We start from the raw sequence: 72,089 nt of genomic DNA, 5'->3' as shown, positions 1-72,089 counted from the left end.
CTGAAACTTTGTAGCAAAAATTTTATAGTGAAAATACCATGATTACATGTTTTAGATGAAATTCTGGAGCTTGAAAAAAGGCTAAATTCCTCATATCATATCTCCGAAAATATAGCGAGACAAAACTGAAATTTAGATGCATAGTTCAGAAATATTTCCTCTCAAATGGTTTTCTTTTTATCTTCTAAAAGATTGCATAAAAAAAGCTATAGTGAAAATACCATGATAACCTTTCTGGAGCAGCAAAACCCTAGAATCGAAAGCCCTGATACTAAATTTTATACAACTAGCTCACAAAAAGATAGAAAAGGATAGATCAATGCCTTAGAATTCAACCTCTTAGAGGAGGAAGCCTCCTTTACGTTACACAAATGATAAATTCTTCAATGATACAAATGATAAGACTTCCTTTCTATATATAGGAGTCTAAGGGGTCAGAATATAATCAGAGCCGATGTAACAATAATAATGTAATGGCACAATAATAACAATAATGGGCTTCTATGGGGCACAATAATAACAATATGGGGACTACATGGCACAACAATATAATAAGGGGGTTGTACTAATAACAATAAGGGGTTACATTAGTAGTATAGGGACCTAACAGAAGGGAATTACTTAATGAAGAGAATGAGTGCACGGAAAAGTAGGTTGAAGAGGGATAGTTGATGGAAGACCAAGGATGGAAGTAGAAAGGATTTAGAGACTAGATGATTGTAATAGAGGAAATAAAAAGGGGAGAGAATTCTAAGATGGAATTGTTTGAGCAAAGAGACTAGAGGAGACATAATGAATAAGAGACTCTAAAATTCTAATACTACCAGGAAGGTGTAACACCCTCCTCCCACATCTACCCAAGAAACTATCTAGCCAGGGTAAATATGTGACAAGAGGCTGCTACGATATGATTTGACCTCCTAAGTCACATTCAAGAAGTGGAATTGATGGAAACACACCATACAGACATTCAACATCAGCTTCAAGGCCCTTAGGAACCAATCCAACACTTCAAACAAATTGCCCTTGGGTCCCATTGAAATTGTGGACAAATTAAGCCTTAGTCGATCTCATGTTATAGGCATGGTAGCATCTAGAAACCCATAGTCACTCTCATAGGCTTTCCTGCCAGCACCTAGAGACTCATTTAGTCAGTGTTATGCCAACATCCCTAGGATTTGAGCCACCTTTTCAGGCCCAGAGCCTAGGTCACTGCCCATAATTGAACCATCTCTTTAGAATAGTAAAATAGTATGGAAATGATTGTAATAAATAAAAATACTTGTTGAAGACCTTGATTGGACCCCTACTAGCCATGACAGTCATTTTGTCAAACACATCACAAATATGTAATCGACAGGTGTAAATAATAATTCTAAGCATAGGGTTCTCATACAAAGCTGAGAATCACTAAGAACAATTGATTCCTCAACACATCAACTACCATTCCATGCATTAGTTCATAGATACATTGATCACTCAATTACAAGTAAAAAAATGGTGAAACCATTACATAGTTGTCTTCATAAAACACATATATAACCAGAATAATAGAAATAGAAATACTCATGAATGTATACCCATATAGACCACATAAAATCCATCAAAATGTTCATAAAATACAAGGAGAAATAACCTTCCATTAATGATGAAAAATCGAAACCCAAGATGGGACTTCCACATTCCACCCGACCATAGAATGGCTCAACTAAATCTCTCTTCAGTAATTCGTCCCCGTGCTATATTTCAAGCATGAATGTGGGATCTCATAGAAAACATCAATCAAAAACCATCCAAGGCTTGCAAAGGCCATCAACCTCAACCCATAAAATAGTGATTCCACCTCATGATTAGACATCATAAAACCATCATCATATTGGTCTTTATCCCAACCATCCAGGGCTCCAAAGCATTTGTTTCGACCAAGACTCCAGGACTAGTAAATCAACCCACAGTTGTAGTCAGTCTCTATATCGTTCATCCAACCAAGGCTCTAAGACTAATAACTCAACCCATAACTGCAGTCGAGCTCCAAACGATTCATCCAACCAAGGCTCTAGGACTAGTAACTCAACCCACTTAGGGCTCTAGAGCGTTTGTCCAACCAAGGCTACTTGACTAGTAACTCAATGCAAGATTTTACAGGGCTCTAGGCCATTTGTCCAACCAAGGCCCGAGGAACTAGTAACTCAACCAAAGTTAAGGAAGCATGAGAACCTACAAAAAACTCAACAATGAAATAAACCTACAATCACCATTGTTATCCAAGAAATGGCAAGGCTAGAAAATCCACTGTCAATCTTAGCCATCCTCCATACCAATGACATATCAAACCCAAAAAACCACATGCATGTGCCATGCATGCCAAAATTGTTGAAGGAAACATAGATGCAACTCAATACCTACAAGAAAATCTGATGTAGTTGTTGATCCCGATGGCTTCTTTCCCTTTCTCACTCTTCCTCTACCTTCTTGCTCTAATAATCCAAGTATGCCACACCCTCCAAGAGTGCTACAAGAAAACTCTAAGTCTCCAAGAGTATGACAGAGAGAGAGAATAATGAGAGAGCTCCAAAACTGAACTGACGAAAGGTTACCCACTGATCCTTAGAAGCCTTGTTATGAATGAGGCCTCTCTTTTCTTCACTTTTCATTATTTTCCTTCATTATCCTCCTCACATGAAATCTGTAACCTTTCACCTCATTTTTCTTCTAATTCCCATTATTTTCATAAATAAATGTGCCAAAAAAACCATTTTGCCTTTCCAAAGCCTTAGCCATTTCCTTTTCCAATTTCTTTAGCCATAACCAATCAAAAGTGATCCCCATCACTAGGATTTTTCCCAACATTTAGCTTGGAATAAGTGTCCCATCATCTATGGTTATTATTTTTCCTTTATTTACTTTTATTACATGGAATTTTCACCAGGGTTGTTACAGAACCCTCCCCTTTAGGGGAACACCATCCTTGGTCTTCAAGAACACCTATAACCATAAAACTATTGTAAACAAAATAAACTATCAATGGAGCTTTATAACTTAGCTCGATGCAGTATTTACAATGATCAACCTACTGAGAAACAAACCAACATAAAAACATAACATCATAGTAACATGACACCCATACAACTTATTGGAGCTTTATAACATTGTTCATGGAGGTATTTACATCCATATACATATGTACATAAACCAACATCACCAAAACATATACCAAAGAATATAGCACAACATATACCAAAATCACACCAAAACACCAAGCTAAAATTGTTTTGCCTCAACCGAAAAACAAGGAATGATACATAGCCCGCATCTGATCTGCCATCTCCCATTTATCTTCTTCAGGCCCCAAGTGCTTCCACTACACCTTAACTTCTTTGATTACTTGGTTTCAGAGCAGGAGCACCTTTTTCTACAATATACAGTTAGGCTCTAGTTGGAATTATCCATTTGGTTCGACCTTAAATATAGACCATTCAATCACAAGATCAACATCTTTAACATACTTCTTAAGCAATGACAAATGGAAATGATCATTGAATTTCAATGTCAGAGGTAGTGCAAGTCAATAGTCTATTGGCACAATCCTCTCAACAATATTCAAGGGTCCACAAAACCGTGGTGTCATCTTGCCGCATGATCAAATCCACAAGGAGCTCTTCCTTAGTTTGATGTGCAAGTACACTAGTTCCTTAACCTAGAACTATTTGAACAACCTATTTCTATCTACATAGCTCTTCTGCCTATCCTATGTTGCCTTTATATTCTTCTTTATAACCTGCATTTCCTATTCCATGATTTTCCAACATATCTAGTCCAATCAATACCATTTTGACTAGATCACTCGAACTGATAGGAATGTCGCAACTTCACCCATACAATGCCTCAAAACAACTCATCCTTAATGACTCCTGGTAACCATTCTTGTACGCGAACTCTACCAGTGGAGTCTCAAAATTGTCTCCCAAATTCATCCATATTTCCATCATTTCATAACCATTTCTCCCTCATTTCATGCCTATCTAGCCTAAAACCCTACATCAAGTAACCATCTTTGTGATTATATGGGTTAGGATCCTTTTTTTCCAAAGTTATTTATTTTATGTATTTAAAGTGAATTTAAGACTGAAAACTAGGAAATTAACACGGTTTCATACATTTATATATGTGTTATGAGTTTTGTGACATGTGTAGGCTTATTTCGAGGTTCTAGAAAGGTCTTACCTGTCCTCCCAAGCGCAAATTCGAATTTCAACTCAAGAGGTGGACCATATTCCAAGGAGAAAGATCATGGAGATATTTATGAGCCATAAGATTTTTATCTAACATTCAAGGATAAGATGAGACAAGTATGGATCTATTAGATATTTAAGGGATCTACATTTATTGAGAAGATAGCCCTAACCCATGTATATATAAGAGGTGCATCCTTCAAAGGAAGCCAACAATTGTTAGTTATTCATTGACATTAGATTTATGATTGTTCATTCAACATGAATAATATCATTTTCTTGCAATTATGAGTTATGAATGTTTCTTGATTCTTAAGGAGTGATAGTTATTCATGTGTGCTAATTAGGGAATGGAAATATCCCCATCAACCACAATTCACATACATATGTAACATAGTTTAATTTATGTTATTTCCTTTCATGCATGTGTGATTTACTTTCCGCAAGTGTGTTTTGTTATGTGAACATTGATTTCCTTTCAGTAGCTAGTTTTTATGTGATAAGAACAACCAGGACGTCCTATGTTAGGAGCCTCTTCTCCATGAGCTAGACTGAACTGAAACAAGATTTACTTCCTTATATGACTTCCTAGATTAAATTTATCTGAAGATTGATTTCCTTTTAGTAGCTAGTTTTTATGTGAGAAGGACAATTAGACCTCCTAAGGTAGGAGAATCTTCTCCATGAACTATGAACTGAACCGATTATATGATTTCTTTCCAACTTTCTTGGATGTTTGGTAATGTTATTATAGAAATATTGTAGAAGGACAAAACTGGAATCTTGAATAAGAGACTCTTCTCTATCTTCTAAAGTAAACTAATTACAATTATTAAACATTTTTATGCTTTCATAAAATAGATCAGAATCTTTTCTTTTCAAAATAGTTTAGATTTGTAATATGCATTTCCCTTATTTGCATCTAAATGACTACTTCCTACACTAGTTTAATATAAGGTTCCAAATACTTTGGTTTTCTTTTAAGTTTACCAACCCAAATTGATAAATAAATCAATGATCTAATTCACCTCAATAAATTAGACCAACACCCAATCCTCTCAATAATACTGAAGGGTCCACAAAACCATGGTTTCATCTTAGCACATAATCCAATCCGCAAGGAGCTCTTCGTTGGTCCGATGCACAAGTACACTTGTTCCCAAACCTAGAACTCCTTGAACAACCTGTTCCTATCTGCATAGATCCTCCGCCTATTCTGTGTTTCCTTTATTCTTCTTTATAACCTGCATTTCATGTTCCATGTCTTCCAACATATCTAGTCCAATCAATACCATGTTAACTAGATCACTCCAACTGATAGGAATGTCGTAACTTTTCCCATACAATGCCTTAAAAGGAGTCATCCTCAATGACTCTTGATAACCATTGTTGTACGTCAACTCCACTAGAGGAAGATACTCTTCCCATTTCTGGTGTTCATGCATCACATACATCTGCAACATGTCCTCCAATATCTCGTTGACCCTCTCTGTATGTGCATCTATTTGTGGATGATAAGTTATACTGAATGCCTACTTTGTTCCCAATCTCATAAATAACTCCTTGCATCCTTGTCTGACACAATATTCTTTAGAAAACCATGCAATCTGACAATATCTCTGATGAATACCTACGCTACATCACTAGCTGAGAATGTACAATTCATTGGAATGAAGTGTTCAACCTTTTTCAACCTGTACACAATGACCATGATGGAATCATGTTGTTGCAATGTCTTCAGAAACCCCGTGATGAAGTCCATGGAAATGACCTCTCATTTCCACTCTAGAATTGCAATCAAATATAGCAGTCCACATGGATGCTTGCACTCTGCCTTTACACGCTGACAATCAAAACATCTAGGGAAAAACTCTACTGCATCCCAGGCCTCAAGGATCTTTTGTCCCTACCAGCATCAAGATTTGGAGAGTAGGTTTAATACTTGTAGCCATAGTTGTGCACAAATCGAACATTGGAGAAACAAGTGGTCCTTTGTTTCCTTAGCTTGTTTATAAAGAAGACACCAATGTCGACCGTAGTGAGATTGGTGCATAAGGTTAGCTCTGGTTGGTGTTTTGTTCCTAAGAATGTTCCACATGAAGAGATTTGTTCTCGGTGGCGCACTGAGCTTCCAAATATTTCCCCACCAGTCAAGAAGTACAAGTGGTCTGCTCGTTTTGAGAAGGTTGGGGTAGCCAGTTTTCGGGTATTTCTTACCATGATCAGTCAGGGTCCAGATCAGTTCATCAGGTCCTTCTTTGATGCGCACATGAGCTTCATTCAGGGCATTTATGTACAACTCCCAGGTATGCTGCCAGTGTTTAGGGATGCCCAAGTGTGGAGCAGATAACCATGCTTGAGCGAGGATGGAGTTGTTCTCCAAATCATCTATCTATGCAATTACATTGATATGCCTCTAGTTGAGAAATAGGATGAGGTCTGGTGGTAATTGATACATATTCCCCCCTCTTGTCCATGTGTCCATGCCTATATGAGCTGAAGTGCCATCATTTATTCTTCATGCTAGACCCTCTCCGATGAAAGATAGGGTATGCAAAATTTCTCTCCAAACCATAGATACCCCTGCTTAAGGCTAGGAGGGTAAATGAATCCAGTCCATGAGATGATGAGGCTAGATATATTTGTGATAGGAGACTTCAGTCTAGAGGTTTTGTGTTGTGAGCAGGAACCAACCCATCTTGGCTGCTAGTGCATGTGAAGAAACTTATAAGTCTTTTAGTCCCCATCCTCCCCATTTCCTTGGGAGAGCAATGTGCTTCCATCCTACCGAAGAATTTTTTTTTCCCTCTTTATATCTATTCCAAACGAATCTATAGCAGATATTCTAAATTTGAGCAAGAATTCCTTTAGGAATCCAAGCCAATGACATCTAATAAACAACAGTGGCCTCCAAGACAGATTTGATGAGGACTAGTCGTCCAACTCTAGATAGGAATCTGTGGTTCCAATTTGATAGGCACTTCTCAATTTTAATTACAAACTAGATCTAATCTCCTATTCTATAGTAACGGGGCTTGATCCAAAACCCCAGGTACTTGAGGCCATCCTCCAGATGATGATTCTGAAAAGGGAATTTCTGATGTGCAAATCTAGCTTCCAGGGGATATGTACTAGAGAGGGTGATGCTAGACTTGGAGTGATTTTCTTCCATGCCGGTAGCCATGGAAAATAGTGTGAGGATTTCATGGAAGGTAGATGAGTCCCTAAGGCTTCCATTTAAGAATATGAGGATATCATCAATGAAAAGTATATGAGTGAGATAGCAATGATCACTCAGTTTTAGCCCTTGCAGTCGCCCATCCCTCTTGGTTGATGCAATTAGTCAGTTGAGTCCTTTAATGACACTCAGAAAGAGAATCAGGGAGAGTGGGCATCGTTGTCGAAGACCTCTCTCAACATGGAAGAAATGCGACACAAAACCATTAATGAGAACACTGAAGGTTGTCGAGGTGATACAAAACATGATCCAGTTGATGAAGGGAGGGGAGAAACCCAGGTGGGTGAGGATCATCTTAATGTAAATCCAACTGACCCGATCGAAAGCTTTAACTAGATCAATTTTGAGAATTGCCCCTTTTAGATTTTTTGTTTTGAGGGAGTGGAGGGTTTCTTGTGTAGTGCCGATTGCTTCATGGATTTTTCTACTTTATAGGAAAGAAAATTTCTCAAGGGAGATGTGGCGGGATAGGATGGGCCTTAGCTGGTTAGCAAGAATATTGGCAATGATTTTATATAGACAATTACGAAGGGAGATAGGGCAAAAATCATTGAAAGATGAGGGGGAGTCAGATTTAGGGATCAGGGCAATGAAAGTTTTGTTAATGGCATCATACATATGCCTAGAATTCCTGCATTCCTCCACCACCTTAAGTAGGTCTTGTCAAATGATCTCATAAAAATAAAGGTAGAATTCAATTGTCTAGCCATTCGGCCCTAAACTCTTATCTTTTTTGAACCATTATAGTGTACCTTCTACTTCTGCCTGAGTGACAGGGGATGTGATCTCCTCAGCCGTATCCATGTCCACAAATCTAGGGAAGTGTCCCACAATTCTGACAATTTCAATGAGAGAGGCATCAGGAGGTGCCTCGAAGAGGTTGCTGGAAGGTAGATGAGTCCCTAAGGCTTCCATTTAGGAATATGAGGATATCATCAATGAAAAGTATATGAGTGAGATAGAAATGATCACTCATTTTTAGCCCTTACAGTCGTCCATCCCTATTGGCTGACGCAATGAGTCTGTTGAGTCCTTCCATGACAATCAGAAAGAGAAGTACGGAGACCGGGCATCCTTGTCGAAGACCTCTCTCAGCATGGAAGTAATGCGATGCAAAACCATTAATGAGAACACTAAAGGTTGTCGAGGTGATACAACACATGATCCAGTTGATGGAGGGGGGAAACCCAGGTTGGTGAGGAGCATCCTAATGTAAATCTAGCTGACCCGGTCGAAAGCTTTAACTAGATCAATTTTGAGAATTGCCCCTTTTAGATTTTTTGTTTTGAGGGAGTGGAGGGTTTCTTGGGTAGTGCCGATTGCTTCATGGATTTTTCTACTCTGTAGGAAAGAAAATTTCTCAAGGGAGATGTGGCGGGATAGTATGGACCTTATCTGGTTAGCAAGAATCTTGGCAATGATTTTATATAGACAGTTATGAAGGGAGATAGGGTGAAAATCATTGAAAGATGAGGGTGAGTCAGATTTAGGGATCAGGGCAATGAAAGTTTTGTTAATGGCATCATACATATGCCTAGAATTCCTGCATTCCTCCACCACCTTAAGCAGGTCTTGTCCAATGATCTCATAAAAATAAACGTAGAATTCAATTGTTTAGCCATTCAGCCCTAAACTCTTATCTTTTTTGAACCATTATAATGTACCTTCTACTTCCGCCTGAGTGACAGGGGATGTGATCTCCTCAGCCGTATCCATGTCCACAAATCTAGGGAAGTGTCCCACAATTCTGACAATTTCAGTAAGAGAGGCATCAGGAGGTGCCTCGAAGAGGTTCCTGAAATGTGAATTCCCAAGTCAAGAGAGTTGATTAAAGGTTGTCGCCATGCCCCCATCTTCCATGGGCATTTTCCATATAGTATTGGCGACTTTCCTTCCCTTGGAAAAGATTTGGAAGAACTTAATGTTCTCATCTTCTGCTTTTAACCAAACAACTCGACTATGGAGCTGCTAGGTTTCTTCCCTCTCCTTCAAAATTTTTGATCTCTTGTTTTCCAAATTTATAAGATCCCTGGTCATCGAGAAGAGTGGCCAATGTGTGTTCAATTTCTCCAGGGGTTTGGTCGTCCCTCCAAGTTTATGTTATTATTATATGTGAGTTGATATGTTTAACGAAATATATACCTATAAATTATATTATTGATACAATTGTATTATTCACACAATTAGGTAAAACAATATGTAAGTTTCTATTTGAAAACATTATTTGTCATGTTTATGTGCTTTTTAATATTGAGTTGAAGTGAGCTATGCGTTTAAACTTTAGAAGAGTTGGCTAGTATTTAAAACATCTAAATCTTCATCATAAGGAACCTAAAGTGTCCTTATTAGTGGATCTACAATAGGGTCTTATTTTGAGTCAAAAATTAAGGTGGGCTTTATCCCTTTGAAGGAAACCCCATTTCCTTTCCTTTCAGGATATGGTTCATGCCATCGTTTATAGATCTTGAATGTTTAAGTTTGCATCTAAATGTGTTAAAAAGCTTGATATATGGCAATAAGGGTCTTGTTTCCAGTCAAAACTTAAGATGGACCTTCTCCCTTTGAAGGAAAACCCATTTCTTTCCTTTCGGGATATGGTTCCTCCGGTTTGCATCTAAATGTGTTAAAAAGTTTGATATATGGATACTTTAGTTGTGCATTCTTTTTGTTTGTTTGAAGGGAAAAGAATGTTTTTCATATACAATATTTTGATTTAGAAATCCACAAGGTATTGGTAAAGTGGATCTAAAATCAATGGCATGAAAAGTGAAGTTGAGTTCAATCGTGTGATAATGCTTGGATTTAGGTTGAGTGAGTTTCGTTTCGATGAATGTATCTTTGAAAAAATAAAATATTAATTTGAGGGTTTATATATAGAATATCATTTTGAGGGTTTACTTGAAAAAATAAATATTAGCGTGAAAATTTGAATAGATATGTAATTTTTGGATTATGAATATCTTCTATTTTATGTAGAAGAATTTCTATAATTATTTAAATAAAAAAGAATTGTAAAAAAAACATCTAGAAAGTATTGAAAACATGGAAGAGAAAAGTGGAGAACCTCAAGTCACTCTTGACACTCATAATAACGCAAAAGCTAATTCAAGAAGAAATGAACATAGTAATGTTAATTTTATATATCTTCACTATGTATGTGGTACGAGGATTGTGCCCAATCCTTCAGTGAACACTTCACAAAGAAACAAGAATATTAGAACATAGTGCAAATATGATTATATAGATGTTAGAAAAAAGAAGAAAAATAGTTACATTTCATAGATTAAGAAGAAAAATAAAATTTAAAAATATAAATTCAATCTATTCTTAAAAAAGATTGTTGAAAGAAAAACAAAAAAACATTACTTTTTTAAATTAATAATTGAAAATAATAAATAATAAAATTTAAATAAAAATTAAAAATATTTAAATAATAAATTAAAAATAATAAATAATAAAATAAGAAAGATACATGTTAGGTTAGGTTAAAAGATATTAGAGTATGATCCATAAGAAGGGAAATGGAGCCAAATTATATCCAAAGAAGTAAGAAAGGAAATGTAGCCAGATTATATCAAAGAAGTAAAAGTCGTGAGAATGTCGAGGAAAACTATATTAATGAAATTTATGATTAAATTGATAGAAGAAAAAAGATAAATATAGAAAAGAGGACAAACAAATCTTCAATGAAATGGATTCCCGGAGAAAAATTAGGTTCTCGTCAAAAAAACATGAATTTTCAACGGCCGCCCCTAAATAGCGGCTGGCTCGGATGAGATCGTGCAGCCCTGCAATAGCACTTTGTGGTTCCAGCGGAATAGGGATTGATTTAGAAGGAAATTTCCACGCTCGGCTGCAACGGCAATGCTAACAAAATAATCGATGGCAGCCCTGCAATAGGTTCAAGCTCGCTTGGCCATTGTTTGGATCGTCCAACGCGAGCGCAAATAGGGTATATTGTTGCAAATTTACGTTACTGAGTGCATCACGTAATATACCACTCATTTCTACTATGGTAATAATAACGGCTAAATGTGATTTATTTTCGGGATAACAAAAACTATTAATTCATTTTCGACTCTATTGAAATATATGTTAAACACTGTTTCGTTTCCCTGGTTTATTTCATCAATCCATATTTTACTATTGATATAGTTTTATGATGTGGGCCGATGACATTACAGGATGCGGTGCTACTTTTGGGAGTGGGAAGGATGATGATCCGGTTTGTAGCGAGGTTCTTAGCTGCAAATATTGCATAAGCGAAGAACCAGGTTACTATCATTGCAAAGACGGGCACCTTTGCTGCTACGGCCCTGGCTAAAGTGATACAACTATCCTTGATAATTAAATAAATGCGGTTCGCCTTACACACACAGGCTCTGATATTAAATTAAGAAGGATCAAATTTAATTAGGTCTAAACATTTCATAGTTTTCTTTTTCAATCTAAAATTAATTTTAGTTTGAAAAACTTGATACTTCTTGCCACATGATATATCAAAAGTTAAATTGTATTTATGATGATTTTTAATACACCATGTATCAAATCCATGTTAGGAATGGAAGAATTTACATATGTCAATAATACTAGAAACATACTATTGAAATTTTTTAACCTCCATGAATTGACTAAGATCAAGACTCTAGAGATGTAAACATTTCTTTAAATTGTAATCCCTCTATGTACATGGTAGATATGGAGTTTATAATAAATATAAACTAGTTATTAATATGTTATTTGTTAACTACATGGGATTACATTTCGTTAAATTTTAATCCATCTCTGTACATGATAGATATGGAGTTTATGATGAATATAAACTAGTTATTAATATGTTATTTGTTAACTACATGATGAGAAGGGAAGTAACTGCACATCTCATATATGTAAGCTCATGATGATGAAGACTTTAAGAATGTGAGAGATTACTAGGAATTATTTAGAATTTTAATTTTTTGGCTCAAAAAGAATTAAGAGAAGAATTACAAAATAATCATAGTTTTCTTGAACTAAAATGTTATAAATGTTGGTAGTGTGACAAATCTTTTGAAATTGAGATCTAATATCTAATATGGGTATATATTAGACACTCTAAGAGAAAGTTTTTTTCATCTTCAAACTTTTTAGTGTCATAAAGATGACGTATTATTTCATCTCACTAATGCCCATTGTCATTATAGAGCTCATGAGAATTTTTTCTCTCTCTCTAGTAGATATCTTAAATATTTTGTTTATAGCACAAATTGAATTTTTTTTCCTTTAAAACTCTATTTGTCAACTCCATAACAAGAATTCAATGAATTAAACATATCCTTCATAATAAGAAGTAGAAAATACCTATCAACAAAATATCAACTTTTCTATGTCCTTCATGTATATAAAGTGTCATATATATATACTGTTGACAATAAAATATTTTATGTAACATAAACATACAAATACTCTATCTATAACTCATTTTTAAATATATTTTTGTTATTATTATTTTTTTAGATGGTAAGAATCAACTTCATACTAAATAATGAAGAAATAATGCATATTCTTTATATTAAAAAGTAGTAATGAATAAAACATAAATATTTTTACCTTAATTAGTTTATATTTCTCTATTTCTATAAAATTTATATAAAATTATTTTTTTATAATTACCATTGGTTTTTTATATTTATTAATATATAGTTTAAATATCAAGTATCAAATATATATTAAACCAAACCAGACATGAATTATACATCTATACATCTATGTCATATCAAGGTAAAGGAAATACCATTCTACTCGAAAATTAGAATAATAAATATATTCGAGAAATAGTGTACATGGACACTTTTCCAGTTCACAATGGCCGCACTAAATTTACGGACAATTTTCCACTTCACAATGGGCATACTAAATATACTTTAAAAATAATTATGAGCTTCTTTACTCTCATTTATTCTCACTCAAGAGTGACTAATGTAGTCTTTGCATCAATTATATAATTTTCTTGTCCTTGTTTAATAAAATTTCAATATCATGATGGTATGAGAGGATAGTATGATGTAGTTGTTGAAGAGGAGACTTTAGTGTTGAAGATCATGGAATACTTTTCCATGTTGGATAATGATGGCATGCATTTTTATTGTTTAATTGTGTTGGATATTGATTGCATGTATTTTCATTGTTTAGTTGTGTTGGATAATGATTGTACGTATTTTTATGGTTAAAAAATAAATTGTAATTTTTTTGATAAATTATTTATAATTCAAGTTTAAGATTTTGTAGATTTGTAAATTATTTTAAGCATTTTTGTGATATATAGTTGAAATTTTAAGGATAGATGATATTAAATAAATTGTCTTTTAATGAAATTATTTGAACATAAGAAATTATTTCAGCTTATTTAAATTTATAATTCAAATGATAGTCTTGATATAAATAACACTCTTGAATTCATATAAATAATTATGTCTGATGCTAAAATATGTATCTTGTAGTCAAATAATTATATTTGATGATAAAATATGTACCTTGACACTACAACAAGAATCCAAAATTAAAAATCTTGCAATCATTTGGATGAAGTAGACATTAATGACATTGTTAAGATATATCAATAGGGTTTTCCTAATTATATCACCCTTCATACTTGTAACGACAATTGTTTGTTAGGGTAGCTCTTCATACTTGTAATCACCATGATTTGGAGATAACCTCAACCATTCGAGTTAATGGCTTCCCAAGATGTTAACCGAGACTCCCTATAGCATGGTGAATGAAGAGAACACTAATAATAGTTAGTCAAGCAAACAACTATTGAAATTCTTTTAGAACATGAAAATTTCGATGTCATAATTGTTATCAAGTGATACAGGGAATGTACACCAAAAGTGTTTTTCCAAAATAAAGGTCATAGTTTGCAACATGATTGTCATGCAAGGGACTTGATCCCATCACATTCAAAGTTTGACTATTTAAGTTTGGAGGAAGTTGTCATTCATCGTCTTTGACATTGTAATAGATCCATTGGTGAATGTGTTCCCCTATTAGGATAATGTATCACCTTGGCAAGATGAGCTACAAAAAAATAGTTGCTAGTTTGATTTTATCAATGCTGCACAATAACTCATCCTTGGAATTAAAGTGTTCCCATCTATGGTGAATAGAAATCACATTATGACAATGGAGAATGATATTGGGAGCCAATTTCAACAAACTGATTTCCAGTAAAAGAAATTTTTAGGGAAGTTCGCTTAATAGATCTCTCAAATATAGTTGGATCTTTGAACATTCTTTTAAAAAGAGGGGAGACCAATGTTTTATTCTTTCAAGTGGCATATAGATAATTAAACCATATTCCAATTTTATATATGTATATGCCAATTCCCTCATGGGAAAAATATATGCCAATTCACAAAATTTACTTTGGGAATAAGGAAATTGATATAAACCGAAGTTTTAAGTAGTGTTTTCTTGGGAAGAAGATAGCATTGTAATTTTATTTTATTTTTATGGTTAATAGAGGATGAAGTGAATTCAAGGATTTAAAAAAAATGAATTATATTTAAAAAAAAAATTATACATTTGAATAGAATCAAATTTAAAGATCAATTAGCGTATTTTCCAAAAGATTGTAAGAAGGTCCAAGGCCAAGTATCTACAATCTTTTTTGAGTGGAGAGTGATGCATGTTAATATTGTTTTTTATGTGGTGCATTCAATGATTTTTCAATTAGTGTAATTGGTGCATAAAATTCTTTCAAGGGAAATACTCATAAAAATGTGAATTCTTGTAGATTTGTTTCTTGAATTAAATAAATTGGAGGGATCCAAATTTATAAAACTTAGAGTCAATAGATGAAACAAATTTTATATAGATATGTGTAGTGGTGATTAAAACCCCATTAAACCTATCTATTTTTCTTCAATAATTGGTTAGGTGAACATTAAAATATGAAAAAGATTCAAAAATCTTAAAATATTTGGTGAATGTACCTTCAAATTGAGAATGCTTGTACCACATGGCTTATTTGTAGTATTTCTAGAGATTTATCTGATACACAAAATAAAATAAAAAGTTTTGATCTTCTATTAAAATTGCTTCAACAAAAAATAATTAATGGTGGTGATGTGTTAGAATACATTACCAATTAATGAACATTAAGTAAGAATATGAAATGCATGGTATAATTCACTGGATGATAGTTTGATGGTAACTATATTGATTGTGGGGTTTCCACCACCTTATAAACATTTTTTTTAGAAACTTGGCAGAGGGTTGGCAAAATAAAGAAAAATTCATTTGATTAGTTAAGTAAATTATTAGGTCAATGTGATAAAACTTTTGGGAAGAAGAAACAAACTAGAGAATATAAATACATACATATATACATGATCAAGATGCAATAAGGCATAAACTAAAATTTCAAGAGGAAGAGGATCTTTGATTAATATTAAGAATTTAAGTGAAAATATAAATAAATTCGATTATGGAAGATGTGATTGAGGGCATATCCAAGGAAGAGGAATCAATAATTTTCAAAAGGGTTTAAACGTGTAGCATACCCAAACCCTGATACATTTTGAGGTGGGGTTTAAACTTTTTCTTTCTATTACTGGCCTTGAAACTCCTTTCTCATATGATTGTTTACTTCTGTAAAGTAAAATTATATTTATGCTTCAAATAGAAATATCATGCAAGTTCTTGGTATGTCTTAGTTTTCCACTTAGGAAACCAAACTAGCGATAGTACCATGTTTTTTCAAAATCCAGACATAAGGTCTTTGTAAGTTCATCAAAAAATGAAAAGAATGTGCATTAAGACTAGATATCATGATCTATCATCTATCCTAACTTAAAAACTAATTCATATTACTTAAAAAACAACAGAGGTGAGTGAGACATGTCATTTAGACTTGGAAGAGTCAAACGCATCCACTGTTATAGGCTCCTTGATGTTATCATGAGAGCATCCAACATCGAGGGGAGACCCAAATGACCCTCAATATGGCCTAAATGCCTATCCAAACTCATCATAGATAGTTGAAACTTATCCAACATGAGAAACATTTCCTCCTTGGCATCATTTCAGTCTAATAAGATCAACACTTGAAGGATATTTAGATAGAAATAAATATCATTGGTGTACATGTATTGACTATAATGACCTATGTTATGTCTGGTATCAGCTACCCAATTATCTATTTCTCCAAGAGTTTTAGAACCTATCAAATGAACTCTTTCACCAAGAATATCACACTCCATCTAAGTTACTTCTTCCTGAATTTCTTGTGGCATGTTATCATGATAGTGGTTGTGTAGAGGCGATCGCCTATTACTGGGTCTAAGAGCTCCATTGGTCTCGAAAATTTATATCCCCATCAACATCTGGCCCATTGGTGAGGCATTGGCTGAAAAATATCCAAATGAGGAGGAATGTTTAAGAAGGGAATTGCTTCATGAAGAGAATGAATGCATGGAAAAGTAGGATGAAGAGGGATGGCTGATGGAAGACAAAGGATGGCAGTAGAAAGGAGTCAAAGACCAGATGATTGCAACAGAGGAAATAGAAAGGGGGGAGAATTCTAGGATCAAATTTTTTGAGCAGAGAGACTAGAGGAGACATAATGGAGAAGAGACTCTAAAATTTTAATACTACCAGGAAGGTGTAACACCCTCCTCCCACATCTACCCAATCAACTGTCCAGCCAGGGTACATATGTGACAAGAGGCCACTATGATATGATTATACCTCCTCAGTCACATTAAGGAAGTGGAATAGATGGAAACACACCATACAAACATTCAACATCAGCTTCAGGACCCCCAAGGACCAATCCTACACTTCAAACAACCCGCCATTGGGTCCCACTGAAAATTTGGACAACTTAAGCCTTAGTTTCTCTCATGTTATAGGCATGGAAGCATCAAGAAACACATATTTTCTCTCAGAGGATTACTTTCCAGCATCAAGAGACTCATTTAGTCAGTGTTATGCTAGTGTCCCCAGGATTTGAGCCACTTTTTCAAGTATAGAGCCTAGGTCGCTGCCCATAATTGAACCATCACTTCAGAATAGTAAAATAGCATGGAAATGATTGTACTAAACAAAATACTTGTTCATGACCTGAACTGGACCCCTACTAGCCATGAAATCAAGTTCATTAAACACATCACAAATATTCAATCTACAGGTGTAAATAATAGTTATGAGCATACGACTCTCATACTTAGCTGAGAATCGCTAAGAACCATTGATGCCTCAACACATCAACTTCCATTCCATGTATTAGGTTATAGATACATTGATAATTCAATTACAAGTAAAAACATGGTGAAATCATTACATAGTTGTTGTCATAAAACATGTACATAACCAGCATAATAGAAATAGAATACTCATTAAAGTATAGCCATATAGTCCACATATAATCCATAAAAATGTTCATAGAAATACAAGGATAAATAACCTTTCATTAATTATGAGAAATCCAAACCCGAGATGGGACTTCCACATTTCACTTGACCATAGAATGGATCAACAAAATATCTCTTTAGTCATTCGCCCCCATGCTATATTCCAAGCATGAATGTGGGATATCATATAAAACATTAATAAAAAACCATCCAAGGATTCCAAAGGCCATCAACCCCAAACCATCAAATAGTGATTCTACCTCACGGTTGGACATCAAAAAACCATCATCAGATTGGTCTCTATCCCAGCCAACCAGGGCTCAAGAGCATTTGTTCCAACCAAGGCTCTAGGACTAGTAACCCAACCTGCAACTACAGTCAGGCTCTAGATCGTTCGTCCAACGAAGGATCTAGCACTAGTAACTCAACCCACCAAAGGCTCCACAACATTTGTCCAACCAAGGCTACTTGACCAGTAACTCAACCCAAGTTTTTACAAGGCTCCAGAGTGTTTGTCCAAGTAAGGCCCTAGGAACTAGTAACTCAAACCAAGCTAAGGAAATACGAGAACCTACCAAAAAATAAAAAACGATTAAACCCACAATCACCATGGCTATCCAGGAAATGGCAAGTCTAGGAAATCCAATATTAATCCTGGCCATCATCCATGCCAATGACAGATTGCAACCAACAAACCACATGCATCTGCCATGCATTCCAAAACTGTTGAAGGAAACATACATGCAACTCGGTACCTACAAGAAAATATGATGTAGTTGTTGATCTCGTTGGCTTCTTGCCCTTTCCTGCACCTCCTTTGTCTTATTGCTCCAATAATCCAGGTATGCCACACCCTCCAAGAGTGCTAAAAGAAAAATTTGTCTCCAAGAGTATGAGAGAGAGAGAGAGAGAGAATAATGAGAGAGCTCCAAAACTGAACTGACAAAAGGTTACCCACTGATCCTCAGAAGCCCTTTTATGAATGAGGCCTATATTTTCTTCATTTTCCATTATTTTCCTTGATTTTCCTCCGCACATGAAACCTGTAACCTTTCACCTCCTTTTTCTCCTAATTTCCATTATTTCCATAAATAAATGTGCCAAAAATGACATTTTCCCTTTCCAAACCCTTCTCCGTTTCCTTTTCCAATTTCCTCAGCCATAGCCAATCAAAAGTGATCCCCATCACTAGGATTTTTCCAAACATCAGCTTGGAATAAGTGTCCCATCATCCGTGGTTATTATTTTTCCTTTATTTACTTTTATTACATGGAATTTTCACCAAGGTTGTTACAGAACCCTCCCCATTTGGTGAATGTCGTCCTTGGTGTCTCATATTTAGCTAAGAATTGCTAAGAACCATTGGTGCCTCAACACATCAATTTCCATTCCATGCATTAGGTCATAGATACATTGATCATTCCATTACAAGTAAAAACATGATAAAATAATTACATAATTTTTGTCATAAAACACGTACATAACCAGCATAATAGCAATGGAAATACTCGTGAAAGTATAGCCATATAGACCACATATAATCCATAAAAATGTTCAAATAAATACAAAGAGAAATAACCTTTCATTAATGATTGAAAATCCAACCTCAGGATGGGACTTCCACATTCTACCTGACCGTAGAATGGCTCATCCAAATCTCTCTATAGTCATTCACCCCCATGTTATATTCCAAGAATGAATGTGGGATCTCATGGAAAACATCAATCAAAAACCATCCAAGGATTCCAAAGGCCATCCACCTCAACCCATCAAATGGTGATTCCACCTCATGATTGGACATCAAAAAAACATCCTTTGATTCATCTCTATCCGAGACATCCAAGGCTCCAAAGCGCTTGTTCCAACTCAACCCACAACTACAGTCTGGCTCCAGATCATTCCTTCAACCAAGGCTCCAGGAATAGTAACTCAACCCACTAAGGGCTCCAAAGCATTTTTCCAACCAAGGCTACTTGACTAGTAACTCAAATCAAGTTGTTACAGGGTTCTAGAGTGTTTGTCCAAACAAGGCCCTAGGAACTAGTAACTCAGCCCAAGCTAAGGAAACATGATAACCAACCAAAAACTCAACAATTAAATAAACCTACAGTCACCATGGCTATCCAGGAAATGGCAAGGCTAGGTAATCCACTATCAATCCTGGCCATCCTCCATGCTAATGACAGACCACAACCAACAAACCACATGCATGTGCCATGCATGGAAAATTGTTGAAGGAAACATAGATGCAACTCAGTGCCTGCAAGAAAATCTGATGTAATTTTGATCTCGATGGCTTCTTGCAGTTTGCCACACTTCCTTTGCCTTATTTCCCCAATAATCCATGTATGCCACACCCTCCAAGAGTGCTACAAGAAAACTTTGTCTCGAAGAGTATGAGAGAGAGAGAGAGAGAATAATCAGAGAGCTCCAAAACTGGATTGACAAAAGGTTACCCACTGATCCTCAAAAGAATTTTTATCAATGAGGCCACTATTTTGTTCATTTTCCATTATTTTCCTTCGTTTTCTTCCCCATATGCAATTGTAACCTTTCACCTCCTTTTTCTCCTAATTTCCATTATTTTCATAAATAAAAGTGCCAAAAATGACATTTTGCCTTTCCAAAGCCTTATCCATTGCCTTTCCAAGTTCCTTAGCCATAACCAATCAAAAGTGATCCCCATCACTAGGATTTTTTCCAACATTCAACTTGGAATAAGTGTCCCATCATCTGTGGTTATTAATTTTCCTTTATTTACTTTTACTACATGGAATTTTCACCAGGGCTGTTACAGAACCCTCCCCTTTGGGGGAACACCATCCTTGGTGTTCAACAACACCTATAACCATAAAAATGTTGTAAACAAAATATACTACCGATGGATCTTTATAACATAGCTCAATGTAGTATTTCAATCATCAACTTTCTGAGAAGCAAACCAACATGAAAACATAACAAACATAACATCATAATGACATGACACCCATATCACTTATTGGAGCTTTATAACATAGCTCATGGTGGTATTTAAGTCCATATACATATGTACATAAACCAACATCACCAAAACATATATCAAAGAATATACCACAACATATACCAAAATGACACCAAAACACCAAGCTAAAACTGTTTTGCCTCAACCGGAAAATAAGGAATGATACATAGCCCACATCTGATCCACCATGTCCCATGTGGTGTCGTCGGGCCCAGAGTGCTTCTATTGCACCTTAATTTGTTTGATTTCTCGGTTTCAGAGCATGAGCACATTTTTCTGCAATATACATTGAGGCTCTAGATAGAATTATCCATCTGGTTCCACCTACAATTCAAACCAGTCAATCACAATATCAACATCTTTAACATACTTCTTAAGCAACGACACAAGGAAATCATCATGGAATTTTACTTTCGGAGGTAGTGTAAGTCGATAGGATACTATCCCAATCTTCTTAATAATACTGAAGTGTGCACAAAACCATGGTGTCAACTTGGCGCATGATCCAATCTGTAAGGAGCTCTTCCTCAAATTGATGCGCAAGTACACTTGCTCCCCAACGTATAACTCCTTGAACAACCTGTTCCTATCTACATAACTCTTCTTCCTATCCTGTATTTCCTTTATATTGTTCTTTATAGCTTACATTTCCTATTCCATGTCTTCCAACATATATTGTCCAATAAATGTCGTATTAACTAGATCACTCCAACTGATCGGAATGTCGCAACTTCGCCCATACAATGCCTCAAAAGGACTCATCGTTAATCACTCCTGATAACCATTGTTCTACACGAACTCTACCAATGGAGTCTCAAAATTGTATCCCAAATTCATTCATATTTCCATCATTTCATAACCATTTAGCTCTCATTTCATAACTATCTAGCCTGAAACCCTACATCAAGTAACCATCTTCATGATTATATGGGTTAGGACCCTTGTTTTCCAAAGTTAATTATTTTATGCATTTAAAGTGAATTTATGATTAAAAATTAGGAAATTAATATGGTTTCATACATTTAGATATGTGTTATGAGTTTTGTGACATGTGTAGGCTTATTTGGAGGTTGTAAAAGGGTATTACTTGTCCTCCCAAGCACAAATTAGAATTTCAACTCAAGAGGTGGACCGACCATATTCAAGGAGAAAGATCATGGAGATCTTCATGGGTCATAATATTTGTATCTAACATTTAGTGATAATATGAGACAAGTATGGATCGATTAGATATTGAAGGGATCTACATTTATTGAGCAGATAGCCATAACTCATGTATAAATAAGAGGTGCATCCTTCAAACAAAGCCAACAATTGTCAGTTTTCATTAGCATCAGATTTATGATTGTTCATTCAATATGAATAATATCATTTTCTTGCAATTATGAGTTATGAATGTTGCTTGATTCTTAAGGAGTGATAGTTATTCATGTGTGATCATTAACAAATGGATGGATCCCCATCAACGACAATTCGCATACATCTGTAGCATAGTTTAATTTCCATTATTTCCTTTCATGCATGTGTGATTTTCCTTTTGCAAGTGTGTTTTGTTATGTGAAGATTTCTTTCCTTTCAGTATCTAGTTTTTATTAGAGGAAATTTTAACTCAAAAATAACCACCTAAGAAAAAATTAACAAATTCATAAAATAATGCCATGTAGACATTTTTTTAATATATCATTTTTATGATTTTACTTTTATCAAAATTACCCAAATAAATGTCACGTTTATCAAAATGATTGTATATATATTTTATATATAAATCAATTTATTAGCACAAGATTTAATAAAAATTAAATTGAAAAAGTAAACTTAAAATTTAAATTAAATTAAAATTAAATTCAAGTTTAAATTTAAATTACCCAATTAAATGTCACTTTATTAAAATTAATCGTCTATATATATTTTGTATTTAAATTAATTTATTAACATATAAATTTAATAAAATTTAAATTAAAAAGGGAAATTTAAAATTTAAATTACCCAAATAAATGCACTTTATCAAAATAATTGTATATATATATATATATATATATATATATATATATATATATATATATTTAAATTAATTTATTAACACAAGATTTAATAGAATTTAAATTAAAAAAATAAATTTAAAATTTAAATTAAATTTAAATTTTTAAATTTAAATTAAATTTATATTTTTAAATTTAACACCCCATGATTTACGCTTTATTAAAAACACAGTCAACCCATGATTTACCCTTCATTAAAAATATTCTCAATATTCTAAAATTTATAGATTAAGACATTATTTTGATTTTTAATACTTAATATAGTTTTGCGTCACTTGGGCACCATTCATGCTTAAAGTAAGTAGAGTATATTATTGAAAACTTTGTGAGTGCCTAGTCACACATGTAACTTTTAGTTGACTTACACATTATGACATGAAAATACAATGTTAACTTTTTTAAATAAAAATTCCTCTAATGTATGTGAGAAGGACAACGAGGACCTCCTAAGTTAGGAGCCTCTTCTCCATGAGCTAGAATGAACTCAAACAAGTTTTAATTTCTTATATGCTTTCCTAGATTAAATTTATGTGAAGATTGATTTCCTTTTAGTAGCTAGTTTTTATGTGAGAAGGACAACCATGACCTCCTAAGTTAGGAGACTCTTCTCCATGAACTAAGAACTAAACTGAAAACAATATTTATTTGCTTTCATTTATATGCTTTATTTCCTGCTTTCATGGATGTTTGGCAATGTTATTGTAGAAAGATTGTTGAAGGACAAAATAACACTCTTGAACAAGAGACTCTTCTCTATCTTCTAAAGTAAACTAATTCTATTGATCAAACATTTTTTTTCTTTCATAAAATAGATCTGAATCTTTTCTTTTCAAAATAGTTTAGATTTGTAATATGCATTTCCATTATTTTAATCTAAACAACTACTTCTGACACTAGTTTAATATAAGGTTCCAAATACTTTGGTTTGCTTCTAAGTTTACCAACCTGAATTGATAAATAAGTGAATGCTCCAATTCACCTCAATAAATTAGGCCATCACCAATCCTCTCAATAATACTGAAGGGTCCACAAAAGTGTGGTGTCATCTTAGTGTATGATCCAATCCGCAAGTATTTCTTCCTCAGTTTGATGTGTAAGTACATTTATTCCCCAACCTAGAACTCCTTGAACAACCTGTTCCTATATGCATAACTCTTCTGCCTATCCTATGTTTCCTTTATATTCTTCTTTATAAACTGCATTTCATGTTCCATGTCTGCCAACATATCTGGTCCAATCAATACCCTGTTAACTGGATCACTCCAACTGATAGGAGTGTCACAACATCGCCCATACAATGCCTCAAAATGACCCATCCTCAATGAGTGTTGATAACCATTGTTGTACGCAAACTCTACCAGTCAAAGATACTCTTCCCACTTCCATTGTTCATGCGTCATATACATCCTCAACATGTCCTCCAATATCCTGTTGACCCTCTTTGCATGTCCATTTTTTTGTGGATGATAAGTTGTACTCAATACCAACTTTTGCCCAATCTTGTAAATAACTCCTTCTATCACTTGGAAGTGAACTTTGCATTCCTATTCAAAACAATCTTCTTCAAAACACCATGCAATCTGACCACATCTCTGTTGAATACCTGTGCTACATTGCTAGCTGAGAATGTAGACTTCATTGGAATGAAGTGTGCAACCTTTGTCAATCTGTCCATAATGACCATGATGGAATCATCTTGTCTTGATGTCTTCGGAAACCCTGTGATAAATTCCATGGAAATGACCTCCAATTTCCACTCTAGAATCACAATCGGTTATAGTAGTCCACTTTGATGTTTACACTCTTCCTTTACACACTAACAATAAAAACATCTAGGGAAAAACTCTATTACACCCCTCTTCAAATTCTACCATTAATAAAATCTATTCATTGTTGTTAGTGTCTTCTGGTAGCCTGGGTGACCTGAATAAGGTCTCTCATGAAACTCCCTCAAGATCACCTTCTTGAGCTCATCATTATCTGGCACATATATCCTTTCTCTGAACCTGACCAATCTATCTGTTGTAAGACAATAATCCATATCATGTGCACCTGTACCTGTACATATACTTGTACTTGTACCTATACATGTGCCTGTACTTGCACCTATACCTATACCTTTACTATCACTTGTACCTATATCGTCACCTATACATGTACCTGTACTATCACCTGTACTTATACAAATACTCTTTTTTAACTTCTGCATAATATCCATATATATGACATCCTACTTAGCTGCCTACAAGATCCTATCCTATACGTATGTCCCATAGGAACTCATAGCTACTAAGTGATTTACCTATACCCGCCTTCTAAGAGCATCTCTAACTATGTTCTCTTTACCTTTGATATACTGGATCTCGAAATCAAAATCATTGATTATGGCCAACCACCAAGCCTCCCTATCATTCATATTCGGTTGATAAAATAGATACCACAAACCACTGTGATCACTCATGAATGTAGACCTCCTGCCCAAAATATAACATCTCCACATCTTCAATGCATGTATAATCGAGTTAAACTCAAGGTCATGCATGGGATAGTTCTACTCATTCTCATTTAGTTTTCGCAACTCATAACATACCATCTGTCGATCCTACATAAGGACTTTGTCATGTCCTTTCTTGCAAGCATGTGTGCATACTAAAAGTTCTTTGTCTGAATCTGCAATCTTTAGTGCTAGTGCATGTGTCAATAACTACTTGAGCTTATCAAAACTATCACCACACTCCTATTTCTATTTGAATTTCTTACCTTTCATCAGCAATGATGTAATAGGATAATCAATCTACAAGAAGTTTCTAATGAACCTCCTATAATAGCCTGCCAAACCCATGAAATATTTCACCACATCCACATTCTTAGGAGCTACCCATTCCATGATGGCTCCTATCTTTTCTAGATCTACTCCAATGCCCTCCTTGGATACCACATGCCCCAAGTAGTGTACCTTAGTCTGCAAATAACTACACTTGTTGAGCTTAGCATAAAACTGATGCTCTCTCGACAACCTCAACACTACTGCTAAATGTTCAACATGTTCTTCCTCATTTTTAGAATATAACAATATATCATCAATGAACACAATAACAAACTTATCCAAATATAGATGCAACACACTATTCATCAAACACATAAATTTAGTTGGAGCATTAGTTAAGCCAAATGGAAATACAACAAACTCATAATTCCCATACCTAGTCCTAAACGTAGTCTTGTAAATGTAGTCCTCTTTGATGCATATGTGATGATATTCAAATCTTAGATCAATATTCGAAAGCATTGTTGAGCCCTTCATCTAATTAAACAAGTCATCAATACTCGGCAAAGGACACCTGTTCTTGATGGTTACTTTGTTCAACTTCCTCTAGTCAATGCATAATCTAAGTGTACCATCTTTCTTCTTCATAAATAGTATCAATGCGCCCCATGGTGATACACTTGGCCTAATGTATTCCTTGTCCAACATTTCCTTCAGTTGTAAATTTAACTCAATCAACTCAAGTGTGCTCAACTTGTAAGGTGATTTTTATGTTGGAGCTTTCCCCGGAACAAAATTAATATAAAAGTATACCTGTTGTGAGGTGGAAACTCTAAAATGTCCTCAAGAAAAACATCCGTGAACTATTGTAGAACTGGGTACCTTCTCAACACATCTGCATCCTTAACTTCCTTACCTTTATCAATACAAATGTGTACCGCAAATATCTTTAACCCTTTCCTATGGCTACACTTTAATTGCATGGATGTCACCATGCTAACTAATGTAGCTTTCTTCCTACTCTGTAAGACTCTTGCTTCTCCATTTTCATAAACACTCAACGGATTTTTCATAACAGTCTACCTTGGTTCTATGAAGGTACAACCAGTCCATTCCCAACAACATAATGTATGATCCTAATGGAAATACATTCAAATATGTTGTGGTTGGAATACCATTCAAATCAAATGCACAAGATATCACCAATGATGAAATCACTTCTTTGTACCTGTAGCCAATTGCACTAAACAAGACTCTACATGTAATTCGATACTCAAATGACACTTGTCTAGCAAGTTATGACTAACATATCTATAATTGTATATAGGATTAATTAAAATAAAAATAACTTGATCACAAAGCTTACCGTCCATCTCACTGATAGGTGCCTGATGCTCTTCTTGTTTGTTATCCAATGTTGGATAGCTACATGGAATACACTGACCTACATCTCCAATAGTTTGTACCTTCTGTGCACTGTATATCTTAGGCCTACCACTATGGTACTATGGTAAATCCCTCCTATTATGATCTCCTCCACAATTCCAATGCTGCATGAGCTCCTTATTCTCCTTCTCATTTTCTTGTCCCTATCCTCTATCTGATGGATTAAACATCTTAGGTGGTGCAACATTCTCCTTGTTACCTGAATCCTATGGTCTTACTCGCTTCTTGTCCCATTTTGCCTTGTTCTTTTCATTGCCTCTCTAATAGGGCTTCGTCTTAGTTATTCACTTTGATTGTTCATAGTAATTCTTCAGCTTTTAGATGGCCTCCTCCAATGATCTAGGCTCATCGAACTTAATCCTATCTTTGAATGCAATCGGTAATCCACTAACGAATCTCTGAATCTTGGCCTTCTCCTCCATGAGATAAGGCACATACCTCAGTGATTCCAAGAACATGCTAGTGTACTCATCATCTTTCATAGATCTCATCTTTAGCTCATAAAATTCCTTCACCCTGTCATCAAAGCAACATTCTTACAAATACTTCTTCTTGAATATCTGCTCAAACTCAATCCAATTCAAGTCCTCCTCATCAATACATCTGAAATTCTTCACATCTTCCCACCAAATGTCTACTTTACCTTTGAGACTGAATGAGGCCACTCTAGATTTCATGTTCTTTGAATAGTCATGCAACTTGAATAATTTCCGCATGCCAAGCAACCATGCTCTGCATCCTGTGGTTTCTTCACATTCCCATCAAATTTTGGTGGCTTTTCTTTCTTAAATTCATCGGCAAGTATCCTCTATCACTCCTCCTATAAGGATGATGATGATGACGATCATGATGCCTATCTGAATCAGAACTAGAATCATACCTGTGTCTATCCCCTCTCCTATCTGGAGTTCCCAACAACCTCCCATCTATGATTGTGTCATCTCTATTTGACCTATAACCACCATGTAACCACTACCAAATACCCCATTAATTATATCATCCTGCTCATAGTTGATTCGACATGTTCCTTGTCACTGCAAATCTGAAAAAGTTTTAAGTATCACTACATTTACTTCTGCTTTCTTCTCCATTGCCTGCATGATTCTGTCACTATCTGTCTTACAACTCCTTATTTCTTCCTTTAATCTTTTCAGTGTAACTGCCAAATCAGAAGAGTTCCCAACACCATAATTCTCTTTGGATAAGTTCCCAACACCATAATTCTCTTTGGATTAATATTGCATTTCTCTTTGGATTAATATTGCATTGATTATAAGGGAATATTAAGTACGCATTTTATGCAGAATTGTCGTAAGTTTTTGGTTTGTTAGTTGCTACAATGCAAAGTCTAACATTTTATTTATCTTCGTAAAAGTTATGAGTTGTTATTGGGAGGATGAAATGTGCAATGTGCAATGTGTAATATTTTATATTATTTTTCTAAAAGATTTTGAGGTATCGGCAGGGTGAAACGATATGGTATACGGTGTGTTTGATAAATATTACAACAAAATATGTTATCAATGTTTATAAAAGTTTGCAAATCTTTTATATTCTTTATCTGTTATATAGTGAAGTCTATTTCATAAAAACAAGTTATAATTCTTATAGAGTTGTGGTAAAGTATAATATTATTTTATTAAATAAATGAAAATATTTAAGACGTGTTATCAATATTCATAAAAGTGTGTATATCTTTTATTCACAAATGAAAATATTCGACATATATTATTAATTATTAAAGTTCATAAAAGTGTGCACGTCTTTTATTATGGGCTATGTATTGAAATTTCTTAAGTTATAATAATTATAATTACTGAGAGTTTTGATAAAATGTAATATTATTTTATTAAATAAATAAAAATATTTAAGTATAGTGATATGTATAATTGTTTATATTTTTTAAGGAAGGTTTTGATAATTATTTTATGTTTAAAGATATTGCATAAAAATTAATTAAAAATAAATTGTAATGGTGTGTATGTTTTTTATATTATATTTTTAAATTTATTTTTTATTTTTTGAAAGATATTATTTTTATTAGTTGTGTTGATTGTAAAATACGTAGCATTTTCTAAAATAAATATATGCAAATATAATTTATTTTTAGAATTTAATTACTGTTTAAGATAAATTAATTTAGATTTCTATTAACTCCAAATATATCGTGATCAAATTTATTTAGGTCTAAACATTTCATAGTTTTGTTTTTCAATTTAAAATTGATTTTACTTTGAAGAACCTCATACTTTTTGGCACATGATAGATCAAGAGCTAAAATGTATCTATGATTATTCTTAATACTCCATGTATCAAATCCATGTTAAGCATGGAAGAATTTACATATGTCAATCATACTAGAAAACATACCATTGAAATTGTTTAATCACCATACTAGGAAAAAGGCTCAAGAGATGTAAATCTTACCTTAAATTTTAATCTCTCTCCACATGATAGGTATGGATTTTGTGATGAATATACACTAGTTATTAATATGTGGTTTGTTAACTACAAGGTGAGAATGGAAGTAATTGCACCTCTCATATATATAAGGTCATGATGATGAGGATTTTAAGAAGCCGAGAGATTACTAGGAATTATTTAGAATTTTATTTTTTGCTAAGAAAGAATTAAGAGAAAAATTCCAAAATTATCATAGTTTTCGTAAACAAAATTGTTATCAATGTTGGTAGCATGACAAATCTTTTGAAATTGAGATCTAATATGGGTATATAGTAGGCATTAAAAGAGAAATTGTTTTTCATCTTAAAACTTTTTAGTGTCATAAAGGTGACATATTATTTCATCTCACTAATGCACATTTTCATTATAGAGCTCAAGCAAATTTGTTCTCTCTTTGAAAGAGATCATAAATATTTTGTTTATGGACCAAATTGATTTTTTTTCCTTTAAAACTCTATTTTTCAACTCGATAACAATAATTCAATGAAGTGTATAAATATATATATATATATATATATATATATATATATATATAATATTTTATGTAACATAGACATTCAAATATTCCATCTATGGTCCATCTTTAAATATATTTTTATTATTAATGTTTTTTTAAATTCTAAAAATCAACTTCATACTAAATAATGAAGGAATAACACATATTCCTTATATCAAAAAATAGTAAATGGTTATGAAAAAAATATAAACATTTTTACTTTAATCAATTTATATTTCTTTATCTTTATAAAATTATTTTATTTAAAATAATGTTAAAATATTTTATTTATAATTAAGATTAATTTTTTTATATTTTTATATTTATTAATATTAATTTATATATATCTATATATATAAAACCAGATAAGACATCCATACATCTATATTATATCAAGCTAAAGAAAAATACCATTCTACTCGATAATTAGAATAATAAATATATTCGAGAAATAGTGTACATGGATACTTTTCCACTTCACGATGACCATACTAAATTTACGGCCAGTTTTCCACCTCATACTAAATTTACTTTAACATGGACTATGAGCTTCTTTACGCTCATTTATTCTCACACAAGAGTGACTGATGTAGCCTCTGCATCAATTATAAAATTTTCTTGTCCTTGTTAAATAAAAGTTGTGTGTCGGCATTTCAATTGGGTTGATAATGATTGCATCTATTTTTATTGTTTCATTGGGTTCACTGAATTTTTTTTATAAATAATTTATAATTGAAGTTTAAGATTGTGTAGAATTGTAAATTATTCTAGGTATTTTTGACGTACATAACTGAAATTTGAAAGATAAATAATGTGAAATAAATGGTTTTTTCATGAAATTATTTAAATATAAGAGAAATTATTTTACATTATTTAAATTTATATTTAAATAATTTATATTTTTGAATTCATATAAATAACACTCTTGAATTCATATAAATAATTATATCTGATGTTAAAATATTAATATATATTTTTTAGTCAAGTAAAATATTAATATATACCTTGTAGTCAAATAATTATTATATCAGATGATACAATATGTACCGTGATAATACAACAAGAATCCACAATTGAAAACCTTGCAATTATTTGGATGAAGTAGCCATTAATGACATTGTTAAGATATATCAATAGGGTTTTCCTAATTAGATCACTCTTCATACTTGTAATACAATTGATTGTTAGGGTAGCTCTTCATACTTGTAATCGAAATCATATGGAGATAACCCCAACCATTCGAGTTAATGGCTTCCCAAGATGTTAAGTGAGACTCCCTATAACATGGTGAATGAAGAGAACACTAATAATAGTCATTCAAGCAAACAACTATTGAATTTTTTTTAGAGCATCACAATTTGGATGTCATACTTGTTATCAAGTGATACAAGGAATGTACACCAAATGTGTTTTTCCAAAATAAGGGGCATAGTTTGTAACATGATTGTCATGCAGGGGACTTGATCCCATCACGTTCAAAGTTTGACTTTTTAAGTTTGTAGGGAATTGTCTGTCATCGTCTTTGTTATCATAATAGAGTCATTGGTGAATATGTTCTCCTATTAGGATAACATATCACCATAGAAAGATGATCTACACAACAACTGCTAGCTTGATGTTATTAATGGTGCAGGTAACTCACCCTTACCATTAAAGTGTTCCCATCCATGGTGAATAAAAATCACATTATAACAATAGAGGATGATATTGGGAGCCAATTTCAACAAATTGATTTCCGGTAATAAAGTCATTGGTGAATGTGTTCTCCTATTAGGATAATGTATCACCATAGAAAGATGAGGTACACAACAACTGCTAGCTTGATGTTATTAATGGTGCAGGTAACTCACGCTTACCATTAAAGTGTTCTCATCCATGGTGAATAAAAATCACATTATAACAATAGAGGATGATATTGGGAGCCAATTTCAACAAATTGATTTCCGGTAAAAGAAATTTTTAGCGAAGTTCACTTAATAAATCTCTCAAATATAGCTGGAGCTTTGAACATTCTTTTAAAAAGAGGGGAGACCAATGTTTTATTCTTTCAAGTGGCATATAGATAATTAAACTATATTCCAATTTTATATATGTATATGCCAATTCACTCATAGGAAAAATATACTCCAATTCACAAAATTTACTTTGGAAATAAGGAAATTGTTGTAAACTATAGTTTTAAGTAGTGTTTGCTTGGGAAGAAGATAGCATTGTAATTTTATTTTAATTTTATGGTTAATAAAGGATGAAGTGGATTCAAGGATTTAAAAAAATGAATTATATTAAAAAAAAATTATAAATTTGAATATAATAAAATTTAAATATCAATTAGCATATTTTCCAAAAGATTGTAAGAGGGTTAGGGCCAAGTATCTACAATAATGTTTTAGTGGAGAGTGATGCATGTTAATGGTGTTTTTTATATGGTGCATTCAATGATTTTTCAATTAGTGTAATTTGTGCATAAAATTCTTTCAAGAAAAATACTCCTAAAGATGTCAATGTTTGTAGATTTGTTTTTCGAACTAAATAAATTGGATGGATCCAAAATTTATGAAACTTAGACATATAAAAAACTTTTATATGGATATGCGTAGTGGTGATTAAAACCCCATTAAAGCTATTGATTTTTCTTCAATAATTGGCTAGGTGAACTTTAAAATATCAAAAAAAGATTCAAAAATCTTAAAGTATTTGGTGAACATACATTCAGATTGAGAATGCTTGTACTGCATGGCTTATTTGGTGTTTTTTTTAGAGGTTTATCTGATACAAAAAATAAATTAAAAATGTGTGATCTTCTATTAAAATTGCTTCAACAAAAAATAATTAATGTTGGTGATGTGTTAGAATACATTAAAAATTAATGAACATTAAGTAAGAATATGAAAGGCATGGTATAATTCATTGAATCATAGTTTGATGGTAATTTTATTGATTGTGGGGTTTCCACCCTCTTATAAACATTTTTTACAAACTTCGCATGTGGTTGGTAAATTGAAGAAAAATTCATTTTATTAGTTAAGTAAATTATTAGATCAATGTGATAAAACTTTTGAGAAGAAGAAAAAAACTAGAGAATACACATACAAACATATATAGAGGATCAAGATTCAATAAGGCATCACCTAAAATTTCAAGAGGAAGACGAGCTTTGATCAATGATAAGAATTTAGGTTAAAATAAAAATTGATTCTGTTATAAAATATGTTATAGAAGATGTGATTGAGGGCATATCCAAGGAAGAGGAAGCAATAATTTTCAAAAGGTTTTAAAAGTGTGCACGTCTTTTATTATCGGCTATGTATTGAAATTTCTTAAGTAAGTTATAATAATTATAATTACTGAGAGTTTTGATAAAGTGTAATATTATTTTATTAAATAAATAAAAATATTTAAGTATAGTGATATGTATAATTATTTATATTTTTAAGGAAGGTTTTTGATAATTATTTCATGTTTAAGGATATTGCATAAAAAATAATTAAAAATAAATTGTAATGGTGTGTGTGTTTTTTTATGGTTTTTATACCTTGTTTTTAAAGTTATTTCTTATTCTTTGAAAAACATTATTTCTATTAGTTGTGTTGATTGTAAAATATTTAGCTTTTTTTCTAAAATAAATATACTTAAACATAATTTATTTTTAGAATTTAATTACTCTTTAAGATAAATTAATTTAGATTTCTATTAACTCCAACTATATCATACATTAAGAGTGATCAAATTTATTTAGGTCTAAACATTTCATAGTTTTCTTTTTCAATTTAAAATTGATTTTACTTTGAAGAACTTCATATTTCTTGGCACGTGATAGATCAAGAGCTAAAATGTATCTATGGTTATTATTAATACTCCATATATCAAATCCATGTTAAGCATGGAAGAATTTACATATGTCAATCATACTAGAAAACATACCATTGAAATTGTTTAATCACCATACTAGGAAAAAGGTTCGAGAGATGTAAATCTTACCTTAAGTTTTAATCTCTCTCCACGTGATAGATATGGATTTTGTGATGAATATACACTACTTATTAATATGTGGCTTGTTAACTACAAGGTGAGAATGGAAGTAATTGCACCTCTCATATATATATATATATAACGTCATGATGATGAGGATTTTAAGAAGGTGAGGGATTACTAGGAATTATTTAGAATTTTATTTTTTGCTAAGAAAGAATTAAGAGAAAATTTTCAAAATTATCATAGTTTTCTTAAACAAAATTGTTATCAATGTTGGTAGTGTGACAAATCTTTTGAAATTGAGATCTAATATGGGTATATAGTAGGCATTATAAGAGAAATTGTTTTTCATCTTAAAACGTTTTAGTGTCATAAAGGTAACATATTATTTCATCTCACTAATGCACATTTTCATTATAGAGCTCAAGCGAATTTGTTCTCTCTCTGAAAGAGATCTTAAATATTTTGTTTATGGCCCAAATTGATTTTTTTTCCTTTAAAACTGATGGGGCCAGCCCACGTGGTCCCGCCTCACCTTTGCTGATGTGTAACCTTCCTTACAAACTGGACAGTATACGTTTGATTGGAATTAATTTTGGGTTGATTTGCAATCAACTTGCATGTACCGAAACGGTCTATTCGCTGGACATCTGTCCTCCTCGGGATCCTGGCATATCTCCGCTTGGGTTTTCACTCCGTTCGCGCCTTTGGGATTGTTATTGTTTTCCCGGTGGTTGGCTCTACAGTCTCTGCGGTGTTGGTATTTGTGGTTCGATGCTTGGTCTTTGGTAAAACCCTATGCGGTTCCGGCCTGTTCTGTTACTGTATGGCAAGTGCTTGTCTGCGTTCTGTTGCTCCTGGTCCGGTTTGTTGCCCGACGGTCTGGTATCCTGGTAAGTATGTCCATTTTTGTTTATATGCTTGTCCCTCTCTGTAGTTAGCGCTCTCCACTGGTTTGTCGTTTGTCTTAGCGTTGCCCGGTCATTGTTTTTCCTCAACAGTCCATGGTCGTTCGAATGTTATGGGTTAATGACTCTCTGGTTCACTTTCAGTTCGACAGTCTCCAAGTCTGATGGATTTCGTGGCCTTCCCTGTTCAGCTCTCGGCTATTTTAACAGGTATGTTCTCGTTCTCTAATGGAGTTCTTTACCACAGTTCATGCAGTTTCTTATGGTTCAGCCCCTTTTGTAAGCAGGGTTTGTTTGTTCGAGGTTTTCACTGGCAGTCGTGGCTCGCCTTCAGGTATGAAATCGGGTCTTGTTCTCTGTTTTTTTTTCCTCAGTCGCTCTGGTTCCGACTTTCCTCCAAGGGTTAGAAGACTAACCTTTTCACCCTTCGTTTCTTTGCAGGTGAAGCCGCTCGCTGGTTTAATGGCAATGGCCTCCGACTGTTTTGGTCACCTTCCGAGTAGTCTTGTTCTTATTCCTTGTCTGCTTTAGGTTCTTGTATGGTTCCTTGGTCCCGGTCACTAGTTACTGTGGTGCATTCGTTCTAGCCGTGGCATGGGTTTCTGGCTTTTGTCAAACCCTTGGCTCGTAGATTAGTTAGGGTTTGAGGACTGTGTTAACGTTGTTTTGTATGATGAGATGGACTGTTTTATGGGATTTTTATATTGAAACGAAATGTTATATATGTGTGCGGAAAGACAACTTATTCATTTTCGGTTTCGTTGGCATACCTGGTAACTGTGTTTGTCTAGCGCTGAACTTGTAGCTGGTGCTGGTCGGTGTCACTTCTCGTGTGTCTGTCTCTTACTTTGCTGGCTCGTAATCTGTCAAGAATTGTAATGGATTTCGTACATAAAAATAAAAAGAATTTTGACACAGCATGGAAATGTACAGTTTCTATATTTCTGAGGACGCACGTAAGAGTTGTTTTTTTTTCTGTGCACTGTAAATGGAAAAAATGTATGTTTTTATTTCTATTACTCTCCTTCCTGCTGAACCCCTATGGGCTTGCTTTTTCTCGTTCTTGTACATTGCTTCCAGGCAGTTGGTTAACTGCTAGTAGTTGTCAATTATCAGTTATAACAATTATTACATATTTGACATTTCTTTACAGCTAGCTTGTTTCCCTTTGTCTGTTTTTCCAAAAGTAAATTACTGTTCTATGATTAATGACTCTAACTACTATTACTATTCCTAATTATAACTTGTTACAACATTTCAGGCATTTTGAACAGAAACAAAAAAAAAACAACAAATAATAATAAAATTAACTGAAAAGTAAAACGAAACAGACTTGTTGTCCGTTCAGTGAGCCATGTCTCCTGTCCTTCTCAGAAACCATGTTATCCTTCTTTCTAACTTCGCCCTGTAAACCAGATGCTCCTGCATCAGGCTTCCGGGGTAAAAGAAATTTCATGCCTCCGTTCCATGAGTTCCTCCACCGAATAGCCAGCCTTCCGAATCTGTGCCGCATCGAGCCATGAGCTGTCCTCCACTGGACAGTCTCTCCACTTGACGAGGTAACGCAGATACTCCTTCCTGCGCGTCTTCTTGGCTACCTGGGTGCTAAGGATTCCTTTAATTTCATGGGTCGAGGCCGAAGGTAACTATTTCTTCCAAGAACTGCTTTCCAACTGGGTGTCCCATTCTGGCTGTACCGCACTATCATCCTCTACCTGGGCGTGATATGGGAACAAATCCGCCACATTAAAGATAGGTGATATGCCTATGTCCGGTGGCAGTTGAATCTCGTATGCGTTGGCTGAAAATGTCCTGAGGATCTTGCATGGGCCAATTTTTTTATATTTCAACTTATTATATGTACCTTTAGGAAACCGTTCCCGGCGCAGATGCGCAAGGACCTCGTCCCCCACATTAAAATGCACCTCTTGTCGTTTTGAGTCTGCTTGCTGTTTGTGTTTCTGTGAGCTGTCCTGCAATTTTAGTTTGACTTTTTCATGAAGCTCACTCATGGCCTCTGCAAAATCTTCCCCATCCGCGCTTCTCCGCTCCAGCTTTCCCAGATCTCGCAGTTCATGTATTCCTCGCGGATGCATGCCATACAAAATCTAGAATGGGCTATGTCTGGTGCTACGATTAGGCGAATCGTTATAGGCGAATTTCGCCTGGGCAAGAGCTCGATCCCATAATCATGAATTTTCTCCAGTCAAACTCCGCAATAAATTCCCCAAGCTCTTGTTCACCACCTCCGTTTGTCCATTAGTCTGCGGATGATACGCAGAGCTGAAATTCAATTACGTGCCCAACTTTTTCCACAGGGTGCACCAAAAGTGTCCTGTGAACTTTACGTCCCTGTCTGAAATGATAGTTTTGGGTAAGCCGTGTAACCTAACGACTTCTGTGAAAAACAGGTGTGCCACATACATGGCGTCACTAGTTTTCCGGCAAGGAATAAAATGAGCCATTTTGAAAATCTGTCTACCACCACCATAACCGAATCATACCCCCGCTGTGTTCTAGGCAGTCCGAGAACGAAGTCAATGCTGACCGAGTCCCATGGCCTGCTTGGAACGGGTAGTGGTGTGTAAAGTCCGGTATTCTGACTGTGTCCCTTGGACAATTGGCAAACTTTACACCGGTTTACTAATCTTTGCACATCCCTGCTCATTTTAGGCCAATAGTAAAAATGTCCGATCTGCTCCAAAGTTTTGTTGATCCCGAAATGTCCTGCTAATCCTCCACTATGCTTCTCCCGTACTATATTCTCCCTCATTGAATAGTCCGGGATACATAACTTCCCACCTCGGAACAATAATCCTTCCTCGAAGTTATAATCCAACCATGGGCCTGCATTTCTCAATACGGGATTTTTGCAGGCTTCAAAAGCTTCCTTAAAGTCTGGATCCGTCTGATACAAATCCTTTAGATGCTCGAATCCCATCACCTGTATGTTGCTTTCCTGTAGGAGCAAGGCTTTCCTGCTCAATGCATCTGCCACCTTGTTGGCTTGGCCACTTATGTGTTTTAACACAAAAGTAAAACTCTGTAGATATTCTACCCACTTGGCGTGCTTATGGTTCAACTTGTGCTGCTACATTACATATTGTAATGCTGAATTATCAGAGAAAAAAACAAATTCATTGCCCAGTAGGTAGTGTCTCCAATGTTTCAAGGCTTGGACCACTGCATAAAATTCCTTGTCATATGAAGAATATTTCTGCCGACTCTCATTTAGTTTTTCACTAAAGAACGCCACTGGTCTGTCCTCTTGACTGAGCACAACACCGATAGTTGTTCCACTTGCGTCACATTGAACCTGAAAAAGTTTATTAAAGTCGGGCAGTCTCAATATTGGCCTCTCCGTGATCTTCCGCTTCAAAAGCTGAAAATGCTTTCTGCCGCTTTGGTCCAGCAAAAAGGTTGACTTGCCTTTTTTATGGTCTCTAACATTGGCGCGCAGATTTCAATGAAATTTTTAATAAATTTCCGATAAAAACTTGCCAACCCATGAAAAATACGTACCTCAAACAAGCTTGTTTGTGATGACCAATTTATAATTGCTGTAATCTTTTCTGGGTCCATCTTCAGTTCATTCTCTGCAACCACAAATCCCAAATAGACCAGATCCTTCTGCAGGAAAGTGCACTTCTTCAATTTTATCAGCAGTTTGTTCTGCTGTAACTTCTCTAACACCCTTCGAACATGTTGAAGGTGTTCTCCCTTCGTTCTGCTGAAAATCAAGATATCATCAAGATAAACTATCACGAACTAGGAGCGTTGCTTAATTCAAATGGCATGACCAGCCATTCGTACAGTCCCTCGTTGGTTTTAAATGTTGTCTTCCATTCGTCTCCTTCCCTAATTCTGATCTGATGATAACCGCTTTTCAGATCTATTTTTGTAAAATAAGCTGCCCCACTAAGACAGTCCATCTTTTCGTCCATTATGGGCAAGGGAAATCTGTATTGAATCGTGATTTTGTTTATAGCCCGTGAATCTGTACACATTTGCCATTCTCCACCCTTCTTGGGTGCAAGTACTGTTGGTACTGCACAAGGCTCAAACTTTCTCTCATCAGTCCCTTATCCAGCAACTCCTGCACTTATTTTCGAACTTCTTCATTGTCCTTCGGACTCATCCTGTACGCTGCCTTGTTTGGCAGACTTTCTCCCAGTATAAAATCAATGTGATGGCTGATACTCCTTTTGGGGGGCAATTTATCAGGTAAATCATCAACCACAATATCTTGGAATTCTTTCAACAGCTCCTAAATTTCCTTAGGCAGTTCAGATTTTTCTGTGTTCAACATATCGGTTTCACCCTCCTCACAATTGCATAATTAACCTCATTTTCCTCAACCTTCTTTTCAAACTGTTTTCCTCCAATTAATAGTGCTTTTGTTCCGCTTGGTTCCACTACATCCTCCTCTCTGATGGCACAAGTGTATGTTTGATCCCATCCTTTACAAATTTATAACAATTTGTTTTTCCATCGTGTGTCACTTTCCGATCATACTGCCACAGCCTTCCCAGCAGTATATGGCACACGTCCATTGGCATAATATCACAGACCACCGTGTCGTGATATTTGCCAATGTGAAATTCAACTTGACATTGCTCATCCACTAATAACTGGTGGCCTTTTTATAGCCATGACACCCTATAAGGTGTAGGGTGCTTCAGTCGTTTCAGTCCCTGCTTTTCCACCATTTCGGTGGCAACCAAATTTTTTGTACTTCCGCTGTCTATTATCACCTTACAACACTTTCCATGTGATTTACAAACTGTCCGGAATAGTGCTTTTCGCCTGGTCTGTTCAACCACCTCCTTGGCTGGTTTCAACAGTACTTTATTTAAAATCGAAGCTTCCCTATTTCTGCCATGTTTTCTACCTCCCGGGGTTATGCTTCAGCTTCCTCAAGTTGTGCAACAAGTGTTCCCCTCTGGCCCTCATGCTCAGCTTCTGGGCATTCGAAGGATCTGTGCCCCCATTTATGGCACCTGTAGCACTGGACATTAGTCCCTCGTCCGCGGCCATTTCCTCGTCCTCGCTGATATGGCCGACCTCCTCTGGTGCTTTCTCCTTTCTCTGCTGTCCCTGAAGCTCTGGAACTGCTGCCTTCCTCATTGTTCGCGGCAGTTCTCCCTCTGCCATAGGACTGTCCTCGTCCTCTGCCATTCCCCCTCCCTCTCCTGTTGTTCTGTCTTCTGTTGATTTTTTCCTCCGCCTTCACAGCACTTTGAAAGGCTTCCTCAACACTCCGGGGAGAGAGAATGCTAATCTCATCCAATATTTCTATTCTTAAGCCATTCACGTACCTTGTTGGTTTTTCAGGCATATCTTCCGTATAACCAGCACGTAAATTCACACGATAAAATTCTTCTGTGTATTCTTGCAGAGTCATACCTTTCTATCTTAAATTTTGCACTCACCGATAAAGCTCGACCTGGTAATCCTTAGGCAAAAATCTACCCTTCAGTTTTGCCACCATCCTTGGCCATTTTCTTATCGGCAATTTGTTCATTCGCCTTCTGTCCGCTTGGACACTATCCCACCATAGGGCAGCGTGTCCTTTCAACTTGGTCACAGCAAATTTAACTCTTTTGTCTTCACCGACTTCCTCATTCTCAAAATATTTGTCTAATTCACTCACCCAATCCAACAGGACATCCGCAGACAGACTCCCATCATAGTTAGGAATCTCCGGTTTGGGCTTGCTGCTTGCTAACAGAACTTATCGCAACAGCCTCAACTCTGGGGCTTCTTCCTCTGACCCATCTATAACAGTTGCTGCTTCGTCTTCACTGTCATCCCCAAGTTCTGGGTCTCGTCGCCTACCTGCCTCCACTGCTTCTAAGCGAGCTGTGAGAATTCTCAATTGTTCTCTCTGTCCTTCATCTGCTCCTCTACGTGCACCTCTCCTACGTCCTCATCTTTGTACTTCCATCTTCCTCAATCTCCTCAAAACGCTACTCTGATACCACTTGATGGGGCCAGCCCACGTGGTCCCGCCTCACCTTTGCTGATGTGTAACCTTCCTTACAAACTGGACAGTATACGTTTGATTGGAATTAATTTTGGGTTGATTTGCAATCAACTTGCATGTACCGAAACAGTCTATTCGCTGGACATCTGTCCTCCTCGGGATCCTGGCATATCTCCGCTTGGGTTTTCACTCCGTTCGTGCCTTTGGGATTGTTATTGTTTTCCCGGTGTTTGGCTCTACAGTCTCTGCGGTGTTGGTATTTATGGTTCGATGCTTGGTCTTTGGTAAAACCCTATGTGGTTTCGGCCTGTTCTGTTACTGTATGGCAAGTGCTTGTCTGCGTTCTGTTGCTCCTGGTCCGGTTTGTTGCCCGATGGTCTGGTATCCTGGTAAGTATGTCCCTTTTTGTTTATATGCTTGTCCCTCTCTGTAGTTAGCGCTCTCCACTGGTTTTTCGTTTGTCTTAGCATTGCCCGGTCATTGTTTTTCCTCAACAGTCCATGGTCGTTCGAATGTTATGGGTTAATGACTCTCTGGTTCACTTTCAGTTCGACAGTCTCCAAGTCTGATGGATTCCGTGGCCTTCCCTGTTCAGCTCTCGGCTATTTTAACAGGTATGTTCTCGTTCTCTGATGGAGTTCTTTACCACAGTTCATGCAGTTTCTTATGGTTCGGCCCCTTTTGTAAGCAGGGTTTGTTTGTTCGAGGTTTTCACTGGCAGTCGTGGCTCGCCTTCAGGTATGAATACTGGGTCTTGTTCTTTGTTTTTTTTTTTTCCTCAGTCACTCTGGTTCCGGCTTTCCTCCAAGGGTTAGAAGACTAACCTTTCCACCCTTCGTTTCTTTGCAGGTGAAGCCGCTCACTGGTTTAATGGCAATGGCCTCCGACTATTTTGGTCACCTTCCGGGTAGTCTTGTTCTTATTCCTCGTCTGCTTTAGGTTCTTGTATGGTTCCTTGGTCCCGGTCACTAGTTAATGTGGTGCATTCATTCTAGCCGTGGCATGGGTTTCTGGCTTTTGTCAAACCCTTGGCTCGTAGATTAGTTAGGGTTTGAGGACTGTGTTAACGTTGTTTTGTATGCTGAGATGGACTGTTTTATGGGATTTGTATATTGAAACGAAATGTTATATATGTGTGCGGAAAGACAACTTATTCATTTTTGGTTTCGTTGGCATACCTGGTAACTGTGTTTGTCTAGCACTGAACTTGTAGCTGGTGCTGGTCGGTGTCACTTCTCGTGTGTCTGTCTCTTAGTTTGCTCGCTCGTAGTCTGTCAAGAAAATTGTAATGGATTTCGTACATAAAAATAAAAAGAATTTTGACACAACATGGAAATGTACAGTTTCTATATTTCTGAGGATGCACGTAAGAGTTGTTTTTTTTCTGTGCACTGTAAATGGAAAAAATGTATGTTTTTATTTCTATTACTCTCCTTCCTGTTGAACCCCTATGGGCTTGCTTTTTCTCGTTCTTCTACATTGCTTCCAGGCAGTTGGTTAACTGCTGATAGTTGTCAATTATCAGTTATAACAGTTATTACATATTTGACATTTCTTTATAGCTATCTTGTTTCCCTTTGTCTGTTTTTCCAAAAGTAAATTAATGTTCTATGATTAATGAATCTAACTACTATTACTATTCCTAATTAGAACTTGTTACAACATTTCAGGCATTTTGAACAGAAACAAAAAAAAACAACAAATAATAATAAAATTAACTAAAAAGTAAAACGAAACAGACTTGTTAATAAATAGATGTGTCAAAGTTAAATCGCATTTATAATTTGTGAATGCAAATTAGCTATATGTTATGGCATTGATTATAAGGGAATATTAAGTACGCATTTTATTCAAAATTGTGGTAAGTTTTTGGTTTGTTAGTTGCTACAATGCAAAGTCTAACATTTTATATTATCTTCGTAAAAGTTATGAGTTGTTATTGGCAGGATGAAATGTGCAATGTGTAATATTTTATATTATTTTTCTAAAAGATTTTGAGGTATCGGCAGGGTGAAACGATATGGTATACGGTGTGTTTGATAAATATTACAACAAAATATGTTATCAATGTTTATAAAAGTGTGCAAATCTTTTATATTCTTTATCTGTTATATAGTGAAGTCTATTTCATAAAAACAAGTTATAATTCTTATAGAGTTGTGGTAAAGTATAATATTATTTTATTAAATAAATGAAAATATTTAAGACGTGTTATCAATATTCATAAAAGTGTGTATCTTTTATTCACAAATGAAAATATTCCAGATATATATTATTAATTATTAAAGTTCATAAATGTATTGAAATTTCTTGAGTTATAATAATTATAATTACTGAGAGTTTTGATAAAGTGTAATATTATTTTATTAAATAAATAAAAATATTTAAGTATAGTGATATGTATAATTGTTTATATTTTTTAAGGAAGGTTTTGATAATTATTTCATGTTTAAGGATATTGTATAAAAATTAATTAAAAATAAATTGTAATGGCGTGTGTATGTTTTTTATACCATATTTTTAAATTTATTTTTTATTTTTTGAAGGATATTATTTTTATTAGTAGTGTTGATTGTAAAATATTTAACATTTTCTAAAATAAATATATGCAAACATAATTTATTTTTAGAATTTAATTACTGTTTAAGATAAATTAATTTAGATTTCTATTAACTCCAAATATATCGTGATCAAATTTATTTAGGTCTAAACATTTCATAGTTTTGTTTTTCAATTTAAAATTGATTTTACTTTGAAGAACCTCATACGTTTTGGCACATGATAGATCAAGAGCTAAAATATATCTATAATTATTCTTAATACTCCATGTATCAAATCCATGTTAAACATGGAAGAATTTACATATGTCAATCATACTAGAAAACATACCATTAAAATTGTTTAATCACCATACTAGGAAAAAGGCTACTATCATTGCAAAGACGGGCACCTTTGCTGCTACGACCCTGGCTAAAGTGATACAACTATCCTTGATAATTAAATAAATGCGGTTCCCCTTCCACACACAGGCTTTCAGTTGATATTGCTGAGATCCGTGTAAGAGGAAACGTGGAAAGATGGCTTGGATTGCCATCTTTGCTATATTTTTCGATTTGCATGAAGTTTAAGGCTAAAGTGATAATTAAATATTAAATAAATGTGTGTGTAAACTGATACAACTATCCTTAATAAATGCGGTTCCACTTACGCACACAGGCTTTCAGTTGATATTTGTGTAACAGGAAAAGTGGAAAGAGGAGATTCATATGGTTGTACTATTATTTTATTAAATAAATGAAAATATTTAATACATATAAAAATCTGTATATCTTTTATGCATAAGTGAAAATATTCAAGCCATATATTATTAATGTTTATAAAAGTGTGCACGTCTTCTATATTATATTTTTTTATCAGTTGATTTTTTTATCAGTTATGTATTGAAGTTTTTAAAGTAAGTTATAATAATTATAGAGAATTTTGATAAAGCGTAATATTATTTTATTAAATAAATTAAAATATTTAATACGTGGTTAATGTAAAATGGGGTTTTTATATTTTTATATTATTAATATTTTTAATTTCAAAAGGTCAATTCTATCAATTATATAATGATATGTGTAACTGTTGATATGTGTAACTGTTTATATATTTTCAAAAAAAAGTTTTGATGATGATTTTTAGTTTAAGAATATTGTATGGAAAAAAATTTAAAAAACTTATAATGGTGTGTATATGATTTTTTATGTTTTTTTAGTATAATAATTGTAATGTTATTTTTTATTTTCTGAAAAATATTATTTTTATTAGTTAGGTTGAATCTATTCTAGAATAAATATAGGTAGACAAAATTAAGGATAAATTAATTTATATTCTTATTAATTCCAAATCTATCTTGTATTAAGGAGGATCAAATTTAATTAGGTCTAAACATTTCGTAGTTTTCTTTTTCAATCTAAAATTAATTTTACTTTGAAAAACTTGATACTTCTTGCCACATGATAGATCAAGAGTTAAATTGTATTTATGATGATTCTTAATACACCATGTATCAAATCCATGTTAAGAATGGAAGAATTTACATACGTCAATAATACTAGAAACATACTATTGAAATTTTTCAACCTCCATGAATTGACTAAGATCAAGACTCTAGAGATGTAAACATTTCTTTAAATTTTAATCCCTCTTTGTACATGGTAGATATGGAGTTTATAATAAATATAAACTAGTTATTAATATGTTATTTGTTAACTACATGGGGATTACATTTCGTTAAATTTTAATCCATCTCTGTACATGATAGATATGGAGTTTATGATGAACATAAATTAGTTATTAATATGTTATTTGTTAACTACATGGTGAGAAGGGAAGTAACTGCACATCTCATATATATAAGCTCATGATGATGAAGACTTTAAGAATGTGAGAGATTACTAGGAATTATTTAGAATTTTATTTTTTTGGCTCAAAAAGAATTAAGAGAAGAATTACAAAATAATCATAGTTTTCTTCAACTAAAATGTTATAAATGTTGGTAGTGTGACAAATCTTTTGAAATTGAGATCTAATATCTAATATGGGTATATATTAGACATTCTAAGAGAAAGTGTTTTTCATCTTCAAACTTTTTAGTGTCATAAAATGACGTATTATTTCATCTCACTAATGCCCATTGTCATTATAGAGCTCATGAGAATTTGTTCTCTCTCTAGTAGATATCTTAAATATTTTGTTTATAGCCCAAATTGATTGTTTTTTTCCTTTAAAACTCTATTTGTCAACTCCATAACAAGAATTCAATGAATTAAACATATCCTTCATAATAAAAAGTAGAAAATACCTATAAACAAAATATCAACTTTTCTATCTCCTTCATGTGTATAAAGTGTCATATATATAGTTGACAATAAAATATTTTATGTAACATAAACATACAAATACTCTATCTATAACTCATTTTTAAATATATTTTTGTTATTATTATTTTTTTAGATTGTAAGAATCAACTTTATACTAAATAATGAAAAAACAATGCATATTCTTTATATTAAAAAAACAATAATGAATAAAACATACATATTTTTACTTTAAGTAGTTTATATTTCTCTATTTCTATACAATTTATATAAAATCATTTTTTTTTATAATTAACATTGGTTTTTTATATTTATTAATACTAGTTTAAATATCAAGTATCAAATATATATTAAACCAAACCAGACATGAATTATACATCTATACACCATTCTACTCGAAAATTAGAATAATAAATATATTCGAGAAGTAGTGTACATGGACACTTTTCCAGTTCACAATGGCCCCACTAAATTTAGTGACACTTTTCCACTTCACAATGGGCATACTAAATTTACTTTAAAAAGAATTATGAGCTTCTTTACTCTCATTTATTCTCACTCAAGAGTGACTAATGTAGTCTTTGCATCAATTATATAATTTTCTTGTCCTTGTTTAATAAAATTTCAATATCGTGATGGTATGAGAGGATACTATGATGTAGTTGTTGAAGAGGAGACTTTAGTGTTGAAGATCATGGAATACTTTGCCATGTTGGATAATGATGCCATGCATTTTTATTGTTTAATTGTGTTGGATAATGATTGCATGTATTTCCATTGTTTAGTTGTGTTGGATAATGATTGTATGTATTTCTATGGTTTAAAAATAAATGGTAATTTTTTTTGTTAAATTATTTATAATTCAAGTTTAAGATTTTGTAGATTTGTAAATTATTTTAAGCATTTTTGTGATATATAGTTGAAATTTTAAGGATAGATGATATTAAATAAATTGTCTTTTAATGAAATTATTTGAACATAAAGAAATTATTTCAGTTTATTTAAATTTATAATTTAAATGATCGATAGTCTTCATATAAATAATTATGTCTGATGCTAAAATATGTATCTTGTAGTCAAATAATTATATTTAATGATAAAATATGTACCTTGACACTACAACAAGAATCCACAATTAAAAATCTTGCAATTATTTGGATGAAGTAGCCATTAATGACATTGTTAAGATATATCAATAGGGTTTTCCTAATTATATCACCGTTCATACTTGTAACGACAATTGACTATTAGGGTAGCTCTTCATACGTGTAATCACCATGATTTGGAGATAACCTCAACCATTCGAGTTAATGGCTTCCCAAGATGTTAAGCGAGACTCCCTACAACATGGTGAATGAAGAGAACACTACTAATAGTTAGTCAAGCAAACAACTATTGAAATTCTTTTAGAACATGAAAATTTCGATGTCATAATTGTTATCAAGTGATAAAGGGAATGTACACCGAAAGTGTTTTTCCAAAATAAAGGTCATAGTTTGCAACATGATTGTCATGCAAGGGACTTGATCCCATCACGTTAAAAGTTTGACTATTTAAGTTTGGAGGAAGTTGTCATTCATCGTCTTTGACATCGTAATAGATCCATTGGTGAATGTGTTCCCCTATTAGGATAATGTATCACCTTGCCAAGATGAGCTACACAAAAATAGTTGCTAGTTTGATTTTATCAATGGTGCACAATAACTCATCATTGGAATTAAAGTGTTCCCATCTATGGTGAATAGAAATCACATTATGACAATGGAGAATGATATTGGGAGCCAATTTCAACAAACTGATTTCCGGTAAAAGAAATTTTTATGGAAGTTCACTTAATAGATCTCTCAAATATAGTTGGACCTTTGAACATTCTTTTAAAAAGAGGGGAGACCAATGTTTTATTCTTTCAAGTGGCATATAGATAATTAAACCATATTCCAATTTTATATATGTATATGCCAATTCACTCATGGGAAAAATATATGCCAATTCACAAAATTTACTTTGGGAATAAGGAAATTGATATAAACCGAAGTTTTAAGTAGTGTTTGCTTGGGAAGAAGATAGCATTGTAATTTTATTTTATTTTTATGGTTAATAGAGGATGAAGTGAATTCAAGGATTTAAAAAAAATGAATTATATTTAAAAAAAAATTATACATTTGATTAGAATCAAATTTAAAGATCAATTAGCATATTTTCCAAAAAATTGTAAGAAGGTCCAAGGCCAAGTATCTACAATAATTTTTGAGTGGAGAGTGATGCATGTTAATATTGTTTTTTATGTGGTGCATTCAATGATTTTTCAATTAGTGTAATTGGTGCATAAACTTCTTTCAAGGGAAATACTCATAAAAATGTCAATGTTTGTAGATTTTTTTCTTGAATTAAATAAATTGGAGGGATCCAAATTTATAAAACTTAGAGTCAATAGATGAAACAAATTTTATATAGATATGTGTAGTGGTGATTAAAACCCCATTAAACCTATCTATTTTTCTTCAATAATTGGTTAGGTGAACATTAAAATATGAAAAAGATTCAAAAATCTTAAAATATTTGGTGAATGTACCTTCAAATTGAGAATGCTTGTACCACATGGCTTATTTGTAGTATTTCTAGAGATTTATCTGATACACAAAATAAAATAAAAAGTTTTGATCTTCTATTAAAATTGCTTCAACAAAAAATAATTAATGGTGGTGATGTGTTAGAATACATTACCAATTAATGAACATTAAGTAAGAATATGAAATGCATGGTATAATTCATTGGATGATAGTTTGATGGTAACTATATTGATTGTGGGGTTTCCACCACCTTATAAACATTTTTTTTAGAAACTTGGCAGAGGGTTGGCAAAATAAAGAAAAATTCATTTGATTAGTTAAGTAAATTATTAGGTCAACGTGATAAAACTTTTGGGAAGAAGAAACAAACTAGAGAATATAAATACATACATATACATGATCAAGATGCAATAAGGCATAAACTAAAATTTCAAGAGGAAGAGGAGCTTTGATTAATATTAATAATTTAACTGAAAATAAAAATTGATTCTATTATGGAAGATGTGATTGAGGGCATATCCAAGGAAGAGGAATCAATAATTTTCAAAAGGGTTTAAACGTGTAGCATACCCAAACCCTGATACATTTTGAGGTGGGGTTTAAACTTTTTCTTTCTATTACTGGCCTTGAAACTCCTTTCTCATATGATTGTTTACTTTTATAAAGTAAAATTATATTTATGTTTCAAATAGAAACATCATGCAAGTTTTTGGTATGTCTTATTTTTCCACTTAGGAAACCAAACTAGCGATAGTACCATGTTTTGTCAAAATCGAGACATAAGGTCTTTGTAAGTTCATAAAAAAATGAAAAGAATGTGCATCAAGACTAGATATCATGATCTATCATCTATCCTAACTTAAAAACTAATTCATATTACTTAAAAAACAATAGAGGTGAGTGAGACATGTCATTTAGACTTGGAAGAGTCAAAAGTATCCACTGTTATAGGCTCCTTGATGTTATCATGAGAGCATCCAAGATCGAGGGGAGACCCAAATGACACTCAATATGGCCTAAATGCCTATCCAAACTCATCATAGATAGTTGAAACTTATCCAACATGAGAAACATTTCCCCCTTGGCATCATTTCAGTCTAATAAGATCAACACTTGAAGGATATTTATATAGAAATCAATATCATTGATGTACATGTATTGACTATAATGACCTATGGTATGTCTGGTATCAGCTACCTAATTAGCTATTTCTCCAAGAGTTTTAGAACCTATCAAATGAACTCTTTCACCAAGAATATCACACTCCATCTAAGTTACTTCTTCCTGAATTTCTTGTGGCATGTTGTCATGATAGTGGTTGTGCAGAGACAATCACCTATTACTGGGTCTAAGAGCCCCATTGGTCTTGAAAATTTATATCCCCATCAACATCTCGCCCATTAGTGAGGCATTGGTTGAAAAATATCCAAATGAGGAGGAATGTTTAAGAAGGGAATTGAATTGCTTCATGAAGAGAATGAATGCATGGAAAAGTAGGATGAAGAGGGATTGCTGATGGAAGACAAAGGATGGCAGTAGAAAGGAGTCAAAGACCAGATGATTGCAACAGAGGAAATAGAAAGGGAGGAGAATTCTAGGATCAAATTTTTTGAGCAAAGAGACTAGAGGAGACATAATGGAGAAGAGACTCTAAAATTTTAATACTACCAGGAAGGTGTAACACCCTCCTCCCACATCTACCCAAGCAACTGTCCAGCCAGGGTACATATGTGACAAGAGGCCACTATGATATGATTCTACCTTCTCAGTCACATTAAGGAAGTGGAATAGATGGAAACACACCATAAAAACATTCAACATCAACTTCAGGACCCCCAAGAACTAATCCAACACTTCAAACAGCTCGCCTTTGGGTCCCACTGAAAATTTGGACAACTTAAGCCTTAGTTGCTCTCATGTTATAGGCATGGAAGCATCAAGAAACAAATATTTTCTCTCAGAGGATTACCTTCTAGCATCAAGAGACTCATTTAGTCAGTGTTATGCCAGCATCCCGAGGATTTGAGCCACTTTTTCAAGCATAGAACCTAGGTCGCTGCCCATAATTGAACCATCACTTCAGAATAGTAAAATAGCATGGAAATGATTGTACTAAAGAAAATATTTGTTCACGACCTTAACTGGACCCCTATTAGCCATGAAATCAAGTTCATCAAACACATCACAAATATTCAATCTACAGGTGTAAATAATAGTTCTGAGCATACGGCTCTCATACTTAGCTGAGAATCGCTAAGAACCATTGATGCCTCAACACATCAACTGCCATTCCATGCATTAGGTTATAGATACATTGATAATTCAATTACAAGTAAAAACATGGTGAAATCATTACATAGTTGTTGTCATAAAACATGTACATAACCAGCATAATAGAAATAGAATACTCATGAAAGTATAGCCATATAGTCCACATATAATCCATAAAAATGTTCATAGAAATAAAAGGATAAATAACCTTTCATTAATTATGAGAAATCCAAACCCGAGATGGGACTTCCACATTTCACCCGACCGTAGAATGGATCAACAAAATATCTCTTTAGTCATTCCCCTCCGTGCTATATTCCAAGCATGAATGTGGGATATCATATAAAACATTAATAAAAAATCGTCCAAGGATTCCAAAGGCCATCAACCTGAAACCATCAAATAGTGATTCTACCTCATGGTTGGACATCACAAAACCATCATCAGATTGGTCTCTATCCCAGCCAACCAGGGCTCAAGAGCATTTGTTCCAACCAAGGCTCTAAGACTAGTAACCCAACCTGCAACTACAGTTGGGCTCTAGATTGTTCGTCAAATGAAGGATCTAGCACTAGTAACTCAACCCACCAAGGGCTCCACAACATTTGTCCAACCAAGGCTACTTGACCAGTAACTCAACCCAAGTTTTTACAAGGCTCCAAAGTGTTTGTCCAAGTAAGGCCCTAGGAACTAGTAACTCAAACCAAGCTAAGGAAACATGAGAACCAACCAAAAAATAAAAAACGATTAAACCCACAATCACCATGGCTATCGAGGAAATGGCAAGTCTAGGAAATCCAATATTAATCCTGGCCATCATCCATGCCAATGACAGATCACAACCAACAAACCACATGCATCTGCCATGCATTCCAAAACTGTTGAAGGAAACATACATGCAACTCGATACCTACAAGAAAATATGATGTAGTTGTTGATCTCGTTGGCTTCTTGCCCTTTCCTGCACCTCCTTTGTCTTATTGCTCCAATAATCCAGGTATGCGACACCCTCCAAGAGTGCTAAAAGAAAAAATTGTCTCCAAGAGTATGAGAGAGAGAGAGAGAATAATGAGAGAGCTCCAAAACTGAACTGACAAAAGGTTACCCACTGATGCTCAGAATCCCTTTTATGAATGAGGCCTCTATTTTCTTCATTTTCCATTATTTTCCTTCATTTTCCTCCTCACATGAAACCTGTAACCTTTCACCTCCTTTTTCTCCTAATATCCATTATTTCCATAAATAAATGTGCCAAAAATGACATTTTCCCTTTCCAAACCCTTCTCCGTTCCCTTTTCCAATTTCCTCAGCCATAGCCAATCAAAAGTGATCCCCATCACTAGGATTTTTCAAACATCAGCTTGGAATAAGTGTCCCATCATCCGTGGTTATTATTTTTCCTTTATTTACTTTTATTACATGGAATTTTCACCAAGGTTGTTACAGAACCCTCCCCATTTGGTGAATGTTGTCCTTGGTGTCTCATATTTAGCTAAGAATTTCTAAGAACCATTGATGCCCCAACACATTAACTTCCATTCCATGCATTAGGTCATAGATACATTGACCATTCCATTACAAGTAAAAACATGATAAAAGAATTACATAATTTTTGTCATAAAACACGTACATAACCAACATAATATCAATGGAAATACTCGTGAAAGTATAGCCATGTAGACCACATATAATCCATAAAAATGTTCAAATAAATACAAAGAGAAATAACCTTTCATTAATGACTGAAAATCCAATCTCAGGATGGGACTTCCACATTCTACCTGACTGTAGAATGGCTCATCCAAATCTCTCTATAGTCATTCACCCCCATGTTATATTCCAAGAATGAATGTGGGATCTCATGGAAAACATCAATCAAAAACCATCCAAGGATTCCAAAGGCCATCCACCTCAACCCATCAAATGGTGATTCCACCTGATGATTGGACATCAAAAAAACATCCTTTGATTCATCTCTATCCGAGACATCCAAGGCTCCAAAGCGCTTGTTCCAACAAAGGCTTTGGGACTACTAACTCAACCCACAACTACAGTCTCGCTCCAGATCATTCCTCCAACCAAGGCTCCAGGAATAGTAACTCAACCCACTAAGGGCTCCAAAGTGTTTGTCCAACCAAGGCTACTTGACTAGTAACTCAAATCAAGTTGTTACAGGGTTCCAGAGTGTTTGTCAAAAGAAGGCCCTAGGAACTAGTAACTCAGCCCAAGCTAAGGAAACATGATAACCAACCAAAAACTCAACAATTAAATAAACCTACAGTCACCATGGCTATCCAGGAAATGGCAAGGCCAGGTAATCCACTATCAATCCCAGCCATCCTCCATGCTATTGATAGACCACAGCCAACAAACCACATGCATGTGCCATGCATGGGAAAATTGTTGAAGGAAACATAGATGCAACTCAGTACCTGCAAGAAAATCTGATGTAATTTTGATCTCGATGGCTTCTTGCACTTTCCCACACTTCCTTTGCCTTATTTCTCCAATAATCCATGTATACCACATCCTCCAAGAGTGCTACAAGAAAACTCTGTCTCGAAGAGTATGAGAGAGAGAGAGAATAATCAGAGAGCTCCAAAACTGGATTGACAAAAGGTTACCCACTGATCCTCAAAAGACTTTTTATCAATGAGGCCACTATTTTGTTCATTTTCCATTATTTTCCTTCATTTTCTTCCCCATATGCAACTTGTAACCTTTCACCTCCTTTTTCTCCTAATTTCCATTATTTTCATAAATAAATGTGCCAAGAATGACATTTTGCCTTTCCAAAGCCTTATCCATTTCCTTTCCAATTTCCTTAGCCATAACCAATCAAAAGTGATCCCCATCACTAGGATTTTTTCCAACATTCAACTTGGAATAAGCGTCCCATCATCCGTGGTTATTATTTTTCCTTTATTTACTTTTACTACATGGAATTTTCACCAGGGCTGTTACAGAACCCTCCCCTTTGGGGGAACACCATCCTTGGTGTTCAACAACACCTATAACCATAAAAATGTTGTAAACAAAATATACTACCGATGGATCTTTATAACATAGCTCGATGTAGTATTTCAATGATCAACTTTCTGAGAAGCAAACCAACATGAAAACATAACAAACATAACATCATAATAACATGACACCCATATCACTTATTGGAGCTTTATAACATAGCTCATGGTGGTATTTACATCCATATACATATGTACATAAACCAACATCACCAAAACATATATCAAAGAATATACCACAACATATACCAAAATCACACCAAAACACCAAGCTAAAATTGTTTTGCCTCAACCGGAAAATAAGGAATGATAGATAGCCCACATCTAATCCACCATGTCCCATGTGGTGTCATCGGGCCCAGAGTGCTTCCATTGCACCTTAATTTGTTTGATTTCTCGGTTTCAGAGCATGAGCACATTTTTCTGCAATATACATTGAGGCTCTAGCTAGAATTATCCATCTGGTTCCACCTACAATACAAACCAGTCAATCGCAATATCAACATCTTTAACATACTTCTTAAGCAACGACACAAGGAAATCATCATGGAATTTCACTTTCGGAGGTAGTGTAAGTCGATAGGATACTATCCCAATCTTCTCAGTAATACTGAAGTGTCCACAAAACCATGGTGTCAACTTGGCGCATGATCCAATCTGTAAGGAGCTCTTCCTCGAATTGATGCGCAAGTACACTTGCTCCCCAACGTATAACTCCTTGAACAACATGTTCCTATCTACATAACTCTTCTTCCTATCCTGTATTTCCTTTATATTGTTCTTTATAGCTTACATTTCCTATTCCATGTCTTCCAACATATATTGTCTAATAAATTCCCTATTAATTAGATCACTCCAACTGATCGGAATGTCGCAACTTCGCCCATACAATGCCTCAAAAGGACTCATCGTTAATGACTCCTGATAACCATTGTTCTACACGAACTCTACCAATGGAGTCTCAAAATTGTATCCCAAAGTCATTCATATTTCCATCATTTCATAACCATTTAGCTCTCATTTCATATCTATCTAGCCTGAAACCCTACATCAAGTAACCATCTTCATGATTATATGGGTTAGGACCCTTGTTTTCGAAAGTTAATTATTTTATGTATTTAAAGTGAATTTATGATTAAAAATTAGGAAATTAACATGGTTTCATACATTTAGATATGTGTTATGAGTTTTGTGACATGTGTAGGCTTATTTGGAGGTTGTAAAAGGGTATTACTTGTCCTCCCAAGCACAAATTAGAATTTCAACTCAAGAGGTGGACCGACCATATTCCAAGGAGAAAGATCATGGAGATCTTCATGACTCATAATATTTGTATCTAACATTTAGTGATAATATGAGACAAGTATGGATCGATTAGATATTGAAGGGATCTACATCTATTGAGCAGATAGCCATAACTCATGTATAAATAAGAGGTGCATCCTTCAAACGAAGCCAACAATTGTCAGTTTTCATTAGCATCAGATTTATGATTGTTCATTCAATATGAATAATATCATTTTCTTGCAATTATGAGTTATGAATATTGCTTGATTCTTAAGGAGTGATAGTTATTCATGTGTGATCATTAACAAATGGATGGATCCCCATCAACGACAATTCACATACATCTATAACATAGTTTAATTTCCATTATTTCCTTTCATGCATGTGTGATTTTCCTTTTGCAAGTGTGTTTTGTTATGTGAAGATTTATTTCCTTTCAGTATCTAGTTTTTATTAGAGGAAATTTTAACTCAAAAATAACCACCTAAGAAAAAATTAACAAATTCATAAAATAATGCCATGTAGACATTTTTTTAATATATCATTTTTATGATTTTACTTTTATCAAAATTACCCAAATAAATGTCACGTTTATCAAAATGATTGTATATATATTTTATAGATAAATCAATTTATTAGCACAAGATTTAATAAAAATTAAATTGAAAAGGTAAACTTAAAATTTAAATTAAATTAAAATTAAATTGAAGTTTAAATTTAAATTACCCAATTAAATGTCACTTTATTAAAATTAATCGTCTATATATATTTTGTATTTAAATTAATTTATTAACATATAAATTTAATAAAATTTAAATTAAAAAGGGAAATTTAAAATTTAAATTAAATATAAATATAAATTTAAATTACCCAAATAAATGCACTTTATCAAAATAATTGTATATATATATTTTATATTTAAATTAATTTATTAACACAAGATTTAATAAAATTTAAATTAAAAAAATAAATTTAAAATTTAAATTGAATTTAAATTTTTAAATTTAAATTAAATTTAAATTTTTAAATTTAACACCCCATTATTTACACTTTATTAAAAACACACTCAACCCATGATTTTTAATACTTAATATAGTTTTGCATCACTTGGGCACCATTCATGCTTAAAGTAAGTAGAGTATATTATTAAAAACTTTGTGAGTGCTTAGTCACACATGTAACTTTTAATTGACTTACACATTATGACATGAAAATACAATGTTAACTTTTTTAAATAAAAATTCCTCTAATGTATGTGAGAAGGACAACGAGGACCTCCTAAGTTAGGAGCCTCTTCTCCATGAGCTAGAATGAACTCAAACAAGTTTTAATTTCTTATATGCTTTCCTAGATTAAATTTATGTGAAGATTGATTTCCTTTTAGTAGCTAGTTTTTATGTGAGAAGGACAACCATGACCTCCTAAGTTAGGAGACTCTTCTCCATGAACTAAGAACTAAACTCAAAACAATATTTATTTGCTTTCATTTATATGCTTTATTTCCTGCTTTCATGGATGTTTGGCAATATTAATGTAGAAAGATTATTGAAGGACAAAATAACACTCTTGAACAAGAGACTCTTCTCTATCTTCTAAAGTAAACTAATTCTATTGATCAAACATTTTTTTTCTTTCATACAATAGATCTGAATCTTTTCTTTTCAAAATAGTTTAGATTTGTAATATGCATTTCCATTATTTTAATCTAAACAACTACTTCTGACACTAGTTTAATATAAGGTTCCAAATACTTTGGTTTGCTTCTAAGTTTACCAACCCGAATTGATAAATAAGTGAATGCTCCAATTCACCTCAATAAATTAGGCCATCACCCAATCCTCTCAATAATACTAAAGGGTCCACAAAAGTGTGGTGTCATCTTAGTGTATGATCCAATCCGCAAGTATTTCTTCCTCAGTTTGATGTGCAAGTACATTTATTCCCCAAGCTAGAACTCCTTGAACAACCTGTTCCTATATGCATAACTCTTCTGCCTATCCTATGTTTCCTTTATATTCTTCTTTATAACCTGCATTTCATGTTCCATGTTTGCCAACATATCTGGTCCAATCAATACCCTGTTAACTGGATCACTCCAACTGATAGGAGTGTCACAACATCGCCCATACAATGCCTCAAAATGACTCATCCTCAATGAGTCTTGATAACCATTGTTGTACGCAAACTCTACCAGTCAAAGATACTCTTCCCACTTCCATTATTCATGCATCATATACATCGTCAACATGTCCTCCAATATCCTGTTGACCCTCTTGCATGTCCATTTGTTTGTGGATGATAAGCTGTATTGAATACCAACTTTTTCCCAATCTTGTAAATAACTCCTTCTATCACTTGGATGTGAACTTTGCATTCCTATTCAAAACAATCTTCTTCAAAACACCATGTAATCTGACCACATCTCTGATGAATACCTGTTCTACATTGCTAGCTGAGAATGTAGACTTCATTGGAATGAAGTGTGCAACCTTTGTCAATCTGTCCACAATGACCATGATGGAATCATGTTGTCTCGATGTCTTCGGCAGCCCTGTGATAAATTCATGGAAATGACCTCCAATTTCCACTCTAGAATCACAATCGGCTATAGCAGTCCACTTTGATGTTTACACTCTTCCTTTACACACTAACAATAAAAACATCGAGGGAAAAACTCTGTTACACCCCTCTTCAAATTCGACCAATAATAAAGTTTATTCATTGTTGTTAGTGTCTTCTGGTAGCTGGGTGACTTGAATAAGGTCTCTCATGGAACTCCCTCAAGATCACCTTCTTGAGCTCATCATTATCTGGCACATATATCCTTTCTCTGGACCTGACCAATCTATCTGTTGTAATACAATAATCCATATCATGTGCACCTATACTTGTACCTATACTTGTACTTGTACCTATACATGTGCCTGTACTTGCACCTATACCTATACCCTTACTATCACCTGAACCTATATCGTCACCTATACATGTACCTGTACTATCACCTGTACCTGTACCAATACTCTTTTGTAACTTGTGCATAATATCCATATATATGACATCCTACTGAGCTGCCTACAAGATCCTATCCTATACGTATGTACCATAGGAACTCATAGCTACTAAGTGATTTACCTATACCCGCCTTTTAAGAGCATCTCTAACTATGTTCTCTTTACCTTTGATATACCGGATCTCGAAATCAAAATCATTGATTATGGCCAACCACCCAGCCTCCCTACCATTCATATTCGGTTGATAAAATAGATATCGCAAACCACTGTGATCACTCATGAATGTAGACCTCCTGCCCAAAATATAGCATCTCCACATCTTCAATGCATGTATAATCGAGTTAAACTCAAGATCATGCATGGGATAGTTCTACTCATTCTCATTTAGTTTTCGCAACTCATAACATACCATATGTCGATCCTACATAAGGACTTTGTCATGTCCTTTCTTGCAAGCATGTGTGCATACTAAAAGTTCTTTGTCTGGATCTACAATCTTTAGTGCTAGTGCATGTGTCAACAACTACTTGAGCTTATCAAAACTATCACCACACTCCTATTTCTATTTGAATTTCTTACCTTTCATCGGCAATAATGTAATAGGATAATCAATCTACAAGAAGTTTCTAATGAACTTCCTATAATAGCCTGCCAAACCCATGAAATATTTCACCTCATCCACATTCTTAGGAGCTACCCATTCCATGATGGCTCCTATCTTTTCTAGATCTACTCCAATGCCCTCTTTGGATACCACATGCCCCAAGTAGTGTACCTTAGTCTGCAAATAACTACACATGTTGAGCTTAGCATAAAGCTGATGCTCTCTGGACAACCTCAACACTACTGCTAAATGTTCAACATGTTCTTCCTCATTTTTAGAATATAACAATATATCATCAATGAACACAATAACAAACTTATCCAAATATATATGCAACACACTATTCATCAAACACATAAATTTAGTTGGAGCATTAGTTAAGCCAAATGGAAATACAACAAACTCATAATTCCCATACCTAGTCCTAAACGTAGTCTTGTAAATGTAGTCCTCTTTGATGCATATGTGATGATATTCAAATCATAGATAAATATTCGAAAGCATTGTTGAGCCCTTGGTCTAATTAAACAAGTCATCAATCCTCGGCAAAGAATGCCTATTCTTGATGGTTACTTTGTTGAACTTCCTCTATTCAATGCATAATCTGAGTGTACCATCTTTCTTCTTCACAAATAGTATCAATGTGCCCCATGGTGATACACTTGGCCTAATGTATTCCTTGTCCAACATTTCCTTCAGTTGTAAATTTAACTCAATCAACTCAAGTGTGCTCATCTTGTAAGGTGATTTTTATGTTGGAGCTTTCCCTGGAACAAAATTAATATAAAAGTATACCTATTGTAAGGTGGAAACTCTAAAATGTCCTCAAGAAAAACATCCCTGAACTATTGTAGAACTGGGTACCTTAACACATCTACATCCTTAACTTCCTTACCTTTATCAATACAAATGTGTACCACAAATAGCTTTAACCCTTTCCTATGGCTACACTTTAATTTCATAGATGTCACCATCCTAACTAATGCAGCTTTCTTCCTACTCTGTAAGACTCTTGGTTCTCCATTTTCATAAACACTCAACGGATTTTTCATAATAGTCTACCTTGGTTCTATGAAGGTACAACCAGTCCATTCCCAACAACAAAATGTATGATCCCAATGGCAATACATTCAAATATGTTGTGGTTGGAATACCATTCAAATCAAATGCGCAAGTTATCACCAATGATGAAATCACTTCTTTGTACCTGTAGCCAATTGCACTAAACAAGACTCTACATGTAATTCGATACTCAAATGACACTTGTCTAGCAAGTTATGACTAACATAGCTATAATTGTATATAGGATTAATTAAAATAAAAATAACTTGATCACAAAGCTTATCGTCCATCTCACTGATAGGTGCCTGATGCTCTTCATGTTTGTTATCCAATGTTGGATAGCTACATGGAATACACTGACCTACATCTCCAATAGTTTGTACCTTCTGTGCACTGTATATCTTAGGCCTACCACTATGGTACTATGGAAAATCCCTACTATTATGATCTCCTCCACAATTCCAATGCTGCATGAGCTCCTTATTCTCCTCCTCATTTTCTTGTCCCTATCCTCTATCTGATGGATTAAACATCTTAGGTGGTGCAACATTCTCCTTGTTACCTGAATCCTATGGTCTTACTCGCTTCTTGTCCCATTTTCCCTTGTTCTTTTCATTGCCTCTCTGATAGGGCTTAGTCTTAGTTGTTCACTTTGATTGTTCATAGTAATTCTTCAACTTTTAAATGGCCTCCTCCAATGATCTAGGCTCATCAAACTTAATCCTATCTTTGAATGCAATCGGTAATCCACTAACAAATCTCTGAATCTTGGCCTTCTCCTTGATGAGATAAGGCACATACCTCATTTCTACTATGGTAAAAATATTGTTGCAAATAATGTTACGGATCTATTAATAACCCACAACTGTGATTTATTTTCGGGATAACAAAAACTATTAATTCATTTTCGACTCTATTGAAATATATATTAAACACTGTTTCGTTTCCCTGGTTTATTTCATCAATCCATATTTTACTATTGATATAGTTTTATGATGTGAGCGGATGACATTACAGGATGCGGTGCTACTTTTGGGAGTGGGAAGGATGAGGATGTTTGTAGCGAGGTTCTTAGCTGCGGATATTGCATAAGCGAAGAACCAGGCTACTATCATTGCAAAGACGGGCACCTTTGCTGCTACGGCCAAAGTGATACAACTATCCTTGATAATTAAATAAATGCGGTTCCCCTTACACACACAGGCTTTCAGTTGATATTGCTGAGATCCGTGTAAGAGGAAACGTGGAAAGATGGCTTGGATTGCCATCCTTGCTATATTTTTCGATTTGCATGAAGTTTAAGGCTAAAGTGATAATTAAATATTAAATAAATGTGTGTGTAAACTGATACAACTATAGAATATGTTATCAATGTTTATAAAAGTTTGCAAATCTTTTATATTCTTTATCTGTTATATAGTGAAGTCTATTTCATAAAAACAAGTTATAATTCTTATGGAGTTGTCGTAAAGTAAAATATTATTTTCTTAAATAAATGAAAATATTTAAGACGTGTTATCAATATTCATAAAAGTGTGTACATCTTTTATTCACAAATGAAAATATTCCAGACATATATTATTAATTATTAAAGTTCGTAAAAGTGTGCACGTCTTTTATTATCGGCTATGTATTGAAATTTCTTAATTAAGTTATAATAATTATAATTATTGAGAGTTTCATAAAGTGTAATATTATTTTATTAAATAAATAAAAATATTTAAGTATAGTGATATGTATAATTGTTTATATTTTTAAGAAGGTTTTTGATAATTATTTCATGTTTAAGGATATTGCATAAAAATTAATTAAAAATAAATTGTAATGGTGTGTGTTTTTTTTTATGTTTTTTATATCTTGTTTTTAAAGTTATTTCTTATTTTTTGAAAAACATTATTTTTATTAGTTGTGTTGATTGTAAAATATTTAGCTTTTTTCTAAAATAAATATACTTAAACATAATTTATTTTTAGAATTTAATTACTCTTTAAGATAAATTAATTTAGATTTCTATTAACTCCAACTATATCATACATTAAGAGTGATCAAATTTATTTAGGTCTAAACATTTCATAGTTTTCTTTTTCAATTTAAAATTGATTTTACTTTGAAGAACTTCATATTTCTTGGCACGTGATAGATCAAGAGCTAAAATGTATCTATGATTATTCTTAATACTCCATGTATCAAATCCATGTTAAGCAAGGAAGAATTTACATATGTCAATTATACTAGAAAACATACCATTGAAATTGTTTAATCACCATACTAGGAAAAAGGATCGAGAGATGTAAATCTTACCTTAAGTTTTAATCTCTCTCCACATGATAGATATGGATTTTTTGATGAATATACACTAGTTATTAATATGTGGTTTGTTAACTACAAGGTGAGAATGGAGGTAATTGCACCTCTCATATATATAAGGTCATGATGATAGGATTTTAAGAAGGTGAGAGATTACTAGGAATTATTTAGAATTTTATTTTTTGCTAAAACGAATTAAGAGAAAATTTCCAAAAGTATCATAGTTTTCCTAAACAAATTTGCGATCAATGTTGGTAGTGTGACAAATCTTTTGAAATTGAGATCTAATATGGGTATATAATAGACATTATAAGAGAAATTGTTTTTCATCTTCAAACTTTTTAGTGTCATAAAAGTAACATATTATTTCATCTCACTAATGCACATTTTCATTTTATGTTGGTAGTGTGACAAATCTTTTGAAATTGAGATCTAATATGGGTATATAATAGACATTATAAGAGAAATTGTTTTTCATCTTCAAACTTTTTAGTGTCATAAAAGTAACATATTATTTCATCTCACTAATGCACATTTTCATTTTAGAGCTCATGCGAATTTGTTCTTTCTCTGAAAGAGATCTTAAATATTTTGTTTATGGCCCAAATTGATTTTTTTTCCTTTAAAACTCTATTTGTCAACTCCATAACAAGAATTCAATGAAAATACCTATCAACAAAATATGAACTTTTCTATTTCCCTCACATTTTATATATATATATATATATATATGGCAATGAAATATTTTATTTAACATAAACATTCAAATATTCTCTCTATGGCCTATCTTAAAATATATTTTTATTATTAATATTTTTTTAGATTCTAAAAATCAATTTCATACTAAGTACTGAAACAATAACACATATTCCTTATATTAAAAAACAGTAAATGGTTACGAAGAAAATATAAATGTTTTTAATATAATTAATTTATATTTCTTTAAATTTATAAAATTTATATAAAATTATTTTATTTAAGATAAATATTAAAATATTTTATTTATAATTGACATTAATTTTTTTATATTTTTATATTTATTAATATTAATTTAAATATAAAATATATATATTAAACAAGACATGAATTATACATCTATAAATCTATGTTATATCAAGCTAAAGAAAAATACCATTCTACTCGATAATTAGAATAATAAAAAAAATTCGAGAAATAGTGTCTTCTCCACTTCACGATGGCCATACTAAATTTACGGACAGTTTTACACCTCAGAATGGCCACACTAAATTTACTTGAACATGAATAATTAGAATAATAAATATATTCGAGAAATAGTGTCTTCTCCACTTCACGATGGCCATACTAAATTTACGGACAGTTTTACACCTCAGAATGGCCACACTAAATTTACTTGAACATGAATTATGAGCTTCTTTACGCTCATTTATTTTCACACCAGAGTGACTGATGCAGCGTCTGCATCAATTATATAATTTCCTTGTCCTTGTTTAATAAAAGTTGTGTGTCGGCATTTCAATTTCATGATGGTATGAGAGGATACTATGATGTAGTTGTTTAAGAGGAGACTACAGTGTTGAAGATCATGGAATACTTTACCGTGTTGAAGATCATGGAATACTTTACCATGTTGGATAATGATCGCATGTATTTTTATTGTTTAATTGTGGTTGGATAATGATGGTATGTATTTTTATTGTTTAATTGGGTTGGATAATGATTGCATGTATTTTTATTGTTTAATTGGGTTCACTGAAATTTTGTGATAAATTATTTATAATTTAGGTTCAAGATTTTGTAGATTTATAAATTATTCTAGGTATTTTTGAGTCACACAACTGAAATTTGAAACATAAATAATATCAAAAAAATTGTTTTTTCCATTAAATTATTTAAACATAAGAGGAATTATTTCACTTTATTTAAATTTATAATTTATAATTTCAATAATCAATATTTTTGAATTCATATAAATAACACTCTTGAATTCATATAAATAATTATATTGATATATACTTTGTAGTCAAGTAATTATTAATCAGATGATAAAATATGTACCTTGATACTACAACAAGATTTCACAATTAAAAATCTTGCAATTATTTTGATAAAGCAACCATTAATGATATTGTTAAGATATATCAATAGGGTTTTCCTAATTAGATTGCTCTTCATACTTGTAATGACAATTGATTGTTAGGGTAGCTCTTCATACTTGTAATCACAATCATCTGGCGATAACCCCAACCATTCGAGTTAATGGCTTCCCAAGATGTTAAGTGAGACTCCTTGTAGCATGGTGAATGAAGAGAACACTAATAATAGTTAGTCAAGCAAACAACTATTGATTTTTTCTTAGAACATGACAATTTGGATGTCATACTTGTTATCAAGTGATACAAGGAATGTACACCAAACATGTTTTTCCAAAATAAAGGGCATAGTTTGTAACATGATTGCCATGCAAGTGACTTGATCCCATCACCTTAAAAGTTTGACTATTTAAGTTTGCAGGGAATTGTGGTTCATCGTCTTTGTTATCATAATAGAGCCATTGGTGAATGTGTTCTCCTATTAGTATAATGTATCACCATGGCAAGATGAGCTACACAACAACAATTGCTAGCTTGATGTTATTAATGGTGCACAGTAACTCACCCTTACCATTAAAGTGTTTCCATCCATGGTGAATAAAAATCACATTATAACAATAGAGGATGATATTGGAAGTCAATTTCAACAAATTGGTTTCCAGTAAAAGAAATTTTTGCCAAGTTCACTCAATAGATCTCTCAAATGTAGTTGGAGCTTTGAACATTCTTTTAGGAGCTTTGAACATTCTTTTAAAAAGATGGGAGACCAATGTTTTATTCTTTCAAGTGGCATATAGATAATTAAACTATATTCCAATTTTATATATGTATATGTCAATTCACTCATGGGAAAAATATATGCCAATTCACAAAATTTACTTTGGAAATAAGGAAATTGATGCATAACTTTAGTTTTAAGTAGTGTCTGCTTGGGAAGAAGATAGCATTGTAATTTTATTTTATTTTTATGGTTAATAAAGGATCAAGTGGATTCAAGGATTTAAAAAAAATGAGTTATATTTAAAAAAAAAAAAATTATAAATTTGATTGGAATAAAATTTAAAGATCAATTAGCATATTTTCCAAAGATTGTAAGAGGGTTAAGGCCCAGTATCTATAATAATTTTTTAGTGGAGAGTGATGCATGTTAATAGTGTTTTTTATATGGTGAATTCAATGATTTTTCAATTAATGTAATTTGTGCATAAAATTATTTCAAGAAAAATACTCATAAAAATGTCAATGTTTTTGTTTTTTGAACTAAATAAATTGGAGGGATCCAAAATTTATAAAACTTAGAGTCAATATATAAAAAAACTTTTATATGGATATATGTAGCGGTGATTAAAACCCCATTAAACCTATTGATTTTTCTTCAATAATTGGTTAGGTGAACTTTAAAATATCAAAAACAGATTCAAAAATCTTAAAATATTTGGTGAACGTATATTCAGATTGAGAATGCTTGCACTGCATGGCTTATTTGGAGTTTTTTAGAGATTTATCTGATACAAAAAATAAAATAAAAAGGTTTGATCTTCTATTAAAATTGCTTCAACAAAAAATAATTAATGGTGGTGATGTGTTAGAATACATTAATAATTAATGAACATTAAGTAAGAATATGAAAGGCATAGTATAATTCATTGGATCATAGTTTGATGGTAATTGTATTGATTGTGGGGTTTCCACCCTCTTATAAACATATTTTACAGACTTCGCACGGGGTAGGTAAATTGAAGAAAAAATCATTTTATTAGTTAAGTAAATTGTTAGGTCAATGTGATAAAACTTTTGGGAAGAAAAAAAAACTAGAGAATACACATACAAACATATATAGAGGATCAAGATTCAATAAGGCATCAACTAAAATTTCAAGAGGAAGAGGAGCTTTGATTAATGATAAGAATTTAGGTGAAAATAAAAATTGATTTCATTTTAGAAGATGTGATTCACGACATATCCAAGGAAGAGGAATCAATAATTTTCAAAAGGTTTTAAATGTGTAGCATACCCAACCCCTTGATAAATTTTGAGGTGGGGTTTAAATTTTTTCTTTCTCTTACTAATCTTGAAACTCCTTTCTCATATGATTGTTTACTTTTGTAAAGTAAAATTTTATTTATGCTTCAAAGAGAAATATCATGCTAGTTTTTGGTATGTCTTAGTCTTGTGATTAATAAACCAAATTAGTGATAGTATCATATTTTTTCAAAATCTAGATGTAAGGTCTCTGTAAGTTCATCAAAAAAATGAAAAGAATGTGCATCAAGACTAGGTATCATGATCTATCATCTATCCTAAATTAAAAACGAATTCATATTACTTAAAAAACAATAGAGGTGAGTGAGACTTGTCATTTAGACTTGGAAGAGTCAAAAGCAACCATTGTTATAGGCTCCTTGTTGTTATCATGAGAGATTCCAACATCTAGGGGAGACCCAAATGACCCTCAATATGGCCTAAATTCCTATCCAAACTCATCATAGAGAGTTAAAACTCATCCAACATGAGAAAAATTTCCTCCTTGGCATCATTTTAGTCTAATAAGATTCGGACTAGAAGGACATTTACATAGAAATAAATATCATTGATGTACATGTATTGACTATAATGACCTATGGTATGTCTCGTATCAGGTACTCAATTAACTATTTCACCAAGAACTTTAGAACATGTCAAATGACCTCTTTCACCAACAATATCACACTCCATCTAAGTTATTTCTTCCTGAATTTCTGGTACCATGTTGTCATGATAGTGGTTGTGTAGATACGGTCACCTATTATTAGATTTGAGAGCCCCATTGGTCTTTAAAATATATAGCCCCATCAACATCTACCCCATTAGTGACACATTGGTTGAAAAATATCCAAAAGAGGAGCAATGTTAAAGAAGGTGTTATGAAACTAGCTCACAAAAAGATAGAAAAGATAGATCAATGCCCTAGAATTCAGCCTCTTCGAGGGGGAAACTTCCTTTACATTACACAAATGATCAATTCTTCGATGATACAAATGACAAGACCTCCTTTCTATATATAGGAGTCTAAGGGATCATAATATAATCAGAGCCGATGTAACAATAATAATGTAAGGGCACAATAATAACAATATGGGGACAACATGTGCACGACAATATAATAAGGGGGTTGTACTAATAACAATAAGGGGTTACACTAGTAGTATAGGGACCTAACATGCCCCTCTCCATCAAAAAGTGTTGTCCTCAATGCTTGAGTAGTTCTTGATGCTTCTATATAAATTCTTGTCCTCCCATGTGGAATCTCTAGTGGGTAAGTTCTTCCACTTGATGAGATACTCTGAAATTGATCTATTTCGTAGGTTTCAATTTCTCGGTTATGTGACTGCTTCAGGTTCCAATATGATTTTTCCCATCTTGTCAAGTTCTCGTAACACTGTTTGAAATGGGATCTTCTGCAACTTTTGAAGGAGTTACCACTCCTTTGGGCATATGTACTATCAATATTTTAGTAAAGGTAAAAATATGGATGCTTTTATATATAGGGATGTGAAGTGTGTGTGTGTGTGTGTGTGTGTAGTTGGAAAATCAATAGTGACAGCTATTAATCTTATTTTCCTTAACGTTACTATATTTTCATGAAATTATTAGTTCTCTTGTGTTATTTTAGTTAGATATTTCATCAAACAAATATCAAGAACATAAAATTCAACAATAGAGGAAACATATATTAAGCTCTCAGCCAATGCAAAGCTCCTCCAATGAGAAAAGTTGGAAACACTTCTCTTCTTAGAATCTGCATCAAATCAGATACAAAGACCCAAACCCTAGACCAATTCCACCTCCAAGTACTAGGTCAGCCCTCTAACAAGCCCTTCCAATGATTCTGCATCAACCAACTTGAAGCTACAACTTTGACCTACCAACTTCAATACTGCAACTTGTCTATCAAGTTCAAACTTGTAGTTTCATCGTTGCAGCTTCTCTAGAAACTCTATTCAAGCCTCCTTCTTAGACTTTCCTAGAGCAATACATTTCTCCCAAGGTCAATGAGGTCAATATATGGTTTCCTCCATTCTAGCTATAATATTCTACACTTCATCCAAGTGAAACTCGGACCTCGAATTTCAGCCTCCTTCTACAACACTAAAACCCTAGCTTTCGCACATGTGAGAGAGATATAGCCCAAAAATAAGATATTTTGTATTTATTCCTTCTCCAAGACCTTTGTTTCTCTCTTCTACTTCTCCCAGCTTCAGATGAAACCCTTTCTTGATAGATTGAAATTGTGTGAGAGAGTGACCCCAAATGAGGTCGAATTACTTCTTTATATAGCCTTCTCAAGGGGTTGAATTCCCTCCTTTAGGCCTACTTAATGCCTGACTTGTACGTTGGAGCTTCCAAGACATACTAGACTCAAGAATAATTCTTTTTACAAATACATTTTTGCTTGAAAGGGTATTATAAACATGATGTTGACTCCTTTGACTCATGCCAATAAATACTAAGACCTAACAAACCCTAGAATCACGGAGAACATGGTTTTACCTAAAAGACCATCAATAATGAGCATGAAACCCATGCTTTAACAATAATACTTTTTCTTTTCTTTTTGTATATGTTACATAGGATACATATTGAAATGAGTACAATAATTATGAAGATCGAAATTAAACTACTTATCAAGACTAAGTTTATGTTATTATTTTTTTCCCAAGGAAAAATCATAACTTTCCATTAAATTTGAAATTTTACATATAGTAGATGTCATTGGAATATGCATAATTGTTGGCCATAGCCATTAATGTAGTGTTAAAAAAATATAAGTTATAGCCGAAGCCATTCCCAAAAAGAGTTGTACAAATTGGCCATGCAAGGTGTACTTAGAGTATCTAGGAAGTAGGGAAAGAGCATAAATATATATAGAAAGTAATGTTGTGTATCAACTGAAGATAAACCAAAAATTAGGGCTTGTTCGCCCTAGGATATGCCCTATCAATGTAGGGTCACTGATAATATTGATATTGTTATGCACCAAAATGTAATGCCCCACTTAAATCTTATCCTGCAAATTTCATTAATGTTTACATTATCTTAAAATATTGAGAAATATTGGTCTATTATAAAATTCATGATTTCTATTATTCAAATTCCCAACTTGCCTTCTCAAATTGAATATTAGGTAGGATATGGTCTCTTTCCATTATTTCAAATAATATATATATATATATATATATATATATATATATATATATATATATATATATATATATATATATATATATATATATCATCTCACATTCCCCAATGTACCCTCACATTTACTTGGGAGAAGACATGGTCCTCTCCCATTAATTTTCCATTTTTATATTGATGTCACATTTCCAAATGTACTCCCAGCTTTACTTGGGAGAAGAGAAGTCAACTGTAAGGATGGATGAGAAGTTAATGAAATTAATGAGAGGTGGTTGAGATGGAGAAGAGAGGGAGGGTATAAAAAGGGAAGGGACAAGGGAGAAAAAGGTGGTGGTGGGGTCTTGCTTGATTTTGGGGATTGCTTTGATTTTAGGATTTGTTGTAATTTTTAGAGACCTTAGGAACATGTGGAGGTTTCTTGGGTTGTTGAGAGGAGGGAATTATTGTTCATCTTGGTCTGGATCAATCATCTTAGACACACACACACTGCATTTGGTTGGACTTGGGTTCGAAGGGCTAGGGAACCTGTGGAGGTTTCCTAGGTTTGGAATTATTTCCTAGTTGGATGGGAGGTAAATCTATTTGGGTTAGTCAAGAGGAGCGTTTAATAGGAACAACAGCTCAAAAGCATCTCCATCAGCCATCAGTACAGGTATTCCCCTATAGATTACTCATGTAAATTTACTAAAGCGAAATGTTCTCAATAAGTTATAAGGATTAGAATGTAAATGGTAAAAATTTTATCTGTTTAAAAGTCTTGTAAGAAAGTAAAATATTGCCTCTTACTTCATTTAAATTCATCAGAAATAGATCTGTTAGAAGACCCTAGGATAGGGATCTTATGATAGGGTGTACTCAGAGTATCTGTTAAGTAGAAAAAGAGTGTAAATATATCCAAAAAGTAATGCTATGTATCAACTCAAGATAAACCAAAAATTACGGCCTGTTCACTCTAGTATATGCCGTATCAATGTAGGGTCGTTGATAATATTGATATTGTTGTTGGCATTATGATTCAAGTGTTGTCCTTGATGGCAACTCACTCAGAGGTAGGTACAGGTGATGGCAACTTAATCAGAGGACATATCTTAGTACAGTAGGTCAAGAAAGTTCATACACGCAGGTTCATTAAGCCCAAGTCGCATATACATGCTGGTTCACTATATACCAAGTCGCGTGTACGCAGGTTCGCTATATACCAAGTAGGGTATACACGCAGTTTCATGAACGGAAAAGAGCGTACATGTCAGAAAGCTTACTTTTGGTTAGTGGTAGTTAGTCCTTGGAATTTGTGCCTATGGTTTTGGACCATGGAGTCTCGACAAACGTGTTGATCCCTAGTATTGAGTTGATGGTATTGGGTTACTATGGTTTTGGACTGTGGTATTGTGAAGGGCCTAAAGCTATATAAGGAGAAAGATCATTAGGCCAGATAAAGTAGTGAGTGTGTGTGAGTGATGAAGATCTGAGGAAGTGTGAGATCCAAATGCTGGTTATGGGTTGGTGATCTGAACCAAGGTTTCGCTCATGTGGAGGATGATGGAACATGATCTCAAGGCTTGGAATAATTATCTTCATATGGTTTGACTGTGGACATACTAGATCTACTGATGCATGTTTATTATTATTATGATCTGGGTATGTTTTGATGTCTGATATAGCTGCGGAGTTTTAAGCTTGAATTTGAAGATCTGTACGCAGGTTTGTTTTGGTGAAAGAGCGTATACACGCAGGTTGGGTTCATCCAAGTAGCATATACAATGTGAAGTATGATATTTGAAGATGGAGTTGGATCTGGTTGTTGTTATGATGTTGTTGACAAGGTTTCAGTGATTCAGTATTGGGTGTTTCAGTGATTGATGATGCAGGTTGTACCACAATGGTGATTGTCTTATGGATCCAGTATGAAAATGTATGAAACGTGGTCCCGGGAAGATCGTAGGCCAGCACCTACGTATTGGTAAACATATCAGCCAGTACAAGAGTCAGGGGGTTGTAGCTCCCTTCCAGGAGTAGCTGGAAAACGAGTGAAGGTTGTAGCCTTCTGTAGGGTTGGCGCCTACGTACTAGTAAATGGATCGGCTAGTAAAAGAGCTATGAGGGTTGTAGCCCTCTGCAGGTTGTAGCCTGCGTGCTGGTAAAGGACTGCACCAGTACATTGTAAAAGAAGTTTCTTATTAAAGGAAGATAGAAACAAATTGCAGCAGGTGGTTTTCACCCACATTGGGTTTCCACCTTATATCATGGTGTTCATGTGTGTGGCTTTTATGTGATGATCTGGTCTGTTATACTGCACCTGTTACTATCAATATGGTTAATAATGTTCCGATGCATTTACTGAAGATAAGCTAACTGAATCATAAGATTTCTGGATATACGCTAGTTGCTTTAGACACAGTAGTGTGTACACGCAGGTTCACTTAACTGAAGTAGCGTATATGTTTCTGAGAATGAAATTTGAAAAGTATTATTGATCTGATAATACTGATTCGCCCCCCCCCCCCCTCAGTATTATTTCCAACAATTGGTATCAAAGCAGGTCCTTCAGAAAAGCTTGATCACTTGAAGGAGATTCGTAGAACAATGGGGAAGAAAGCACGTCAGAAGAAGAAGACAGTTCAAAGGAACAATGACAACCTGCCGTTGAGTGGAAGCAAGTATTCAGATCCTGAATCACCTCAGATTGAAGATGGACAAGCAAATGAAGCATCAGATCAAATCATAGATCAGCAAGATCTACCTAGCAAAAGGGAGAATGCCCTCAAAGAAGAAATCATCATATTAAAAGAATGTGCATCCAGAATTCGACAAATGTTGCTAGCACTGAATAAAGAGCAAGAAAACGAGATCCTTGAACTAGGGCATCAGTTGGATGAAGGAAGGAAAGATGAAGGGAC

Source organism: Pinus tabuliformis, chromosome 9 (assembly GCF_031772625.1).
Source record: "Pinus tabuliformis cultivar Carrire ecotype Pingquan chromosome 9, CPIR1, whole genome shotgun sequence".
In the NCBI taxonomy this organism is placed as follows: Eukaryota; Viridiplantae; Streptophyta; class Pinopsida; order Pinales; family Pinaceae; genus Pinus; species Pinus tabuliformis.
The sequence above is the reverse complement of the archived record's forward strand: the minus strand, read 5'-3'. Positions refer to the sequence as shown.